The 58,420-nt window shown below is 55.4% G+C and overlaps 3 protein-coding genes and 1 pseudogene across 3 annotated transcripts; all 4 read left to right on the top strand.

The window, feature by feature from the left end:
• The first annotated feature begins 9,976 nt into the window (after nucleotides 1-9,976).
• LOC113178424 (cell adhesion molecule CEACAM6-like) lies at nucleotides 9,977-18,811 on the top strand. Its single transcript, XM_077792798.1, is given in 7 exon segments — nucleotides 9,977-10,042; nucleotides 10,904-11,263; nucleotides 14,804-15,037; nucleotides 15,040-15,081; nucleotides 15,581-15,824; nucleotides 16,222-16,286; nucleotides 18,528-18,811. Coding segments are annotated over 7 exon segments (1,293 nt in total). The 5' UTR covers nucleotides 9,977-9,978.
• A 487-nt stretch (nucleotides 18,812-19,298) lies between these two features.
• LOC144250284 (cell adhesion molecule CEACAM21-like) lies at nucleotides 19,299-24,457 on the top strand. The gene is made up of 7 exons (XM_077792797.1): nucleotides 19,299-19,362; nucleotides 21,209-21,475; nucleotides 22,115-22,235; nucleotides 23,157-23,209; nucleotides 23,549-23,580; nucleotides 24,071-24,112; nucleotides 24,365-24,457. Exons 1-7 carry the CDS (start codon nucleotides 19,299-19,301, stop codon nucleotides 24,428-24,430), a joined length of 645 nt encoding a protein of 214 aa, XP_077648923.1. The 3' UTR covers nucleotides 24,431-24,457.
• Nucleotides 24,458-32,885: 8,428 nt separating this feature from the next.
• LOC144250283 (cell adhesion molecule CEACAM6-like) lies at nucleotides 32,886-42,043 on the top strand (annotated as a pseudogene).
• A 6,682-nt stretch (nucleotides 42,044-48,725) lies between these two features.
• Nucleotides 48,726-57,067, top strand: LOC113178300 (cell adhesion molecule CEACAM6-like). The gene is made up of 7 exons (XM_077792796.1): nucleotides 48,726-48,789; nucleotides 49,650-50,009; nucleotides 53,520-53,795; nucleotides 54,305-54,580; nucleotides 54,687-54,953; nucleotides 56,641-56,693; nucleotides 57,032-57,067. The coding sequence occupies exons 1-7, from the start codon at nucleotides 48,726-48,728 to the stop codon at nucleotides 57,065-57,067; spliced, it is 1,332 nt and encodes a 443-aa protein (XP_077648922.1).
• The last annotated feature ends 1,353 nt before the right edge of the window (nucleotides 57,068-58,420 follow it).

Below are 58,420 nucleotides of genomic sequence, written 5' to 3'. Positions count from 1 at the left end.
TGGAGAGTCCCCTGTGACTCAGCTCTGGTGAGGCTCGTCCTGCATGAACATAGCATCAGGTCACACACGGTGACTTCTCTAGCCTTGGTTCCCTGGTGTTGCTGCCACAGACTGGCTCCAACACAGTAGCTCAGAAAACAGAATCAAGGTGTCCTGAAGCTGCATTCTTCGGAAGCTCCAGCGTGTGCACAGGGACATAGTCCCTTGTGCCTCAGGTCACTGCTGCATCTTAAAACTTGATGGGAACTTTTAACTCACTTCTGGCCCCAGGGCCCAGCCGGGAACCACAGCAGCTGGAGCTCCCACTGAGCATAGCATCCTGCTCCCTGAGTCACACTTGAGCCCCAGGGAACCTGAGCCAAGCAGAGTCCTCCAAGCCAGGTGTGTCACCCCGTCTTCCTCCTTCCCATCTCGTCCCATCCACATAGACAACTCTGCCCCTGTAGAGCCAGCCCTGGCCCTCCAGGGACTCAGGTGCAGCCCCAGCAGTGTCCCTGCAGGTCACACTCACACCACCCAGGCTGCCCAGGGGAAGGGTCTCCTGTGAGCTCAGGGGAGCCTCCCTGATGTGGATGGGGTGGAGTCCTCCTCACCTTCTCATCTGAGCAGTCTCCAGGGTCCTCTGTACCCTGTCCCTGCAGCCACTGTTTCTCCCTGGACACAGCCTCAGATCCCGACAGGTGGAGTTAAGGTGCTGTCTCTCCAGCAGTCCTTCCCATTCCTACCTCGTGACGATGCTCAGACCCTTGTGACCCTCCCCTCAACAGGTGACTGTGCTCTGGGCTCCTGAACACCTGCCCCCACACATGCCAGCTTCAGGTCAATGACAACCACCAGCTCTGACACCCTCACCCACGGCAGGTGTCTGAGCAGACTCACCAGGTGGGACACCCGAGGCTCCAGCAGGCAGGAGCACCCTGGTCCCTCTCCTCCCTCCCTGAGGGCAGCAGGCCCCACCAGATTTTTGTCCAGAGCACAGCTTTAGGTCACTACTAACTCTCTCTAGGGACAGGCACTGAGGTAGCTGCCACTAGGAAATTCCACTGCCAAGGACACCCTCAGCCCATGCCTCCTCACACCTGTGAGAGGGACAGACACGTACAACACACCTGGCCTCACCATCTGTCTGAAGGCCACTCCCAGGCTACTTACCACCCCAGGCCAGCTGCAGCCTGAAGAGCGACCTCCTTGCTGCTCTCTCCCTGTGACAGCAGGTGCTGCTTTTGCCTGGGGCTCCCTCCACCCCGGTCAGGGGACCCAAACCTGCCTGTGCCCCACCTCAGCAACACCCCTCAGCCACTTGGTCCCTCCATCTTCGCTGAATCTCACAGAGAGGGACAGCCCTCCTAGCCCCTCCCTGCTCATTGCCAGCCTTGGGTGCTCATCACGGGGTCTGCAGGGGTCACCTGTGCTCAGGTTGGTCACATGTGGGACCAGGCAGACAGGAAAAGCCTCCCACATGCCTTCGACTCTCAGAAGGGAAAATGAACAGAAAACTACTCTGTCCAAAAGTCAGAAGGCAAGGGCGTCCCAGGGATTCCTAACAGTGCACCCTCTGGGTCATGATCTTCAGGAGACACCACCTTTGAAACCGTGAGTCAGATGGACCCTCCTGAGGCTGCCCATCCCCAGGTGCAAAGTTCTCCCGACTCTGAGCAGGAGTCCTCAGGACAGCTCCTCTCCTCTCCCTGACTCACCATGCACTGGTGTCAGGCACCCTGGGGACCCGCACTGAACAGGACCCACCCTGCAGCCTGTAGGTCAGAGCTACCTGTGCCCTGGGTCAGGGCCAGCTCTCACCATTGGGACCCTGGGCAGCATCACTGCTACAGTCCCTGACACTGACCACAAGTCTCCTCATGACCTCCAGGGGGCGACATGGGACTCACTGCCAACAGCTTGGTGATTCTTGTGACAAGAGCATGGCTTTGGCTGGAGATGGAGGTGGAGATGCCGCCTGATTGCCACCTGGGCACCAATGGCCCCATGGGCTCCCTCCCACAAGCTTCTGTTCCCACTGCTCCTTCCTGATCCTGGGAGAACCCTGCTAGGCCACGAGTCCCTATGTAGTCCCCTCCTTCCTGGCGTCACCCATGGGGAAAGGCAGGTGACCACATGAGAACAATGCAGGCAGAGGACAGAGGCCCCCACAGGGACACGGGAGGCCTGAGCTAGGGCTCCAACAAATGGAGAGAGGAGCTCCCCTCAGACCTTTCCCCAGGGGCAGAGAGCCCTCGGTCACTGGCCTCCCCTGCCCCATCCTCCCTTCCCAGGAAATAGGTCCCATGCCCCTACACCACAGGCCCTGGAGCTCTCCCTGAGACACCAGGGTCTGGGTCCCTGAGGCTTGGGGGGTGACACCAGAGATAGAGGGTAGGTCCCTGGACCTGTCACACTTCAGTGGGACCCATTCCATTTCCAGAGTCACGCTGTCACCGTCCTGCTGGGAGGAAATCTCCCTCCCAGAGCACTTGAGAACATGGGGAAGATTCGGCACCAAACTGGGCTCTGGATCATAAAAGGAAATCATCTCACAGTATGGGGACCACCAGGGTTGCCTGTGGGGTGCTGAAAGCCCTAATCTAGGACACAGCTGAGGCACATGCTGGGCTGAGCCAGTTCTCTCAGGGGACAGGGTCCCCATCAGCCTGGCTCTCCAGGTGTGGCGTGGGGCACTGAAAGGGAACTGGGAGGGGCTGAGCTGGGAGAGGAGCTGGGCAGCAGCACGGACTGGCCTGGCCCCGCTGCTTCCCAGCAGGTCTGAAGCTGAAGCCCCTTCCACAGAGGAGGACAGAGCAGAGCCCAGGGAACCCTCCAGCCAAGCCGCCAACACCACACCGCTCCCCGTGATCAGGACCTGCCCCTAGGATAAGGCTGGAATCTCCATCAGGTGGGTCTTAAAAACCAGATTCTGCAGCTTACAGAGATTGTAGCTGTCCCAGGACCACAGCACATTCAGCATAGACCCCAGCAGACAGGAGGATGGCGGGGATTAAAATGGGAGGTCCCCAACATGGTCAGTTCCAGCAAGAGTGACACCTTCAGTTGGCAGTGAATTATAACCCACTTTGGCCTCACCTATTAATTATTCATCTCTGTTGAATATTTTTTGCTGTAATGAGGCAGTTATCAGACATTTATGTTTTTACAGTTATTGAAGGTAGAATTTCCTGAGAACTTGAACTGAATCAGTAAATGCTCAGAACCGTGATCTGACATGATCTTATTCTTGACTTAAGGTCCTGTGCAACCCCAGGTCCCACCCTTTGCAGGTCTCACTTGCGCCATCTCCACTGTGGAATGAGATGGCATTCTGCAGGGACAGGGGCATCTGGGCTGAGACCCATTGAGAGATGGTGCTAAAAGGAGAAGGTCTCTCCCGCTCTATGGTTTCACCATCCCCCTGGAAGATGCTCCCAGGCACAGCTGTCCCAGGGGACCCAAGCCCAGGCTGAGTCCTGCTAAGGATGAACCCCAAAGCCCTGAACATCCACTCCCAGGCCTGCACCAGCCCCTGCAAGCCTCACCCTCCTTGGCCAGCAAACACCAACCCCTACCCAGGGAGTGGCCTTCATGCACCCAGGTACAATCTCTATGTGAGCTGCAGAGTCTGGCTATTTAAGATCCACCTGATGGAGATTCCAGCATCATCTGAGAGGCAGGTCCTGATCACAGACAGTGGCTTTGTGTTGGGTTCCTGGACACACGTAATGCTGTTGAAGTGAAGACAGCAGCTTCCCCACAACAGGCCTGGCCTCTGGCCTCTGTCCTCCCCAAGGCCCAGGCCTCTATTCTTCTTGGTTCTCCCTAAGGGCTCTGAGAACTGTGTACCTTTAAGCCCCAGTTTGAAGGAAGCTGCTGTAATGTGCCAGTGACCCTGTGAGGGACAGCTGGGCACAGGTGGGCACCATCATGGATAACTCCAGAGGTCCCCCATGCCCTGGATCTATAGATGGTCCCTGGAGGAGCTGGCTGGTGTGTAATACCTTCAGATCCTCAACAACAGAGCTGATGTACTGATGCGCATCCACACCTTTTCCCAGGGAGCAAAAGACCCCTCAGGTCCCTGCTCTGAGCATAGTGGTGGGTCCTGCCCCATAGACCCTTCTCAGAAGGAGTTTTTTCCGAGAAGTCACAGGACAGGGGTTGGGGATTTAGCTCAGTGGACAAGCACTAACCTAGCATGTGCAATGCCCTTGGTTCAGTGCTCAGCCCTGAAAAAAAAAAAAAAAGTAAAAAACAAAAGACCATTACAGCACAAGGGACACTCAGGACCGAGCATCCCAGTGTTCCCACCCAGGTGGGTGACTCGTGAATGAGCAGGCAGACCCCTCCTGCCGCAGTCTGGCTGGGCACAATTCAGGAGCCACTTGTCAAAAGAAACTAACTTTATTTTCAGAACTACAAACACCAAACAAAACAGCTCCTCAGGAAAAAACCCTCAGAGCCCAACTGCCACCACCGGCTTCCCACAAGCCTCTCACCCACACAAGCCTCTCCCCCTCCCACAATCCTCCTGCTCTTGAGGCCGATTGGCTGGGTTGCATGGGTGGAGCCAAAGAAGTCTCCCAATGAGCAGCTCCGTGGTCCGAAAGGGCAGGGAAACAGCCCAATGAGCATCACCGCAGAGGAGCCAATCAGCTGGATGTTGCTGGGGCCGCTGTGAGCCAATCATCAGCCGGCAGCTGGAAGTTTGCTGGGGCCCCTTTGGCTGTGGCTCTCAACACCCTCCAGCTGAGCGCTCACTGTGTCCCTCAGGGTCTCCCACCCCCAGCACCCAGGACTGACCACATCACCAGAAGAGGCCCTGAGACAGAGAGCTTGGAGAGAAGTGGACACACAGAAGCCCTGGGCCCTGCTGCTTGCCTTCCAAGGGCATGTCCTGAAAGTCACTATCCAAGAGCAGGTGCCTCTGCCCAGCCTGGCTCTGTGGACAGTGCCTGTGCCCTCCTGCCCTGCCCAGCCCACTCCCTGAGTCCTTCTCCAGGTGCCTCTAGACAAACCTGGTGTGGCTGTGCCCCTGTGAGGTGTGTGGAGAGGCTGAGTCTCTGGGGCATGTGTCTGAGAGCCACGTCACAAACATCTTTGGTGTCCAGGACTGGAGAGGAGGGACAGAGCTCCAGCTCCTCCAGGTGAGACAGGAAGTGCCAATCCTGGGTTTCTATAAGTGCTACATGGGTCCTTCTGCAGAGAGTCAGGCCTGGTCACCCTGCAGCAAGACCTGGGCCAGGCCCTCCTGCGTCAGCACATCCTGGAGTCTGTGTCTGGGGAGGCCGATGCTCTGTTCCTGGGACACCAGGCCCTAATGGGACACTTCCTGCCTGACCTTCAGGACGCAGGCCCCTCAGGCCTCGGTTCTGAATGCACAGAAAGGGTCTTTCTGCCCATAAATAAAGTCTGTTTTTGCCCTGCTCTGACCCCTCCTCCTCCTCCTAGTCTCAATCACTGGATGGATGTCACAAACCACAGTCACCCCAGAGGAAAGGAGGCTCCATCTCCCCCTCCTCCTGTTTCCTAGAGCCCTTCCAGAGCCTTCTTTGACAGACTCACAAGGTACTTTGGGGAGGTCTGGACTGGGTGCTCTTCTGTAATCCCAGTGGCTCATGAGGCTGAGGCAGTAGGATCACAAGTTCAAGGCCAGCCTCAGCAACTTAGCAAGACTGTAAGCAATCTGGTGAGACCCTGTCTCAAAATAATAAGGACTGGAGATGTTGCTCAGTGGTTAAGCACCCATGGATTCAACACCTGGTACCAAAAACAAAACAAAACAAACAAACCTCTTAAATAAAACCTTGAGGAAGCCATAATGAGCCCAAAAGAACAAACACAGATGGAGTCATTTGTACTCACTGAAACTGGTCAACAGAGCAGTCTACTCATGTAACAATGGCCGAGTGACTGTTGGTTATAGTCATGGAGTTTCAGTGGGTCACAGTGTCAATCAGTCTGTCCTGGGCAGCCACCTGATTCAAACACAGCAAACCAGCCAGGTTCTGAACCTCTCTGCGGTCTCCACACCTCACTTCCTTTTTCCACCATAAACCATGCTGGGCCACGTGGCAGCCCTGGGGTTCTTTGAAGCTGCTGGTTCTGAGCACGGCCTGATTCCAGAAACAGGTTCAGAAGCCAGTTAGTATCTCTAACCAAATTTGTTGTAACTGTGTCTTTGGACAAACCTTACAGCCAGCGCCAGACTCACTGATCACCATGAAGACTGGGCCTCAGTGCAGAGGTTAAGGACAGGGGCAGAGCCACCAGTCAGAGAAGGACAGCAGAGGACAAGGCAGAGTCACAGGAGGGCGGGTGAGGGGCACCATGGTGGGGGGCAGAGCTTCCTGAGGAGACCTGGGCCTCATAGAGGGCAGCTCCAGGGACCCGGAGAGCCAGGCCCACATCCCTGACCACAGCCCACACAGGGGAAGCCAGTGCCTGGGCCTTTTCTGGGAGTGACACTGAGGTGACCTCAGGAATGTGGCACTCAGCAGGTTCCCTGCATACACTGTAGACAGAGGGGCCTCCAGAGGACAATCTTCTTGTGGCAGATCTGGACACAGCAGGACAACATGTGAGCCCTCTCTGGTGAGGCCGAGCTGACTCGGGTCACTCCCCTGCAGTCCACCCCCTGCTCCTGTCTGGTGGGTGGAACTCCAAGGTCAGTGGCCAAGAGCGTGGATGTGCCATCTAACATGGACAGTGTTCCCAACAGGAAATGAACATGAACAAGAGTGGCCCAACCCACAACAGGAAACACCATTTATTACAAGTCCTGCTCTTTCTATTCTTGCTTTAAATAGACATCTATTTAATGATGTTTAATCATAGCATTGAGCTTGACAGGGACATTCAAGGGGAACCTGTAGCTCCAAACCCCAAAATCTCAAAATGCCTTATTAGCCTGAGGCTGCACATGTATGTAGGCGTTCTCTCTCTCTCTCTCTCTCTCTCTCTCTCTCTCTCTCTCTCTCTCTCTCCACCCCCAACAGGATACCTGCAGGATCTTAGACAGCATCAGGCAGACATCAGGAGCACACACAGCCAATGATAGGCACGATGCCCCTGGGCAGTCAGCTCACGGACTTATGTGAGGACTGAGATGGGAGATGAGTATTGGGTCTGCCAGGAGGCTGGGCCATCAGGGAGCTGGGATCAGGAGGCCCAGGGAGGAAGGAGCTCTATTCCTAGCAGAGAGCTCATCTGTCTGCAGCAGCTGCACATGCAGAGGGTCCCCTGGGCCAGGCTGATGGTGCTCCCAGTACCAACCTGCATCAGAGTGTGGAACCTGAAGTCTGAGCCATACATGCATAGCACTGAGGTTGACAGTGATATTCAGGGGAACCTGCAGCTCCAAACCCCAAAATCTAAGAAATAAGAAAAACCTCCCATTTCCCATTAAATTCCCTGTTCCCACAGCACAAGCCACCTGCCATCTACACTACCTAGTTCACTCATTCTTAGGTGTCACCCACTCCAGTCCCTGGCTCCCCAGGTCTGCTCAGCTGCTGCCACCTCCTGGGAACTCATGATAATCAGGACTCAGGGGCCCCCATTGCTAATCCCTCAGCCCACCAGGAAGGACTCTGCCTTCAGCTGGCCTTTTACCCTGGTGTGGACAGTGGTGTAAGGCAGCCACTCTGAAGACCTGGGGTAGGAGAGGTGGGCACCCACACAGAGCTGCACAGTGAGATGGGGACAAAGTGCTGGTGTAGGACCCAGGGACTCAGCTGTGAGGGTGGCTGTGGCGAGGAGCTTAGGAAGGGAACTGAGGAGCACAGAGGTGGGAAGTTCCTGAACATTTGCAGGGACAAGGCTGGATTCCCAGAGGACCACTCTGACCACTGTCAGCTGCAGCACTCAGAGCCTGGGCACCTCCTGGCTGCCCATCAACCAAGAGCTCCCACCTCCATCTCCTAACTCACCTGCTCCTCCACTGTCTGACTCTAGGGGAAGGTTCCAGATCCTCCTCTGCCCTGCAAGGGGGTGGTGGGAAGCCCAGTTCCCTACAGACAACCAGCAATGGCTCTTGCTGAGTTGACTGGGAAGGACCACACACCCTGGTCCCCACTCAGGGGTAACAATGAGGCCCAGATACCTCCTGCTCCCTCAAGCCCTGATAGGCTTCTGTTCCTGATGACTGTCACATCCCTCCTGATTCTTCCAGTGAGGATACCTGGGAGGACCCGTATCCCATTGTAGAAGGTCCAGTCAGGAATGTTCCACAGCATCCCTGAAACAAGGTCTCACTAAGTTGCCTGGGCTGGCCTCAAACTAGAAATCCTCCTGTCTCAGCCTTTTGAACAGCTGGGATGAGAGGCTGTGTCATGTGTCTGGCCAGATAATCTTTATAATATTCACACGATGCTCCAATAGGCCCTTTGAGCAAAGATCCAAGGATTTAAAGATAAGAAACAAGCAGCCAACTGCAGACCCCGCTCACAAAGCAAGTAGTTTCACCCTAAAGCCTAAAGAGACACCTCCTGAGGCCCTTCCTTTGAACGCTCAGGTAGAGATGGCCCCTCCTGAGGCTGCCCATCCCCTGGGTGCACAGTTCTCCTACTCTGGAACAGGATACCCCAGGACAGCTCCCGTTCTCTCACTAAACTCCCTGGACAGAATCAGGAGGCCTGGGGACCCTTAATAAGCAAGACCCATTCTGCAGCCTGTAAGTCAGGGCCACCTGTGCCCAGGGTCAGGGCCAGCCTTCATCATGTACTCACTGGGCCACATCCCTGCTACAGACCCTGAGACTGGCCACAGTTCTCCTCATGACCACCAGGGGGCGACATGAGATGCACAGTCAACACTTGGCAAATGGATTCTGAGGCTTGGACTAGGCTTTGTCTCAGGAGGTGGAATTGTGGCCTGATTTCCATCCCCAATAGATTGCAGGGTGTCTCCCACCCCCACTCCTTACTGGTTCTGTGAGGACCCTGCACAGCCAGGGGGCTCTGAGCAGGCCCTGCCTCCTGGCATCACCCATGAAAAAAGTCAGGGTGACCACAGGAGAATCACGAGGTAGAGGACAGAGGCCACCCAAGGAAGGCATGGGCAGGCCTGAGCCACAGCTGCATCAAAAAATGGAGAGGGAGGGTCTCCCTAAAATCATTCCCTGAGGGGCTGGGGATGTGGCTCAAGCGGTAGCACGCTCGCCTGGCATGCGTGCGGCCCGGGTTCGATCCTCAGCACCACATGCAAACAAAGATGTTGTGTCCGCCAAAAACTAAAAAATAAATATTAAAAAAATTCTCTCTCTCTCTCTCTCTCTCTCCCTCCCTCTCTCACTCTATCTTTAAAAAAAAAAAAAAAAAAATCTCTCCCTGAGGATCAAGGAGGCCACGCTCACCTACCTCCACTACCACATTCCTCCCCTCCCAGGACACAAAAGGTCTGAAGTCCTGAGATAGCCACTCAGAGGCCAAGCTGGAGACACCAGGACAGAGAGCAGGGCCCCTCACCAGCCATCTCTGTGGGCCTCTTTCTAGAACCTAGAGCTCTTTCTGCCCCTTCCTACTGGAAGGAAAGCCACCTTCCTAGAGAATTTGAGAACATGGGGACGACTTGGGGCTAACCTGGGATTCTACAACATAAAGGAAACATGCCCAGGGGTGAGGGGACCCCAGGGGTTCCCTGGGTGGTCCTGAAAGCCCTGAGGCCAGGACACAGCTGAGGCCAGTGCTGGGTGAGCCACTTCTCTCAGGGGACAGCATCCCCACCTGCCTTGCTCCTCAGGGTGTGGCATGCAGTAGTGAAACCCAACAGGGAAAGCAGAAGGGACAGGAGGCAGGACAGAGAGGGAGGGGACAGAGAGGTTCCTCAACAGAGACCCCGCCCCCAACCCTGTGACCCAGGAAAGTGCTCCTGCCCTGGGAGGAGGCTGAGCTCAGAGAGGAGCAGGGCAGCAGGGCTGACTGGCCTGGACCTCAGCTTCCAAGCGGGTCTCAGTGAAGCTCCTTCCACAGAGGGGACAGAGCAGCAGGGACCATGCAGCCCCCCTCAGCCTGTCCCTGCAGGGGGAGCATCCCCTGGCAGGGGGTCCTGTTGGCAGGTAAGAGGGGACAGTTCCCTGAGGAGGGTGGGAAGTGGAGCACAGTCTTGCTGGTGCCCCCTGGGGAGGACACCACCCTCACAGGGGACACAGGGCTTCACTCTGTCCCATTGGGAATCCACTGGGAACAGAACACAGAAGACAGAGAGAAGCTCACCAAGAGGAATGGATGAAGTGGGGTGGAAAGCTCAGGGGTTCTCTTTTCCAAGGTACTTACCAGGGGCCTTTCTATTTTGAAAATTGGTGTTAACAGCTCTGTCAGGGCCACTCTCCAAATAGAAAGGCTACTTGAGCAGTGGACACTGTCTGCAGCCACCAGCCTCAGACATTGGCACACAGACACCTGGATGCTAAGGGCGGGGACACTGCTTCACTCATCCACAGGAGGCTGAGCTTGGTCCAGGCCCTGGGCTACCACAAGGGTCAGACTAGTCTCTGCCTCCTGGAGCTTCCTCTCTAGAGGGCAGGAGGCCAGGCCAGCAGGGAGATCTGCAGGTGAGGCCAGGTGCTGTGTAGATCTAGGAGGGCAGAGAGCAGGGAAAGGTCCACAGGGAAGACCTGGGGCCTGTAAGGAGGTGGTCAGGGGAGGCGGGTGCCCAGGTGCCCTGGGTGTGAGCAGGGATCTGAGGGCACTGAGGGGCCAGCCTTGCAGACACCTGGGGAAAGGTGTTCCCAAGAGAGGATGACAGGTACAGGGGTCTGAAGGAATGGAGGTCATGCTGCTGGCCGTGACCTAGGGACACACACACACCACACACCCCAAGGCTGAGGAATGAGGACTCCTGCTGAGGACGTGAGCCCCATCTTCCCTCCCCATATGAAGCGCCCAGTATTGATGGATTTCTCTCTCTTCCCTCCTAGTCTCACTGTTAACCTTCTGGAACCCGCACCCCACTGCCCAGCTCACTGTTGAACCAGTGCCTTCCGACGTTGCTGAAGGGAGAGACGTTCTTCTACTTGTCCACAATATGTCGGAGAACGCTGTAGCCTCCGCCTGGTACAGAGGGCAAATAACAAACCAAAACCTTCTCATTCTATCCTACTCGAATCTCACACACTCAGCTACCCAAGGTCCTGCATTCAGTAGTCGAGAGACAATCTACCCCAATGGGTCCCTGCTGTTTGTGAATGTGACAAAGGGGGACACAGGATTCTACACCCTGCAAAACACAACTCCCAATTTTCAAATTGAAACAGCAACTGGAGAGTTCCGCGTACATGGTGAGTGATGCCCAGCCCTCTGGGTGTTGGAGGGGTCAACTCCACTGGACACACAGGACCCTTAGACCTGGATGCCTCCCTCCTCCTGTGCATTACGTCCCCACAGTGGAGTTGGAGCATTTAGTGCAGGACACACGCAGTGCAGACAGACTTCAGAAGATCCGAGTCCTCTGCCTGAATCCATGGGCAGAGAGCAGGGTGGTCTGGTGGGAGACTCGGCCCAGGCAGAGCAGTCTCAGCCCAGCACCTGTGTCCTTCCAAGGAACATGGTCCTGAGAAAGACCCTGCAGGACTGAGTCAGGCCTGGCCTGAGGGCCCTGGAGTCCTCACAGAGAAGGTCAGCCCAGGATGCTCGTGCTCTAGACCTCTGTCCCAGGGTCCTGGCTCCAGGTTACCCTGAGGACATGTGGCCAGGGCTGGAGTTTGGCTTCCTGTTGAGGGCTGCTGGGGAGCAATGATTTACTGGCTACCTGATCTGGTAGCTCCTGGAAGTGGTCACCAGCCAGGGCAGAGTCCCAGGAGCCACATCTGGGCAAGGGCACCTGGGCATCTCCTTCTCCTAGGACTAGGTGTGGCAAGCACAGAGGGACAGGTGCCTCAGGCCAATCAGGTGCACTGATGGACTTTGATGAGGCTCCACAGGAAGGTCCATGTACCCAAGGGGAGGAACAGAGGAAAGAGATGTTCCTGGAGCTCCTGGTCCTCCCGGGACCAGCCCAGGGCTCTCTCACTGGGAGGCAGAGAAGAGTAGGGGCTTTTTCTTTGAGGCAGCTCCTCTAAACCAAGGTCAGGTTACTGTGAGTATTTCAAGGTTAATTTATAGACAACATGGTGTACCAGACACCACTTCCCAGGTATCCAATAAAGGGAAACTGAGACACAGGAACATAGGTGCTGAATCAGGTCATACAGACCATGGGTGGGAGGTCAGTGGTGCATGTCACTCTGTAGCCAGAGCCCTATGCTCTGCATGCTGAGGGCCAATTAGGCATCTGTGGACCAGAGACCAGTCATTGGCTCAGGTAGTTTAGTCCTGGGCACTGGGAGCCTGGAGGGGACACTGTGGTCTGGGAGTGAGAGTAAATTGAGAATAATCAACTTTTATTCTAGATCCAAATCCCCTTCCTCAACAAAATGTCCAGGACTCCCCTTCATAAGCTAGTCCACAAGCTCCTTTAGTGGACTTGAGGTCATGTGTTTCCTGGTGTGTTGGGTGTCGCTCACTCTGGAGCATAAAGGACAGGACTTTCTCACTCCCCACAAGACCATCCAACAGCACAGGGCCCAGTGTGTGCCCAACTCTCAATGGTTTTGTGACAAGGGAGGGAAGATCATGAATGAATGACCCTGAACCTCTTCAGAGCCTGGAACCTGCATGTGCAATCCCAGGGGGTTCTGCCACCTGCTCCCTGTCCCTCCTGGAGGCTGAGGCTCTTGCTCCATCCCACCAACCACCTCTCCTGAGGCCACCCAGGAGCCACATCACACGATGCCCTTGGGGTGGCCGGGCTGTGGAGGGTCTTCAGGGTGGCCCTGGGTCAGTTCTGAGGCAGCCATGAGGCTCTTGGACCTGGGGCTTTAAGTCACTGTAGCCCCACTGCTCCCTGCCATGGCGATTCTGGCTGTCTTGCTCCTGCCTGTCCCTCCTCTTCCTCCTTCTCATCCAGGCAGGACTGGCCCTGCCATGCACAATGATCCATGCCCTTCCCTCTACACACTAATGGCCATCTGTCCTGTCCACCTCCTGCTAACACCTGGGGCCAGGCCCTCTGATGGGCAGTAGTAAAAGGCATAGAAGGAGTAGAGGCAGGTGCCCTTGTCAGGCTGCATCAGGGACAATGTCCTTGACTGTGAAGGAGGCCCCACTGTGTCCCTTCCAGGGCTCTTTCCTTCCATGACAATGACATGTGAAATAGGCCAGGACACAGGCCTGAGCATCTCCCCCGTCTACTCTCTGCACTGACTCAGCGAGGGGGGCAGAGGCAGGAAGGGCAGCAAGCCCCTAGGTCCCAGGCTCCTTACACCCAGATGACTGGTGGCTCCATCCTGGTCCCTAAGTGGGGCTCACGCTCCTCCAGTGACTCCCAGGACCTTCCCCAAGGGGGAACTGGACTGAAGGGTGCTGTCTCAGGGGCTAACTGTCTATTCCATATGTGCCTGTGTCCCCATGAGGACACCATCACCACAAGGGAGGTCTGTCCCCACATGGTGTGATGCTCCAGCCACGGTCACTTACATTAGGCTCTAGGCGCTGATTTGGATCAATTTGATGATCTCACTGCACTTCCTGGGTGAAAAGAACAGGAAGGAGGCATTCCACAGGCCTGTGTCAGGTGCTTCCCCACTTTGCTGAGTCTCCATAGCAATTGGGAACATAGACTTCTAGATTGATTAACATGATCAATAACACTTCTCTGAGTTTGGTGTTGTGCCCCATTTTACATAACAGAGACCCTCAGATGTCCCCTCTGACCATTCAGTCCTCCACCAGGACCCACAGGTCTCTCCTTACTCAGGAGGTTGCTGGTTTCAAACTGACCTTAGCATCTGCCTTGGGCCATAATGTGACCCCTCAGGACTTCAGAGCTCAGTCTAAGACACTGTGCTCCTTAGGGAAATATTTCTTTCAGAAAGGAGTCTTAGATCCTGGGTATTAAACACTATTTTCCCATATGGAAAACTTTACCATCCCCCATTTCTACCCCAGGTCTGCCACACACAAGCCCACGAGGGCCGTATTTTCAGCAAGGTCCTGGTCCCCTCTTCCACCTCTTAGTGCTAATGTGTTTGGAACCATCCACTGGTCTCTCAGGACCATTCCACATGCCTCACCTGCTCTCTGCAGGGGGAGAGGGATGTAAAGACCAAGGACAGGAACATGATTCTGCTCTAAACCTTGTCTGTCCCCCTCACCCTAGAGCATTCTTTGGACTCCTGCTTTGCCTTTCAGGTGTCACTGGCTCCTGTCAGTCACCAGGAAACACCTGAGCAGAACTGTCCCCCATGTGGCCCCAGCCTGACCACCAAACTGCATGCCCCTGGTCTCCTCGTGTGGGATTTCTGTGCACACACCCCATTCTCACATCAGGAGGTGGGGTTTTCTTGGGGTGTAGGCACAATGGGGTGTCCCATCATGGCCCACTTCTAGGATGGCCTTGAGAACCAAAGGCTCAGAGGACACACACGTGGGCCGAGCCCTGGAGTCTGTGCAGATGGAGGGACTCTGCATCTCAAGGCCAGCCAGGGCCAGCGAGGACCAGAGGAGACACAGGGTTGCTAACTCCCAGTCCTGGGTCTGTCCAGGACCAAACTCTGCAATTAAGTGCACCTGTGAGAAACTCTGTGCTTCTCCCACACACAGCCCAGGGGGCCCCACCTCCTCTGATCCCTCAGATCCTCCTGCATCTGCCCAGGATACCCACTCTGCCTGGTTCTTCAGCACTCAGGTTGGTGGGAGGGGAGAGGCTAGCTCAGGTGGAAAGACGCTTTTGTGGGGATCAGAGGTACCACAGGGCAATCCTCACTTTGTTGTCTGCACAGAGAAATTACCCAAACCCAACATCACAATCAACAACTCCCAACCCATGGAGGGTGAGGACTCTCTAGCATTAAAGTGTGAACCTGAGGTTAATTATGCGACCTACCTGTGGAGGCTAAACAATCAGATGATCCCAGATGGTGACAGGCTGAAGCTGTCCAACAACAACAGGACTCTCACTTTATTCACTGTCAAAAGGGATGACACAGGACCCTATGAGTGTGAAATCCAGAAACCATGAGTGCCAGCCGCAGTGACCCACTCACCCTGAATATTTCCTGTGAGTTTCTTCTATTCCTCCATTACCCTGGCTGTGAACTCAAATACACAGGGCCAGAAGCTGGGCCACTTAGTCCCTCTCGAGTCCAAGTACACCGACCCTCTCTCCTGGGCACCTGGACTGGCTGTGACAATAGCCCCAGGCACATCCAGGCAGGTCCAGCCTTGGGCCATGAATAGGAGGGGAGGGCTTGTGGTTCCTGGAGAGGCCTGGGGTCAGCCACCTGGGACAGAGAAGCAGGGGAATGTCACAGACTAATTTCAGTGAACAAAAGTGTTTGGTTGAGACTTTCTGTGAGTGTGTATGGTGCTGTGATTTGAACCCAGGGCCTCATGCATGCTGGGCAGGTGCTGTACCACTGTACTCCCCAGCCTAGTTGCGACTTTTCAAAAAAACAAGGTTGTGACATGGATCAGTAGTTCTATTGTGGCCTTCTACAGTCTAGGAACTTCCCCTTCCCTCTGATGACATTACATGTGGCTTTATTCTGTTTGTCCAGATGGTCCGGATGACCCCATCATAAACCCCCCAGACACACATTTCTGTCCTGGGACAAATCTCAACCTCTCCTGCCATGCAGACTCTAACCCGCCTGCTCAGTTCTCTTGGTCTTTCAATGGGAGGCCCCTGGAATCCACCCAAGAGCTCTCAGTCCCCAACCTCTCTACAAATAATAGCGGATCCTATGTGTGTGTCCCCCATAACTCTGTCACTAACCTCAATAGGACCACAACCAAGAATAAGTTAGTGGACCCTGGAGCACAGTATCAAGTGCTGGGTGGAGTCTTGATTTTCTGGAACCAACGTGGAAGAAGTTCCTTCCTAGCTGGGCACAAGCAAATCCTGTCCTTGCCTGTGCCTCCTGCTCCATCCCAGAGACTCTCCTCTTGCTTTTGACTTCTCATAACCAATCTAGGGTCCATGTGGAATGTGGGGAGGGGCTTCTCCCAGACCCAGAAAGTCTTAGGTAGTGAAAGGAGCTTCTGAGAGAAAGGGAGGGTCCTTGAAGTCAAGTCCCTTCTTTCTTTCACTAACTTGTCCCTTTCTGTTACCTCTCTCCTTTCTGTTACCTCCTCCATGAGCATCAGGGAACCTGCATGGCTTTGTAATATGTTCATCCTCTTTTTCCCCAAATGACAGGAGCAAAGCCCCCTCAGATGGGGGACTAGCAGCTCTGCTCCTGTCCTGCTCCGACTCCATCTGGGGTGGGAGGGGTGGGTGGGAAAGAGGCCTGGGAGGCCCATCTGGAATCTGGATCAATCGTGTGGTCAGTTGGGGTCTCCCAAGTCAGGAGCAGGGGAGGGAAAGAGCCAGCCTGGGGGCAGATGCTTCTGAGTTGTGTCCTGCCTCTGAAGTCCCCAGGTGCATAGGGTTGGGAACACAAGCCCATGTCATGCACCACAGAGAATAGCAGAGATGCACACCTGGAGGGACGGGAGCCTCACCTGCAGAGTCCCTGCGGGGCCAGGCAGGGCGGTGCCGAGAGCATGTGTTTGCAGAGAGGACAAGGTGCCGGGGTTGGTCAACACTGTGACCCTCATCTCCACAGGTTTCTTTCACTGGGATATTTAATCCACAGGCCAGGAAATAAAGGTGCTTGCGGACCATAGGTTGTTACAGCCTCTTTTAGCTCCTTTACTGTTTTGAAATTTAAACCCTGGTAAATTCGCTGCCCTCCTACCTCAAATACAGGGCATACTTTAGATCCTGTCTCAGGATCCCAGCTATCAACTGCGGGGGTTGGGAGCCTCCTAGCATATGGAGGTGGTGCTGTTGATTGGACACTTATGCCCTCTGGTGATAGAATGCTGTTAGTAGCAGTCTCCTGTAGAGGTGGTGCTGTTGGTTGGACACTTACGCTCTCTGATAGAAAGGTGTTATTAGCCTCTACCTTTGTCTGAATTCAAGGCTTTGGACTAAACAAACAAGATACCAACGTCCACAATGGCAATGTGCCAACTGGCAGAGTCCCTGGGCTTTTCTTTTCTATTCTTTTTAAATCTTCACCATGATGGTCCCACTGTGATATATTTAAAAACTCCTCCTTAAAAAGCCATGGGCTATATTTTTGTATTGTATCAACGTATGCCCTGACTGTTTTTGATTTTACTGAGATGCCTCCTTCCTCTAACAATTTACTTAACAGTCTTTCGGTTTGTTTTTTACTAATTGCTGATCCTGTATTTCTACTATAATACAACCCAACAGGATGACGCCAAACAAAACCGAGACAGAATGAAATAAAAATGGAACAACAAAAAATCATTATAACCTTTCTCCCTATCTGTTCCTCAGACGGAAATAGTTTTTCCTCAGATGTGAGTGGTTTTTCTTCCGTCTCACTCATCTCCAGGGACAGGCAACTTAAAACAAAAGTGAAGCAAAACAAAAGAGGAATCTTAAAATGGCTACCCATCCTCTCGCCCTGCCCTCAGGGGCGAGCAGTTTACTTACCCTCAGTCACTCCCCCTGCGAGCCACCAAATGCCGCAGTCTGGCTGAGCACAATTCAGGAGCCACTTGTCAAAAGAAACTAACTTTATTTTTAGAACTACAAACGCCAAGCAAAACACCTCCTCAGGAAAAGAAACCCTCAGAGCCCAACTGCCACCACCGGCTTCCACAAGCCTCTCCCCAACACAAACCTCACCACCTCCCACAATCCTCCTGCTCTTGAGGCCAATTGGCTGGGTTGCTTGGCGGAGCCAAATGAGCAGCTCTGTGGTCTGAAAGGGCAGGGAAACAGCCCAATTAGCAGCTCCGTGGAGGAACCAATCAGCTAGATGTTGCTGGGGCCGCTGTGAGCCAATCATCAGCTGGCAGTCTGAAAGGCAGGGTAACAGCCCAATGAGCATCACCGCAGAGGAGCCAATCAGCTAGATGTTGCTGGGGCCGCTGTGAGCCAATCATCAGCCTGCAGCTGGAAGTTTGCTGGTACCTGGAAGTTTGCTGGGGCCCCTTTGGCTGTGGCTCTCAACAGTCCTCTAAAACTGACAAATCCTGTAGATTGGAATTTCTCCAGACACTAAGGTCATTAAGACAGGCTGGACCATCTTAATTCCCTGACAAAATATTTAATGAAAACTATACACTTTGCCTCTGAATGTAAAGCTACTTCCTGCCTGAGAGCCCTACCTTCTAGAGGCACAGAAAGTACTAGAAAGAGGTTGTTCGAGAGTGGATGGAAAAATTGTTCCACCTGAGGATGAGCTTGCTGGACAGATCCTATAGAGATGTCCAGGGACCCTCAGGGGCCACCTGGGTGATCTGAGGTTGAAGGAGGGGCTGCACTTTCCTTACATTGTCACCTGAACGATGACACCCAAACTCTGCAGAGGGTCAGGGCCACCTTCTGGGCCACCTTACACAACTCACAGTGGGCTCTGAGCACTGGCTAAGTTCTCTGAGGAAGGACCACCTCAGTTGTCCCCTCCTTTTTGTCCACAGAACCATTGACACCGCCCCACCTCACAGCCAGCAACACCAGGATGGCAGAAGGGGAGTCTGTGCAGCTGACCTGCGTCCCAAATGACACTGAAATCTCCATCCAGTGGCTCTTCAATAACAAGATCCTGCAACTCACAGACAGGATGCAGATGTCATCAAACAACAGCATCCTGACCATAAACCCAGTCCAGAAGATGGATGAGGGAGAGTATCATTGTCAAGTCTCCAACCCAATCTCTTCCCTAAAGAGCAACCCCATCACGATGACTGTGATCCGTGAGTGACCCTCTGCCCCCTACATCTTACTTGGGGGATTTCTTTATCAGTGGTGTACAAAATGGATAAAAGTCACAGGGAAAAGAATATTATTTAATGAAAACTATACGCTTTGCCTCTGAATGTAAAGCTACTTCCTGCCTGAGAGCCTGACCTTCTAGAGGCACAGAAAGTACTAGAAAGAGGTTGCATAAGAGTGAATGGAAAAATTGTTCCACCTGAGGATGAGCTTGCTGGACAGATCCTATAGAGATGTCCAGGGACCCTCAGGGGTCACTCTGGGTGATCTGAGGTCAGAAGGAGGGGCTGCACTTTCTTTACATTGTCATCTGAATGATGACACCCAAACTCTGCAGAGGATCAGGGCCACCTTGTGGGGCACCGTACACAACTCACTGGGGCCCTGAGCACTGGCTAAGGTCTCTGAGGAAGGAGCACCTCAGGTGTGCAGCCGAAGCTCCTTCCACAGAGGGGGACAGGGCAGCAGCAGGGACCATGCAGCCCCCCTCAGCCTGTCCCTGCAGAGGTTGCATCCCCTGGCAGGGGATCCTGCTGGCAGGTAAGAGGGGACAATTCCCTGAAAGAAGGTGGGAGGTAAGAGGTGGAGCACAGTCTTGCTGGTGCCCCCTGGGGAGAACACAACCCTCACAGGTGACACAGGGCTTCACATGGAACCTGATGGGAACAGAACCCAGAAGATAGAAGCTCACCAACAGGAAACTCTCAGTGACCTGGAGCTGATGAAGAGGGACGGAAAGCTCAGGTGTATCTTCTCCAGGTCATCTCCTTCTTCCCCAGGACTAGGTGTGGTGAGCACAGAGGGACAGGGGCCTCAGGCCAAATCAGGTGCCCTGATGGACTTCTGTGAGCCTCCACAGGAAGGTCCATGTCCCCAAGGGGAGGAACAGAGGAAAGAGATGCTCCTGGAGCTGCTGGTCCTCCCGGGACCAGCCCAGGGCCTCTCACTGGGAGGCAGAGAAGAGTAGGGGCTTTTTCTTTGGGGGCAGCTCCTCTAAACCAAGGTCAGTTACTGTGAGTATTTCAAGGTTAATTTATAGACAACATGGTGAACCAGACACCACTTCCCATGTATCCAATAAAGGGAAACTGAGGCACAGGGAACACAGTAGCTGAAGCATGTCACACAGACCATGGGTGGGAGGTCAGTGGTGCATGTCACTGTGTATCCAGAGCCCCGTGCTTTGCATGCTGAGGGCCTATTAGGCATCTATGGACCAGAGACCAGTCATTGGCTCAGGGCACTGGCAGCTGGAGGGGACAGTGTGGTCTGGGAGAGCAAATGGAGGATAATCAACTTTTACTTTATAACCAAATACCCTCCCTCAACAGAGTGCCCAGGCCTTCCCCTCACAGCCGCCCAGGACCAGAGTGTCAGTCCTGCATTAACTGAGAAATCCTTTACATCTGAATCCAACCATCTAAGCCATCAGGACTAGGCTGGGCGTCCCCACTCCCTAGTGGTCACTGAACAGCTCTACTCCATGCAAATCCTGCCTGGGTCCAAGGTGGACAGGCTGATAATCCCTCTGTCCCCAACATACATGGCAGAGGTTCTAGAAATCACCAACCAAACTTTTATAGAGTCACTGCTGTGGTGTGAATGTGCCCGCAAAAGCATGAAGTGGTGACTGAACTCCCAGGGATCTGAGGTGTGGCCTCAGGAAAGGACGTAGGTCCCTGTGAAAGGAACAAGGGAACCCGGTCCTGCAGAGGTGGCTTTATGAAAAGGGGTGAGTGTGGCCCCTTCTGATCTCTCACCATGGGAAGCCCCTGCTGTTAAGATGCAGCAAGCAGCCCTCTTCACATGGGGCCCCTACATCTTGAACTTCCCTGGCTCCAGAACAGTGAGCAGCAGATCTCTCTTCTTTACACACCACCCAGTCTCAGGTGCACTGTTAGAGCAGCACAAGATGCACCAAGACCAGCACAGAAGTTCTGGAAGATAAGACACAAGAGTCCACGGGATAACCCACTTGATAATGAGGTGGCTGGACCTGGGGCCTGAGAGGAGTTTCCCATCTGGATCCCAGAGAGATATCAAGGGACCAGTCTGGGGTCTCAATGAGGTCAAATACAGAGGTTCAGCAAGTTCCTATTTTCAGATGAGGAACCTGAGGAGGTTGCTGTGTAGTCCAAGGTCAACATATTGCAATATATTTTGTAGTTTCCCAGAACAGACTTGAACCATTTCAGACCCAAGATCATAACAAGGGCATCTTATTTCTGGGTCCTCAACCACTGCCCATGGCCTCAACCATCCAGCTCATCCTCTGGACCCCTCACGCACATCATGATGGCCCTGAGAACAGACAGACGTCTCTGAGGACAGACAGGGCCCCAGGCCTCAGGCCACTGTCAGTCAGCCCCTTGCTGTTTTTCCACAGGGCTTGTGGCCCAGCCCTCCCTCAGAGCCACCAACACAGAACCACACTCTGTGGCCATGACCTGCCTCTCAGGTGACCCTGGAATCTCCATCACGTGGATCCTCAACAGCCAGACTCTGCAGCTCACAGACAGGATGCAGCTGTCCCCGGACCACAGGACCCTCCGCATAGACCCCGTCAGACAGGAGGATGCCGGGGAGTATCAGTGTGAGGCCTCCAACCCCGTCAGTTCCACCAGGAGTGACCGCTACAGACTGGCTGTGATCTGTGAGTGGCCCCGTCCCACCCAGGGCTTCCCTCACATATTCCACTGTCAAGGGCCATCATATGGCACCAGCCATGAGCATGGGGTAGGTGCCAGAGCTTGGAGAGAATGTGGTTGACTACCCAGAAATTAGGTGCCTTGATGTCACCTTGGTTCTGATCTGACCCGAGGCTAGGCCTGGGCTAGACAGTCTGTGAGGGCTGCCCGCTGACACTGTCCTGAGATGGGAAGGAAGAAAAGAGGAAGAGGGGGTAGGGTGGGGCTCAGTGGTAGAGCACTTGCCGGGCCTGTGTGAGAACCTGGGTCCAATTCTCAGCATCAAACAAACAAATGAATAAAATAAAGGTCCTTCAACATCTAAAAAATATATTAACATAAAAGAGAAGAGGAAGAGACCTTAACAGGAGCATGAGCAGGATGTGGCCCAGCTCCATGTGGAGAGGGTCAGGCTAGAGCACATGCAGGTTTCACAACCAAACGTGAAGAAATGGCCAGAAGCAGAGAGTCGGGAGGACATGGTGACGACATGACAAACTGCACTGGGACCTTGGTGCCATTTCCTTCCACCCTCTGTGGCCCCCTGCAGGGCCCAGCTGGTTCCCCTGAAGACCTGACCTTCAGCCCTTTCTCTTCTCTTTCAGCAGCAGAGAGGACCCCAGGCCGCCCTGTGGGGGCCGTCGCTGGCATCGTGACTGGGGTCCTGGTCGGGGTGGCTCTGGTGGCTGCTCTGGGGTGTTTCCTGCTCCACACAAGAACTGGAAGGTACCAGGCTGCCCCCCCTGATCCCACCCAGGTGACCCCAGGCCTGAGGGAAGGAGGCCCATCCTCAGACTCTGCCCTGACTCCCACCTCCCCACTTCCCCAGGACCCTCCCCTCACCCAGCCGCCCCCGTCCCTCACCAGCTGCTGGCCCTGGGCTGATTGCTCAACAGCTGCCTCCTCTGCACATTGGTCACCAGGACCTGTCCCCACAGCACTGGTGTCCCTCCCTAGACGAGTGTTCAACATGGCACCTCCTGCAGTATTTGCCCCACACCAAGAGAGGGCTGAAGCCATGTGTATGAGGGGTCCTGTCCCAGGTCACTCAGGGCAAGGGCTGGGGCCTGAGAGGAAGGAGGGTCCACTCTGCACACCTCCTGTGTGACCCAAGGCCCCTGATGTGTGAGGTGGGATCCCAGGGCCCAGCCAGATAGTGTGTCCTGGAAAGTTCTTTGCCTCCTGGTCACATGGTGGAGAGCACAATAGGCCACTGTCACATTACCTCATCTCCTGGCCTGAGCAGAGGGTCCTTCACAGCAGGATCACCAATGGGGGTCAGGGATTGTCAAGATGCACGTGGTTCCCAGATGTCTTGCCTACGTGGTGACTCTGCTCGTCCCCAGGGCTCTGGACCCTTTTACTCAGTCAAACTCTCCTGCTCTAATTCTTCCTCAATCCTCAGTCCCTTTTCTGGGTCCCTCAGCCAACGTTCTCCTGGGTCTGCACCTGGGAGGGCCCTTCACCTTGGCCCAGGGCAGCAGTGTCTTCTTAAGGCCTTTCCTGCCCTCCCCTCCCCTGGGCCCCCTGGTACACAGACCTGATGGGTGAGGAAGCTTTCACACCCTCCTTGGAAATGGGGTACCCTCCTCATCCCCTATCTGACCCCAGTCCATGACCCTCATGAATAAGCCTGACCTTTCCTAGGGCCAGTGTCCAGCAAGGCCTCAGAGACCACCGCGCCCCAGCATCAAGACCCGGTAAGTGCCCCTTCAGCCTGAGGGTGGCTGGGAGCCCCTAGGCCTGTCCCACAGTGTCCACTCTTGCCCACAACCACACGTCCAGGGTTGAATGTTTACACTGGGGATTCAAGGATCCCTGTCATCAAACACAACAGGGGACCCACCTGGCCAAGCCAGCCCAGACTTGTGGCATCTGGTCCCCTCAGGTTCCTTGCTCCTTGGGCCAGTACAAGGGCTACAGGGTCTCTCCCAGGACATGCTGCCTCCCTGTCACTCTGAAAGTTGAGGACCCCTAACCCCTCCTGCAGGAGGAGCCCAGCCCTCCTCATGTCTGCTAACTCTTGTCTCTGTCCCCAGGCCAAGGACCCTCTGACAGCTCCACCTCCCTGGTAAGTCCCCCAGGTATCTCTACACAGGGGACTAGCTCTGCAGGCTCAGGGGCACTGTCAACCCCCACACAGCACAGACACCCCCACTCATGTTGCTGCAAGACAAGGTTAGCCTGGCCCTGGCCAGAGACTTGGCCACTCTCAGGGACAAGTCCACCATCACTCTGTCCTCAGCCCACCCTGCTTCCTGCCATCTCAGGGGAGTCCTGGTGCAGAGTGGGTGCTGGGAGCTTCTATCAGTGGCCCTGGGTTAATGATGGGGACCATAGTCTGGACAGAAACTGGGGTGTGTGTCCTGAAGTGGAGGCTGGTGCTCAGGACCCAGAGCTGGTAACTCCTGGGAAGAAAGGGCTAAACAGACACAGGGAGTAAGCTCTGGCCTGTCAGAGACCAGAACCTTCCAGGCACAACCCAGCACCTGCTCACTGGAGTCTCAGCCTTGATGATTCTCCCTTTGCTGACCCTGATTTCCAATCTCCCTCCCTGCCAGGCCCCACTCCCTGTCCACGGAGCTGCTGTCCCCATCTACCAGGTGAGTGTGGGTGATGACCCTTGCCCACAGTCCAGGGCGACCCAAGAGATGCCCCTCCCCACACCTTCCTGATCTTGCCAGGAAACAGCAGCCAAAATGGGATCAGGGGGTGGTGAGCAGGGGAGGGGGGCCTGGGAACAGGAGCCTCTGAGCCCAGACAGACACAGGGACAGACAGTCCCAGGTGGGCCAGGGCCTAGGAGTTCATGGTCCCCTGGTTCAGAAGGGTCAGAGCCTCTTTGTTCTTTTTCAGGAATTACTAAACCCTGACCTGGACATCTACTGCCGGGCCGACCGCAAGGCTGATGTGGATTCTTAGTTTCCACCCACGATGCTCCATGTGGGCTGAGGGAGGGTCCTGCTAGACCCCAGATGCTGGGTGATGGGACAGAGGTGGAGCCTGACCCTACTGGACTCTGGAACCTAGAGGGGGAGGGGTCCCTGGGGATTCTAGAGACACAGGCTGCCCTGGCCTCTCAATGGCCAGAACCAGGCTGCCTGTGCCCAGGAGCAGGGGCTTCAGGGAGAGGGAAGGGCCCCTATAGGTCACCTGGAAAGGCGCTGAATAAAGACCCCTTCCCTCCTTCGCTCTTGGTTCCTGTGGGAACGTCTCTTGGCAGACACTCCCCTCAGGTTCCAGGTCAGCTCTCTCCTGTGTCACGCAGGGGAATCGTGGTCTAAGTTGTTCCCACAGGGTTTCTCTTCCTGGGAGACAGGAGCTGGGAGGTGGGACCAGGTTAAAGGTCGGGTCTGTCCACAGGGAAGGGTGAGGGTCCCAAGGCCCTGCAGCCAGCAGAGCACTCAGTGGCCCTCATCCTCCAGGGACCCAGGGCGGCTTGCTGTGGCCACTGATTTCTTCTCCACCCAAAGGCCAGTACTCAGGACATCTTCACCTCTGCTGGGACATGGACAGTGACACTCAGCGTAATCAGGGGACAGCGCCAGACCCAGACTCAGGTCCTGAACAAGGGCCTCAGGCCCTGCCCGAGGCTCCAGCCCTGCCCTCCCATCAGCTTCCACTCTGCCCTGCCTGGTCTCTCTGGAACCAGCCTCCTCTCCACACTCCAGCACCCAGGGCAGAGGCTCAGGGCTCCCCACTTGGGGCTCTGCAGGCTCCATGGTGATGGGACAGAGGGTCTCCTCCCTGAGCTGGGGCCCAGGATGTGCTCTACAGCCTCCTCGATCCACCTGGCCACTGCTCTGCCTCCTTCCCTGAAGGCTGGGCAGGGCACATTCTCATGTAGGTTCATGTGGATCAGGCCTCTACTCTCCTGGAAATTAGAGGTGAATTTAGTAAAGATGAGGGGACACTCTGCTGATGCCTGAGAGTTGTCTGTCCTGAGATGAGAAGTAGGAGGCCAACCTCAGAGATTCCGCTGTGACTCAGCTCTAGTGAGGCTCCTCCTGCGTGAACATAGCATCAGGTCACACACGGTGACTTCTCTTTTCTTGGTTTCCTGGTGCAGCTGCCACAGACTGGCTCCCACACAGTGGCTCCGAACAGCAGATACCAAGGTGTCCTGAGCTGCATTCTTCTGGAGGCTCTAGCAGGTGTGCACAGCAACATAAGTCCCCTGAGACTCAGGCCACTGCTGCATCCTAAAAGCTCGTGGAACCTTTTCCCCCAGGTCCTGTCCTGGGAACCACAGCAGCTGGAGCTCCCCCTGAGCACCGCATCCTGCTCCCTGAGCCACACACAAGCCCCTGGGAAACTGTGTCAAGCCAAGCCCTCCAGGCAGTGTCATGCTCAGGCAGTGTCATGTCAGGTCCCACTCACCCCCCAGGGTGCCCAGTGGAAGAGTCACCTGTGCACTCAGGGGAGCCTCCCTGACGTGGATGGGGTGGATTCCGCTTCACCTTCTGCATCTGAGCAGTCCCCAGGGTACTCTGTACCCTGTCCCTGTGCCCAGTGTTTCTCCCTGGACACAGCCTCAGACCCTGATGGGGCAGATGAGGGGCTGACTCTCCAGCAGTCCTTCCCATTTTCCCCAGGTCAACCTGCTCAGCCCTGAGACCCTCCCTCTACAGGAGCCCTGTGCTCTGAGCTCCTGAACACCTGCCCCCACACATGCCAGCTTCAGGTCAGTGACAACCACCAGCTCTGACATCTGCCTGCAAGGCAGGTGTCTGAGCAGACTCACCAGGTGGGACACCTGAGGCTTCAGCATGCAGGAGCACCCTAGTCCCTCTCCTCTCTCCCTGAGGACAGCAGGCCCCACAGGGTGTCTGTGAAACCAGCCCTGGGTCCAAAACACAGCTTCAGGTCCATCCTGACCCTCTACAGGGAGAGGCGCTGGGGCAGAAGCAGCCATTAGGAAATTTGTCTGTCAAGGAAACACTTGGTCCCATCCCTCCTCATACCTGTGAAAGGACAGACACATACAATACAGCTGGCCTCACCATATGCCCCAGAGGTCATTCCCAGGCAGCTGCAGCCAGAATAGCAATCTACTTGCTGCTCTCTCCCTGTGACAGCAGGTGCTGCTTTTGCATTGTGGCCTGCGGTCCCCTCCACCCCCCCCAGGGTACCCAAACCTGCCTGTGCCCCACCTCAGCAACACTCCTCAGCCTCCTGCTCCCCTCCACCTTCCCTGACCTGCACAGAGAGGGGACAGTCCTACTAGCCCCTCCCTGCTCACTGCCAGCCTTGGGTGCTCATCACAGGGTCTGTAGGAGTCACCTGTGCTCAGGTTGGACATTTGAGGGACCAGAGAGACAGGAAAAGCCTCCCACCTGCCTTTGACTCTCAGGGAAAGTAAACAGAGAACAACTCCAACCAAAAGTCAGAAGCCAAGAGCGTCCCATGGGTTCCTAACAGTGCACCATCCTGGTTGTGATCTTCTTCAAGAGACACCTGCGTGTCCTTCTTTTGAAACTTAGGACAGTTGGCTCCTCCTGAGGCTGCCCATCCCTGTTGGCAAAGTTCTCCCGACTCTGAGCAGGAGTCCTCAGGACAACCCCGTCCTCTCCCTAGACTCACCCTGCACTGGGTGTCAGGCACCCTGGGGACCCAAGGTGAACAGGACCTCTCCTATAGCCTGTAGGTCAGAGCCACCTGTGCCCAGTGTCAGGGCCAACTGTCACCATTTGGACCCTAGGCAGCATCCTTGCTACAGTCCCTGACAATGGCCATGGGTCTCCTCATGACCTTCAGGGGCAACAATGGGCCTCACAGTCAAACTCAGCCTTGGGATTCTTTGAGACAGGAGTGTGGCTTTGGCTGGAGATGGAGGTGGAGATGTCGCCTGAGTTCCACCTGGGCACCAATGGCCCTGTGGGCTCCACCTCCATGCCTGCTGTCCCTGATGGAGACAGGCTCTAGTGCACATCCTGATCAGGGAGGAGACCCTCTGTCCCATCACCATGGAGCCTGGAGACTCCCATGTGGGGAGTCCTGAGCCTCTGTGCCTGGGAGAACCCTGCTTGGCCATGGGTCCCTTGTAGTCCCCTCCTACCTCCATCACTCATGGGGAAAAGCAGGGTGACCACATGAGGACAGAGGACAGAGGCCACCCACAGAGGACATGGGCAGGCCTGAGCCACAGCTGCACCAACTAATGGAGAGAAAAGCTCTCCCCAATCTCTTTCCCCAAGAGCAGCAGAGTCCACGGACACTGCCTCCCATTGCTAAATCTCTTCCTAGGACACAGGTCACCTGCCCTTGCACAACCAGGCCTGAAGTTCCCTCTGGGGGATGATTGCTGGGTCTGCCAGGAGGCTGGGCCATCAGGGAGCTGGGATCAGGAGGCCCTCGGAGGAAGGACCACTATTCCCAGCAGAGAGCACATCTGTCTGCACAGCTGCACATGCATAGGGTCCCCTGGGCCAGGCTGATGGTGCTCCCAATACCAACCTGCATCAGAGTGTGGAACCTGAAGTCTGTGCCACTCATGCATAGCACTGAGGTTGACAGGGACATTCAGGAGAACCTGCAGCTCCAAACTCCAAAATCTAAAAAACAAGAAAACACCTCACATTTCCCATTAAATTCCCTGTTTCCACAGCACAAGCCACCTGCCATCTACACTAGCAAGTTCAGTCATTCCTGGGTCCCACCTACCCCAGTGCCTCTCTCCAGCTCTGCTCAGCTGCTTCCACCTCCTGGGGACTCACTGATAATCAGGACTCAGGGGCCCCCATTGCTGGTCCCTCAGCCTACCAGGAAAGACTCTGCCTTCAGCTGGCCATTTACCCTGGTATGGACAGGGGTGTAAGGCAGCCACTCTGAAGACCTGGGGTAGAAGAGAGGTGGGCAGCCACACAGAGCTGCACAGTGAGATGGGGACAAAGTGCTGGTGTAGGACCGAGGGCCTCAGCTGTGAGGGTGGCTGTGGCTAGGAGCTCAGGAAGGGAACTGAGGAGCACAGAGGCGGGAAGTTCATAAACATTTGCAGGGACAAGGCTGGATTCCCAGAGGACCACTCTGACCACTGTCAGCTGCAGCACTCAGAGCCTGGGCACCTCCTGGCTGCCCATCAACCAAGAGCTCCCACCTCCATCTCCTAACTCACCTGCTTCCTCCACTGTCTGACTCTAGGGGAAGGTTCCAGATCCTCCTCTGCCCTGCAAGGGGGTGGTGGGAAGCCCAGTCCCCTACAGACAACCAGCAATGGCCCCTGCTGAGGTGAGTGGGCAGGACCACACACGCCCAACTTCCTGGTCCCCACTCAGGGGTGACAATGAGGCCCAGATACCTCCTGCCCCCTCAGGCCCTGATGGGCTTCTGTGCCTGGTGACTGTCACATACCTCCTGATTCTTCCAAGTGAGCATACCTGGGAGGACCCATCTCCCATTATAAAAGGTCCAGTCTGGAATATTCCACAGCAGCCCTGCTGACACCTATTTACAAAAAGCCCAGGTGACACAGCCTTGAGGGACACAGGCTCACAGACATTTCCCCCAGTGGCCACACGGGCAGAGGCATCAGGTTCCTGAGTGTCCAGCCACTGAGTCTGACATTCCCCCTCCAAATGACCTAGGCTCTGGCGTTGGTTCAGGGTCACCCGTCCAGGTGCACAAACCTCCTATGAGAGGTTCTTCCCTGGGGTCCCTGTCCCAGGTGCCTGTCCCAGGAGCTCCCTCTAGAGCAAATCCTCAGCTCCACCCAGGACTGGGGCTGGGGCAGGAAGAGCAGCTGCACTGGTCTCAGAGGACATGAAGGCTCCCCTGAGCTCAGGGAAGAGCGTGTTCGCCCTCTAGTGGACACTTCCTGCCAGGCAGGAACAGAGGCCCCCAGAGAGGGCAGGTGAGGGCTGACCTTGGGCAAAGGGCACCTTCAGAGAATGGAAGTGAATATGCAATGGGAGGGGGGTGGAGGGGAGTGAGGGGTGGGAAGAAGCAGGGGGAGGGGAGGCTCGGGGAAGGTCGGGGAAGGGCACAGAGCAGGGTTCCCTTCTCTCCACTGACACTAGGGCTGGTCATCCTTGAGGGGCTGTGTGCTGTGGGGTGTTGAGCACCATCTGGAATTGTACCTACTAAGTCCAGTAGGACCCCTCCCCCAGCTGTGACAATCAAGAGTGTCTACACCAACCTCCAGTAACAAGGATTTAAATCCTTCCCCTCTCAACAGAAAAACTAGTGAAAGAGGGCAGAGCCTGACTGGTGCTTGTCACTTCTAATCACTTGAAGTCCCTGGAGAAGACACGTTTCAAGCTACGGCCACACAGCTGTCTGAACCCCCACAGCACTGTGGGCTTCCCAAGGGTCTGTAGCCACACATCAGTGACACCTGCTGGGTCCATGACATCATGGATGTGGGGAGCTCTGTGCACACTGGGAAGAGGAAGCCTGTGATCTGATCCTCAGCAGTACTTCCAACAAGCAGGATGCAGGAGAATGAATCCTTACCTGTAAAGACGTTCAAATGTGAAAATGATTTGATTTTTTAAAACACTAAAAGTATTTACCATTAAAGATAGAACTTGTTTTTGTAAACGAGTATGGACCCATATGATTTTGTTAAAATTAATTATAAATAAAAAACTGGCATGAGTTTAATAAAAAGTAAAATGACAGAATAGAAGAAAATATTTGCAGATATATTTTGTGATATGGATTTCATTTCTAGATTATATAACCAATGAGTATAAATCTGCAACCAAAGAATAACCTAAATTTAGAATATGCCAAGGACCCTTGCACAGTCCTGGGCATCTGTAATCCCAGGTGTCTAAGACAGGAGAGTCCTAAGTTTGCAGCCAGCCTGGACACCTGTCCCAAAACAAAAATAAATAAATACATGTAAAGGCTGGGGGTGTAGCTCAGAGGTACAGCGCCCCTCAGATCAATCCCCAGGGGTGAAAGAGAAGCGGGAGGGCAAAAGGCTTGGAAGGCCTGTCACCAGAGATGTTCCAGTAGCCAATAAGCACATGACAAGATGCTCAGTGTCATTCATTCATCACTAAGGAAGCAAATCAAAATCACAATGACACCTCACCCCACACCTTCCTACATTCCTCAGGGACTCTGAAGAGCTGCAGTCACAGTGGAGAACACTTGGGCACTTCCTACCAGAGCCAGGCAGAAGCCCATCTACCCAGCACTCCCAGGGCTGGGCACGTGTCCACAGGACGGGAAACAGGGACTCCAATAGCTCCCTGCAGGCTAAGGCTCTCCACACCATTCTTCACAACAGGCAGGTATGGAAACAACCCCTTGTCCATCAACAGAGGAATACATAAATAAACATGGCTCACAAATATGTTGGATTATTAATTATCCATGAAAAATAAAGTTCTGATGTACACTACAATTTGGGTCAATCTGAAAACATGATTAAACAAGAAGCAAAATGGTATGTGGTTGTATAATTTCATTTATATGAAATATCTGGAATAGGCAAATTCATAGAGACAGGAAATAGATTCAAGGTTACCTGAGGCTAGAGGGTCCTGTAACGTGATAGCTTAATGGTCAGAGTTTAGTGCAGGTGATGAAAAAATTCTGGAAATAGCAGTGGTTGTTGTATATTCGAATGGACCCATGGCATGTATTTCTACAGTTAAAAGGGTTAATAGAGCACATTTTTGTAATAAGTATTACACTATGAAAAGTTTTTAGGTAAGATGTGTAAAATATACCCACTCTGCTGAGTGTGTGTGTGTGCATGTGCGTGTGTGTGTGTGTGTGTGTGTGTGTTGTGTGTGTGTGTGAGAGAGAGAGAGAGAGAGAGGGAGGCAGAAAGTGACAGAGAAAGAGGTGTGAGGGACTAGGAATTGTCCCCAGGAGCACTCTAACACTGAACTACAATACATTTTTTATTTTGAGACAAAGTCAAACTAAGTTGCATGGGCTGGCCTCAAACTAGCCATCCTCCTGCCTCAGCCTCCTGAGCAGCTGGGATGAGAGGCTGTGTCATGTATCTGGCCAGATAATCTCCATAATACTCACACGACACCAGCCAAGGGCAGACATAGCTCACAAGGCCATTGCTTGCCCCCTAAAGCCTCAGGAGACACCTCCCCATGTCCTTCCTTTGAACCCTCAGACACAGATGGCCCCTATTGAGGCTGCCCATCCCCTGGGGACACAGTCCTCCCTACTCTGGAGCAGGAGTCCCCAGGACAGCTCCCCTCCTCTCCCTAGACTCACCCTGCCATAGACAGAGTCAGGTATCCTGGGGACACTCAGTAAACGGGACCCTCTTCAGCCAGTAGGTCAGGGCCACCTGTGCCCAGGGACAGGGCCAGCTCTCACCATTTGGCCCCTGGACAGCATCCCTGCTACAGTCCCTGACACTGACCATAGTTCTCCTGATGACCACCAGGGGGTGAATGGGACTCACACTCAACACTTGGCAAATGGATTCTGAAACTTGGACTAGTCTTTGGTTCAGGAGGTGGAAATGTGGCCTGATTTCCATCTGCAATAGACCAGGGTGCCTCCCACGTTAGGCTCCCACCTCCCTCCTTCCTAGGCCTGTGAGGACCTTGCACTGCCAGGGGTCTCTGAGCAGGCCTTTGCCTCTGGGTATCATCCATGGAAAAAGTCAGGGTGACCACAGGAGAGTCACTAGGTAGAGGACAAGCCACCCAAGGAAGGCATGGGCAGGCCTGAGCCACAGCTGCACCAAAAGATGGAGAGAGAGAGGGTCTCCCTAAAATCTCTCCTTGAGGACCAAGGAGCCCATGGTCACCTACCTCCACTACCACAGTCCTCCCCTCCTAGGACACAAAAGGTCTGAAGTCCTGAGATAGCCACTCAGAGGCCAAGCTGGAGACACCTGGACAGAGAGCAGATCCCCTCACCAGCCATCGCTCACTGGGCCTCTTTCTAGACCCCAGAACTGTTTCTGTCCCCTGCCTGTAGGGAGGAAAGCCACCTTCCTAGAGAATTTGAGAACATGGGGGAGAAAGAGGGCTAACCTGGGATTCTCTGTCATAAAGGAAATATGCCAGGGGTGAGGGGACCCCAGGGGTTCCCTGTGTGATCCTGAAAGCCCTGAGGCCAAGACACAGCTGAGGCCAGTGCTGGGTGAGCCACTTCTCTCAGGGGACAGCGTCCCCACCTGCCTTGCTCCTCAGGGTGTGGCATGCAGTAGTGAAACCCAACAGGGAAAGCAGAAGGGACAGGAGGCAGGACTGAGAGGGAGGGGACAGAGAGGTTCCTCCACAGACACCCCGCCCCCAGCCCTGAGACCCAGGAAAGTGCTCCTGCCCTGGGAGGAGGCTGAGCTCAGAGAGGAGCAGGCAGCAGGGCTGACTGGCCTGGACCTCGGCTTCCCGGCGGGTCTGCAGTGAGCTCCTTCCACAGAGGGGACAGAGCAGCAGGGACCATGCAGCCCCCCTCAGCCTGTCCCTGCAGAGGGGGCATCCCCTGGCAGGGGGTCCTGCTGGCAGGTAAGAGGGACAGTTCCCTGAAAGAGGACGGGAGGTGGAGCACAGTCCTGCTGGTGCCTCCTGGGGAGGACACGACCCTCACGGGGGACACAGGGCTACAGTCTGTACCACTGGGAACACAAAACAGAAGACAAAAGCTCACCAACAGGAACAGATGAAGGGGGATGGAAAGATCAGGGTTCTCTTCTCCAAGTTAATCACCAGGGGCCTTTATATTTTGAAAATTGACATTAACAGCTCTGTCAGGGCCACTCTCCAAATAGAAAGGCAACTTGAGCAATGGACACTGTCTGCAGCCACCAGCCTCAGACATTGGCTCACAGACACCTGGACGCTCAGGGTGGTGACCCTGCTTCATCATCCACAGGAGGCTGAGCCTGGTCCAGGCCCTGGGCTACCACAAGGGTCAGACTAGTCTCTGCCTCCTGGAGCTTCCTCTCTAGAGGGCAGGAGGCCAGGCCAAAGGGAGATCTGCAGGTGAGGCCAGGTGCTGTGTAGATCTAGGAGGGCAGAGAGCAGGGGAATGTCCACAGGGAAGACCTGGGGGCTGTAAGGAGGTGGTCAGGGGAGGCGGGTGCCCAGGTGCCCTGGGTGTGAGCAGGGATCTGAGGGCACTGAGGGGCCAGCCTTGCAGACACCTAGGGAAAGGTGTTCCTAGGAGAGGATGACAGGTACAGGGGTCCTGAAGTAATGGAGGTCATGCTGCTGGCCTTGACCCGCAGACACACATGCACATACACCCCAAGGCTAAGGATGAGGACTCCTTCTGAGGACCTGGTTCATCTTTCCACCCCATATGAAGGGCCCAGTATTGATGGATTTCTCTCTCTTCCCTCCTAGTCTCACTGTTAACCTTCTGGAACCTGCACCCCACTGCCCAGCTCACTATTGAACCAGTGCCTTCCAACGTTGCTGAAGGGAGAGACGTTCTTCTACTTGTCCACAATGTGTTGGAGAACACTGTAGGCTACTTCTGGTTCAGAGGGCAAATAACAAACCAAAACCTTCTCATTGTATCCTACTCGAATCTCACACACTCAGCTACCCAAGGCCCTGCCTTCAGTGGTCGAGAGACAGTATACCCCAATGGGTCCCTGCTGTTCGTGAATGTGACAAAGGGGGACACAGGATTCTACACCCTGCAAACCACAACTCCCAATTTTCAAATTGAAACAGCAACTGGAGAGTTCCGTGTACATGGTGAGTGATGCCCAGCCCTCTGGGTGTTGGAGGGTCAACTCCACTGCACACACAGGACCCTGAGACCTGGTCGGCCTCCCTCCTCCTGTGCATTACGTCCCCACAGTGGAGTTGGAGCATTTAGTGCAGGACACACGCAGTGCAGACAGACTTCAGAAGATCCGAGTCCTCTGCCTGAATCCATGGGCAGAGAGCAGGGTGGTCTGGTGGGAGACGCGGCCCAGGAAGAGCAGTCTCAGCCCAGCCCCTGTGTCCTTCCCAGGAGCATGGCCCTGAGAAAGACCCTGCAAGACTGAGTCAGGACTGTCCTGAGGGCCCTGGAGTCCTCACAGAGAAGGTCAGCCCAGTAAGCTCCTGTCCCAGACCTCTGTCCCAGGCTCCTGGCTCCAGGTGACCCTGAGGACATGTGGCCAGGGTTGGAGTTTGGCTTCCTGTTGAGGGCCGCTGGGGAGCAGTGATTTACTGGCCACCTGATCTGGTAGCTCCTGGAGGTGGTCACCAGCCAGGGCACAGTCCCAGGAGCCACATCTGGGCAAGGGCACCTGGGCATCTCCTTCTCCCGGGACTAGGTGTGGTGAGCACAGAGGGACAGGTGCCTCAGGCCAATCAGGTGCCCTGATGGACTTCTATGAGGCTCCACAGGAAGGTCCATGTCCCCAAGGGGAGGAACAGAGGAAAGAAATGCTCCTGGAGCTCCTGGTCCTCCCGGGACCAGCCCAGGGCGCTCTCACTGGGAGGCAGAGCAGAGTAGGGGCTTTTTCTTTAGGCAGCTCCTCTAAACCAAGGTCAGGTTACTGTGAGTATTTCAAGGTTAACTTAGAGACAACATGGTGAACCAGACACCACTTCCCATGTATCCAATAAAGGGAAACTGAGGCACAGGGAACACAGTTGCTGAATCAGGTCACACAGACCACGGGTGGCAGATCAGTGGTGCATGTCACTCTGCAGCCAGAGCCCTGTGCTCTGCATGTTAAGGGCCTATTAGACATCTGTGGACCAGAGACCAGTCATTGGCTCAGGGAACTGGCACCTGGAGGGGAAAGTGTGGTCTGGGAGTGAGAGCAAGTGGAGAATAATCAAATTTTACACTGGAACCAAATTACCTACCTCAACAGAATGTCCAGGACTCCCCTTCACACAGCTGGTCCACACACTCCTTTGCTGGATTTGAAGCCACATGTGTCCTGGTGTTTTGGGTGTCAATCCTTCTGAAGCATAAAGGACAGGACTTTCCTTTCTCACTCCCCACTGGAACCTGCAAGCAGCACAGGGCCCAAGGTGTAGCCAGGTCTGTATGGTTTTGGGATAAGGGGAGCAAGGATTGTGAATGAATGACCCTGAACCTCTTCAGAGCCTGGAACCTGCATGTGCAATCCCAGGGGCTTCTGCCACCTGCTCCCTGTCCCTCCTGGAGACTGAGGCTCTTGCTCCATCCCACCAACCACCTCTCCTGAGGCCACCCAGGAGCCACATCACAGGATGCCCTTGGGGTGGCCAGGCTGTGGAGGGTCTTCAGTGAGGCCCTGGGTCAGTTCTGAGGCAGCCATGAGGCTCTTGGCCTGGGGCTTTAAGTCACTGTACCCCCACTGCTCCCTGCCATGGCGATTCTGGCTGCCTTGCTCCTGCCTGTCCGTCCTCTCCCTCCTTCTCATTCAGGCAGGACTGGCCCTGCCCTACACAATGAGCCATGCCCTTCCCTCCTGCACTAATGGCCATCTGTCCTGTCCACTTCCTGCTAACACCTGGGGCCAGGCCCTCTGCTGGGCAGTAGTAAAGGGCACAGAAACAGTCAAGGCAGGTGCCCCTGTCAGGCTACATCAGGGACAATGTCCCCCACTGTGAAGCAGGCCCCACTGTGTCCCTTCCAGGGCTCTTTCCTTCCATGACAATGACATGTGAAATAGGCCAGGACACAGGCCTGAGCATCTCCCCCATCTACTCTCTGCACTGACTCAGCGAGGGGGACAGAGGCAGGAAGGGCGGCAAGCCCCTAGGTCCCAGGCGCCTTACACCCAGATGACTGGTGGCTCCATCCTGGTCCCTAAGTGGGGCTCAGGCTCCTCCAGTGACTCCCAGGACCTTCCCCAAGGGGCAGCTGGACTGAAGGGTGCTGTCTCAGGGGCTGTCTATTCCATATGTGCCTGTGTCCCCATGAGGACACCATCACCACAAGGGAGGTCTGTCCCCACATGGTGTGATGCTCCAGCCACGGTCACTTACATTAGGCTCTAGGCTCTGATTTGGATCAATTTGATGATCTCACTGCACTTCCTGGGTGAGAAGAACAGGAAGAAGGCATTCCACAGGCCTGTGTCAGGTGCTTCCCCACTTTGCTGAGTCTCCACAGCAGTTGGGAACATAGACTTCTAGATTGATTAACATGATCAATAATACTTCTCTGAGTTTGGTGTTGTGCCTATTTTACATAACAGAGACCCTCAGATGTCCCCTCTGACCACTCAGTCCTCCACCAGGACCCACAGGTCTCTCCTTACTCAGGAGGCTGCTGGTTTCAAACTGACCTGAGCATCTGCCTTGGGTCATAATGTGACCCCTCAGGACTTCAGAGCTCAGTCTAAGACACTGTGCTCCTTAGGGAAATATTTTTTTCAGAAAGGAGTCTTAGATCCTGGGTATCAAAAACTATTTTCCCATATGGGAAAACTTTACCATCCCCCATTTCTACCCCAGGTCTGCCACAGACAAGCCCACGAGGGCCGTATTTTCAGCAAGGTCCTTGTCCCCTCTTCCACCTCTTAGTGCTAATGTGTTAGGAACCATCCACTGTTCTCTCAGGACCATTCCACATGCCTCACCTGCTCTCTGCAGGGGGAGAGGGATGTAAAGACCAAGGACAGGAACATGATTCTGCTCTAAACCTTGTCTGTCCCCTCACCCTAGAGCATTCTTTGGACTCATACTTTGCCTTTCAGGTGTCACTGGCTCCTGTCAGTCACCAGGAAACACCTGAGCAGAACTGTCCCCCTTGTGGCCCCAGCCTGACCACCAAACTGAATGCCCCCTGGTCTCCTAGTGTGGGATTTCTGTGCATACACCCCGTTCTCACATCAGGCTGTGGGGTTTTCTTGAGGTTTAGGCACAGTGGGGTGTCCCATCATGACCCACATCTAGGATAACCTTGAGAACTAAAGGCTCAGAGGACACAAACCTGGGCTGAGCCCTGAAATCCATGCAGCTAGAGGGACTCTGCATCTCAAGGCCAGCCAGGGCCAGCGAGGACCAGAGGAGACACGGGGATTCTAACTCCCAGTCCTGGGTCTGTCCAGGACCAAACTCTACAATTAAGTGCACCTGTGAGAAACTCTGTGCCTCTCCTACACACAGTCCAGGGGGCCCCACATCCTCTGATCCCTCAGATCATCCTACATCTGCCCAGGATACCCACTCTGCCTGGTTCTTCAGGACTCAGGTTGGTGGGACGTGAGATGCCAGCTCAGGTAGAAAGATGCCTTTGTGGGGATCACAGGTACCACAGGGCAATCCTCACTTTGTTGTCTGCACAGAGAAATTACCCAAACCCAACATCACAATCAACAACTCCCAACCCATGGAGGGTGAGGACTCTCTAGCATTAACATGTGAACCTGAGGTTAATTATGCGACCTACCTGTGAAGATAAACAATCAGATGATCCCAGATGGTGACAGGCTGAAGCTGTCCAACAAAACAGGACTCTCGTTTTATTCAATGTCACAAGGAATGACACAGGACCCTATGAGTGTGAAACCCAGAACCCAGTGAGTGCCAGCCGCAGTGACCCACTCACCCTGAGTATTTCCTGTGAGCAACTTCTATTCCTCCATTACCCTGGCTGTGAACTCAAACACACAGGGCCAGAGGCTGGGCCACTTAGTCCCTCTCGGGTCCAAGTACAGAGACCCTCTCTCCTGGGCACCTGGACTGGCGGTGACAATAGCCCCAGGCACATCCAGGCAGGCCCAGCCTTGGGCCATGAATAGGAGGGGAGGGCTTGTGGTTCCTGGGGAGGCCTGGGGTCAGCCACCTGGGACAGAGAAGCAGGGGAATGTCACACACTAATTTCAGTGAACAAAGGGGGTTTGGTTGAGACTTTCTGTGAGTGTGTATGTTGCTGGGATTTGGACCCAGGGCCTCATGCAGCTGTGCAGGTGCTGTACCACTGTACTCCCCAGCCTAGTTTCGACTTTTAAAATAAACAAGGTTGTGACATGGATCAGTAGTTATATTGTGGTCTTCTACAGTCTAGGAACTTCCCCTTCCCTCTGATGACATTACATGTGGCTTTATTCTGTTTGCTCCAGATGGCCCAGATGCCCCCATCATAAACCCCCCAGACTCACATTTCCGTCCAGGGACAAATCTCCACCTCTCCTGCCACGCAGACTCTAACCCGCCTGCTCAGTTCTCTTGGTCTTTCAATGGGAGGCCCCTGGAGTCCACACAAGAGCTCTCAGTCCCCAACCTCTCTACAAATAATAGCAGATCCTATGTGTGTGTCACCCATAACTCTGTCACTAACCTCAATAGGACCACAACCAAGAATAAGTAAGTGGACCCTGGAGCACAGTATCAAGTGCTGGGTGGAGTCTTGATTTTTCTGGAAACAACATGGAAGAAGTTACTTCCTAGCCTCAGGCCCGCTGTCGGTCAGCCCCCTGCTGTTTTTCCACAGGGCTTGTGGCCCAGCCCTCCCTCAGAGCCACCAACACAGAACCACACTCTGTGGCCATGACCTGCCTCTCAGGTGGCCCTGGACTCTCCATCACGTGGATCCTCAACAGCCAGACTCTGCAGCTCACAGACAGGATGCAGCTGTCCCCGGACCACAGGACCCTCCGCATAGACCCCGTCAGACAGGAGGATGCCGGGGAGTATCAGTGTGAGGCCTCCAACCCCGCCAGTTCCACCAGGAGTGACCGCTACAGACTGGCTGTGATCTGTGAGTGGCCCCTGTCCCACCCAGTGCTTCCGTCACATATTTCACCGTCAAGGGCCATCATATGGCACCAGCCATGAGCATGGGGTAGGTGCCAGAGCCTGGAGAGAATGTGGTTGACTACCCAGAAATTAGGTGCCTTGATGTCACCTTGGTTCTGATCTGACCCGAGGCTAGGCCTGGGCTAGACAGTCTGTGAGGGCTGCCCGCTGACACTGTCCTGAGATGGGAAGGAAGAAAAGAGGAAGAGGGGGTGGGTGGGGCTCAGTGGTAGAGCACTGGCCCGGCCTGTGTGAGAACCTGGGTTCAATTCTCAGCATCAAACAAATGAATAAAATCAAGGTCCTTCAACATCTAAAAAATATACTAAAATAAAAGAGAAGAGGAAGAGCCCTTAACAGGAGCAGGAGCAGGATGTGGCCCAGCTGCATGTGGAGAGGGTCAGGCTAGAGCACATGCAGGTTTCACAACCAAACGTGAAGAAATGGCCAGAAGCAGAGAGTCGGGAGGACATGGTGACGACATGACAAACTGCACTGGGACCTTGGTGCCATTTCCTTCCACCCTCTGTGGCCCCCTGCAGGGCCCAGCTGGTTCCCCTGAAGACCTGACCTTCAGCCCTTTCTCTTCTCTTTCAGCAGCAGAGAGGACCCCAGGCCTCCCTGTGGGGGCCGTCGCTGGCATCGTGACTGGGGTCCTGGTCGGGGTGGCTCTGGTGGCTGCTCTGGGGTGTTTCCTGCTCCACACAAGAACTGGAAGGTACCAGGCTTCCCCCCCTGATCCCACCCAGGTGACCCCAGGCCTGAGGGAAGGAGGCCCGTCCTCAGACTCTGCCCTGACCCCGACCTCCCCACTTCCCCAGGACCCTCCCCTCACCCAGCCGCCCCCGTCCCTCACCAGCTGCTGGCCCTGGGCTGATTGCTCAACAGCTGCCTCCTCTGCACATTGGTCACCAGGACCTGTCCCCACAGCACTGGTGTCCCTCCTAGACGAGTGTTCAACACGGCACCTCCTGCAGTATTTGCCCCACACCAAGAGAGGGCTGAAGCCATGTGTATGAGGGGTCCTGTCCCAGGTCACTCAGGGCAAGGGCGGGGGCCTGAGAGGAAGGAGGGTCCACTCTGCACACCTCCTGTGTGACCCAAGGCCCCTGATGTGTGAGGTGGGATCCCAGGGCCCAGCCAGATAGTGTGTTCTGGAAAGTTCTTTGCCTCCTGGCCACATGGGTGGAGAGCACAAAAGGCCACTGTCACCTTACCTCATCTCCTGGCCTGAGCAGAGGGTCCTCCACAGCAGGATCACCAATGGGGGTCGGGGATTGTCAAGATGCACGTGGATCCCAGACGTCTTGCCAACGTGGTGACCCTGGTTCCCTGTCCCCAGGGCCTGGACCCTTTTACTCAGTCAAACTCTCCTGCTCTAATTCTTCCTCAATCCTCAGTCCCTTTTCTGGGTCCCTCAGCCAACGTTCTCCTGGGTCTGCACCTGGGAGGGCCCTTCACCTTGGCTCAGGGCAGCAGTGTCTTCTTAAGGCCTTTCCTCCCCTCCCATCCCCTGGGCCCCCTGGTACACAGACCTGATGGGGAGAGGAAGCTTTCACACCCTCCTTGGAAATGGGGCACCCTCCTCATCCCCTATCTGACCCCAGTCCATGATCCTCATGAATAAGCCTGACCTTTCCTAGGGCCAGTGTCCAGCATGGCCTCAGAGACCACTGCACCCCAGTATCAAGACCCGGTAAGTGCCCCTTCAGCCTGAGGGTGGCTGGGAGCCCCTAGGCCTGTCCCACAGTGTCCACTCTTGCCCACAACCACACGTCCAGGGTTGAATGTTTACACTGGGGGTTTAAGGATCCCTGTCATCAAACACAACAGGGGACCCACCTGGCCAAGCCAGCCCAGACTTGTGGCATCTGGTCTCCTCAGGTTCCTTGGCTCCTTGGGCCACTACAAGGGCTACAGGGTCTCTCCCAGGACATGCTGTCCCCCTGACACTCTGAAAGTTGAGGACCCCTAACCCCTCCTGCAGAAGGGGTCCAGCCCTCCTCATGTCTGCTAACTCTTGTCTCTGTCCCCAGGCCAAGGTCCCTCTGACAGCTCCACCTCCCTGGTAAGTCCCCCAGCTATCTCTCCACGGGGGACTAGCTCTGCAGGCTCAGGGGCACTGTGAACCCCCACACAGCACAGACACCCCCACTCATGTTGGACCAGGACAAGGTTAGCCTGGCCCTGGCCAGAGACTTGGCCACTCTCAGGGACAGGTCCACCATCACTCTGTCCTCAGCCCACCCTACTTCCTGCCATCTCAGGGGAGTCCTGGTGCAGAGTGGGTGCTGGGAGCTTCTATCAGTGGCCCTGGGTTAATGATGGGGGACCACAGTCTGGACAGAAACTGGGGTGTGTGTCCTGAAGTGGAGGCTGGTGCTCAGGACCCAGAGCTGGTAACTCCTGGGAAGAAAGGGCTAAAGCAGACACAGGGAGTAAGCTCTGGCCTGTCAGAGACCAGAACCTTCCAGGCACCACCCAGCACCTGCTCCCTGGAGTCTCAGCCTTGATGACCCTCCCGTGACCCTGATTTCCAATCTCCCTCCCTGCCAGGCCCCAGCCCCTTGCCACGGAGCTGCTGTTCCCATCTACCAGGTGAGTGTGGTGATGATCCTGGCCCACAGTCCAGGGTGTACCCAAGAGATGCCCCTCCCCACACCTTCCTGATCTTGCCAGGAAACAGCAGCCAAAATGGGATCAGGGGGTGGTGAGCAGGGGAGGGGGGCCTGGGAACAGGAGCCTCTGAGCCCAGACAGACACAGGGACAGAGCAGACCCAGGTGGGTCAGGGCCTGGAGTTCATGGTCCTGGTTCAGAAGGGTCAGAGCCTCTTTGTTCTTTTTCAGGAATTACTAAACCCTGACCTGGACATCTACTGCCAGGCCCACCACAAGGCTGATGTGGATTTTTAGTTTCCACCCACGATGCTCCATGTGGGCTGAGGGAGGGTCCTGCTAGACCCCAGATGCTGGGTGATGGGACAGAGGTGGAGCGTGACCCTATTGGACTCTGGAACCTAGAGGGGGAGGGGTCCCTGGGATTTCTGGAGACCCAGACAGGCTGCCCTGGGCTCTCAATGGCCAGAACTAGGCTGCCTGTGCCCAGGAGCAGGGGCTTCCAGGGAGAGGGAAGGGCCACTCCTGGTCACCAGGAAAGGCGCTGAATAAAGACCCCCTTCCCTCCTTCGCTCTTGGTTCCTGTGGGAACGTCTCTTGGCAGACACTCCCCTCAGGTTCCAGGTCAGCTCTCTCCTGTGTCACGCAGGGGAATCATGGTCTCTAAGTGGTTCCCACAGGTTTCTCTTCCTGGGAGACAGGAGCTGGGAGGTGGGAGCCAGGGCAAAGGTCGGGTCTGTCCACAGGGAAGGGTGAGGGTCCCAAGGCCCTGCAGCCAGCAGAGCACTCAGTGGCCCTCATCCTCCAGGGACCATGGTGGCTGGCTCTGGCCAAGATTTCTTCTCCACCCAAAGGCTAGTACTCAGGACATCTTCACCTCTGCTGGAACAGGGACAGAGACTGTCAGAGTCATCAAGGGACAGGGCCAGACTAAGGCCCTGAACAAGGGCCTCAGGCACAGCCCGAGGCTCCAGCCCTGCCCTCCCATCACTTCCACTCTGCCCTGCCTGGTCTCTCTGGGACCAGCCTCCTCTCCACACTCCCGCACCCAGGGCAGAGGCTCAGGGCTCCCCACATGGGGCTCTGCAGGTTCCATGTTGATGGGACAGAGGGTCTCCTCCCTGACCTGGGGCCCAGGATGTCCACAGCAGCCTCCTCTACAAACCTGGGCCACTGCTCTGACTCCTTCCCTGAGGGCTAGAAGAGTGACATTGTCACATAGGTTCATGTGGATCAGGCCACTACTTTCCTGGAGATAAATGGTTCATGTACTAAAGCTCAGGGACACTCTCCTAATGCCTAAGAGTTGTCTGTGCTGAGATGAGAAGTGGGAAGAGACCCTTGGAGTGTCCAGCATGACTCGGCTCTAGTGAGGCTCCTCTGCATGAACACAGCATCAGATCACACACGGTGACTGCTCTCGCCTTGGTGTCCTGGTGCTCGGGTACAGACTGGCTCCCACACAGTGGCTCCAACAGCAGATGCCAAGGTGGCCATGAGCTGCACTCTTCTGGAGGCTCCACGGGAGTCAGTTTCCTCACCTTTTCCAGCTTCTAGCTGCTGCCTGCTTCCCTGGCCTGTGGGCCCGACTCCCCTTTGAAGCCAGCAGCATCACCCTGCATCCTCTCTGCTCTGCTCCCCCCACCCCTCCCCCCTCTGCAGTCCTGCCTCCCTCTCTCACTTGCAAGGGAAGGACCTTGTGATACCTGGACCCACCAGACGGACACCAGAACCTCTCAATCTCATGACACTTAATGTCCTCTGTAAGGCGTTTTCTACCTTGTGGCACATTCTGATTCTGTGGGTGAGGATGGGGACATCTCTGTAGGGACATTTCTCTGTCCACCACACTTCTCAAGGACATTTTTTATTCTTCTTTCACTGAAAAGTGCACATGGGTAGCTGAACTGGGTCACCTGGAATACGGTGTCGTTTCATGAAGTTACATAGGCAGCACTTCTAGCTCCTAAGCAAAAGCAGGGCACAGGCCACACCCCAGCCCCTCCCCACCTTCTCCCTGCTGCTGATGTTCAGATCTTAGGAACATCAGAACTGTGAGATCCAGGCTCAGCATCCTTCAGCAGTTGCTGGTTGTCAGCACCAAGGACAGAGTCCCAGGCTGCTGGTTCCCAGGCAATGCAGCAGGCAGGACCCAGAGGAGAAGGGTCTGCTGGGAAATCCGCCCATTTCCATTCTGCACAAGAGAGTTGTTCCAGGCATGATCCCAATGGCCTCTACTATACTGTGAGGCCTCTGCACATGTCGGGGCGTGAGGGTTGTTGACTCGTCCACTAGCAGATTGCTGCACCACAGTGGACCTCAGGAGGCTGAGAGCCTGCTGCAGGCTCCAGGTGACTGAGACTCAGGGGCTGGGTTCAAGCTCAGTGGGAGGCAGTTGCCTTGCTTTCATGAGGCCCTGGGGATGACTCCAGCATGATACGTGCACGTGTGTGTGCACACACCAACACAAGTCCCCTGAAACTCAAGTCCCTGTTGTGGCCTAAAACCTGGTGGAAACTTTTCCCTAACTTCTGTGCCCAGTGCCTGTCCTGAGAACCACACCAGCCTGGAGCACCCCCTGAGCACAGCATCCTGCTCCCTGAGCCACACATGAGCCCCTGGGAAACTGGCTCCAGTCCATCCAGTGTCCCTGCAGGTCACACTCACAGCAACAGGTTGCCCAGAGGAAGGGTCATCTGTGCGCTCAGGGGAACCTCCCTGACTACAATGGGGTGATTCCTCCTCACCTTCTACCAGCAGTCACCAGGGTCCTCTGTACCCTGTCCCTGAACCCACTGTTTCTCCTTGAACACAGCCTCAGATCCCAACAGGTGGAGTCGAGGTTCTGTCTCTCCAGGATCCTTCCCAGTCTTGCCACAGGAAGCTGCTCAGCCCTTGTGACCCTCCTCTCTACAGGTGCCTTGTACCCTGGGGTCCTGCACACCTGCCCCCACATCATGCCACCTTTAGGTCAGTGACAACCACCAGCTCTGACAATCTCACACAAGGCAGGTGTCTGAGCAGACCCACCAGGTGGGACACCTGAGGCTTCAGCATGCAGCAGCACCCTAGTCCCTCTCCTCCCTCCCTGAGGGCAACAGGCCCCACAGGCTGCCCCCAACCTCCAGCCCCAGGCACCAAAACCTGCCTGTGCACCTGCCTCCAGCCAAACTCCTCAGCCACCTGCTCCCCTCCATCTTCCCTAATCCTGCACAGAGAGGGGACAGCCTCCTAGCGCTCTCCCTGCTCACTGCCAGCCTTCAGTGTCATACGGGTTCTTCAGAGTCACCTGTGCTCAGGCCAGGTAATCTGTGGGACCAGGCAAAAGAAAAAGCCTCCCACATGCCTTTGAAGATGAAATAAACAGGAAATCTCTGACCAGAAATCAGAAGGCAAAAGACTCCCCTCAATTCCTAATAGTGCACCACCTTGGCCTTGAACTTCCCAGCCTAGTGCTCCCTAGGGAAAAATAACTTAGATCTTGGGAACTTTTATCTCCTCACTATACAGATGAGGAAGCTCCTCAAAACACAGGAATGAGCAGGACGCTGAGCCAGGTGACTTGATGGACACAGGCTCAGGTGGATGAACTGGATGACCCTAGCCACCCTGTCATCACCACCCAGGAAGCCTGATGGCACTGACAGAGAGAAATGGCAGGTTCCTGGGGCCCCTTCCTTCCCCATCCCACACAGTGCCATGTCTCCTGAGACACTCCCTGGGTCACACTGCATGGAGAGGGCTGCGTGAATCTCTCCAGTGCCATCCAGACCTTCATTGTGAATGGCTGGAAGCAACCTCCATTCGATCTTCCTCAAATTCTGTGGCTCTGGGAGAATCTGCAGAGCTGAAGACCCTGATTCCAAGCCGAGCCTCAGCAGCCTGACTTTTGTGGAGGGTTGGGGACCATGAGGTGTGACAGGGTCTCTGACCCTGAAGCCTGATTCTCTGCCTCAGGTGTCTCCAGGTGGGGTCTGGAAGGGTCCTCCAGCTTTCCTGACAGTGCAGCCCAGACACCCTGAGGACAGAGGGGATGGGGAAGTCCCTGAGGAGGGAAGAGGAGTCCCAGAGACCCTCACCACCCTGGGTTCTGATTTCGGCAGGCTCTCAGGTCTTCGAGGGTGGGGAAGGGGATGGCGCCTGTCCACCTGAAAACTCCAGCTCATGTGAGGGTCAGGGATATTGAACCTCCGTTGTGCCCACATAGCTCCAGCCTGGACTGAGGGTGGTGATGTGGTGCTGGATCCCCAGTACTACAGACAAAACTAGACTGGACATTAGACCACAAACCTGAGGTCACAGAAGGGCTTTGTTGAGTGATATTGAGAATTTAAGACTAAAAGTGGTTCTTTTTTTGAAATCAAACGCACATTTCATACAGGCTTAAAGACAATATAAGAAAACATTTCCTAGACTCCCATTTGTGCTCTCCTCACTGTCCACCAGAGGGCAGCAGATCAGCCTGGCTGCTCCCCAGGGCTCCCCAACCCAGCTTCAGCCCACAGTCCTCCTGCTTCTCTAAGCTGCCCCAGATGGCCTCTGCCAGCTCCATGCTGAAGGCCATCCTCTGCAGTCAGCTCCTGCCCCTATTACTCAGGTCTTCCAGGGGAATGTCCTCTGGCTTCAAGTCCTGGTCAGAAAGGCCCTTTCCCAGGGGAGCGTTCTGAGCTCCCACACCAGCACAGGCCCTGGCTGCCTAAACCCTGTCACTAGTGGCCCTTCTCTCTGTCTCAGCTAGCTCCTGGGTTCCAGGTGCTCCCTGGGTGTCTGTCTGCGATGAACAAGAGAGACTCCATGAATGCAGGGACCACGTCTGTCCTGCCTTCCATGGGACTCCCAGCCCAGTGCCCGACATGTAACAGATGCTCCATGAATACTCATGAAATGTATGGAGGACCAATCAATCAAAGCACATGACCTCCATGTGGCCGCCAAAGTCAGAGTATGTTCCATGTGCACAAAGGAACACTGGCCTCAGCTCTGGAGAAGGCCAGCAACTGCCTGAAGCTGCCCAGAGATGAGGCCTTCACGCTGGTAGTGTTGGGGGAAGACAGAGGCCTCCTAACAGTGAGGGGTCATTCCTGATTCTTTCCACAGCCCTGACAACCTCTCCCCATCTCTACCCAGTGAGTGACATCCCTTTTCCCAGGAGGTCTGGGCAGCTGCCTGTCCTTCCTCCACTCACTGATGCCTGATCTGGAACTAACTCCAGATTTCCCATCCCAGATGGAATTTCTACCAGGGAAAGCCAGAGCCCCATGTAACCACGGAGGAAGGTGACGCTCAGCCTCAAGGGCACCAGGCCTGAGGATTCCTGTGCCTATGGTCCCTGCAGACATCTCAGCAGCCCAAGGAGCCTGGGGAATGAGGGGGGCTCAGCACACAGGACCTGACTTTGTTTCCATCTCAGAGGGGCTGGGGGTCATGGGACTTTCTCTTCCCAACAGAGGAACCAGGGAACCCTGGTGGAGATGCAGGTGGGAGCATCTCCAGTTGGACCCTGTGAGCAGGCCTACACAGAAGCCAGACAGGGTCAGTGATGAATTTGGAGCCAAGCCCCTGTGTGCCATGATGGAGAAACCTGGTATTCTGGGACCACCCCCATGCTGGTTCCCTCTCCCCAAAGCTCCAAGAGACACCACCCATGTCCTTCCTTTGAAACCTGGGGACAGATGGCTCCTCCTGAGGCTGCCCATCTCCGGGTGCCCATCTCCCACCTCTGAGCAGCAGTCCTCAGGACAACTCCTGTCCTCTCCCCAGACTCACCCTGCACTGGGTGTCAGGCAGCCTGGACCCAAGGTGAACAGGACTGACCCTGCAGTTTGTAGGTCAGGGCCACCTGTGCCTGGGTGTCAGGGCCAGCTCTCAGCATTTAGACCCTGGGCAGCATCCCTACTACAGTCCCTGACACTGGCCAGGGGTCTCCTCAGGAGCTCAACTGGTGATCACATGGACTCACAGCCAACCCTCCGCATGCTGATTGTTTGAGACAGAAGAGTGGTTTTGGCTAGAGATGGAGGTGGACACATAGCCTAACAATGAGGGGTCATTGGAACCAATGGCCACATGGGCTTCCTCCCTCATGCCTGTGGTCCCCACCAATCCTTTTTGGTCCTGGAGAACCCTGTTCGACCACGTATAGTTCTCTCCTTCCTGGCATCACACCTGGGGAAAGGCAGGGTGACCACAAAGAACAATCCAGAGAGGACAGAGGACACCCACAGAGGCCATGACAGGTCTGAGCCACAGCTCTACCAAGAAACGAAGAGAAAATCTCTCCCTGAAATCCTTCACCAAGGGCAGCAGAGCCAGGGTCACCTGCCTCCCACTGCCACATCCTCCTTTCCAAGGACACAGGTCGCCTGCCCCTGCACCCCAAAGCTCCCTCTGAGACATGTGGATGTGGAACTCTGAGCTAGGCTGGTGACACAGAGGTGGAGGACAGGTCCCCCCCCCCAGTCATTCCTCAGTGGGACCCATTCTAGCTCCAGAGCCAAGTAGGACCCCTTCCTGCCGGGAGCAATCCACCTTCCAGAGGGGGGAGAACAAGGGGAGACGTGGGCCAAACTGGGATTCTCTGTCATGAAGGAAATATGCCCAGGGTGAGGGGACCTCAGGGGTTCCCTGGGTGGTGCTGAGAGCCCTGAGGCCAGGACACAGCTGAGGCCAGTGCTGGGTGAGCCACTTCTCTCAGGGGACAGCGTCCCCACCTGCCTTGCTCCTCAGGGTGTAGCATGCAGTAGTGAAACCCAACAGGGAAAGCAGAAGGGACAGGAGGCAGGACTGAGAGGGAGGGGACAGAGAGGTTCCTCCACAGAGACCCCGCCCCCAGCCCTGTGACCCAGGAAAGTGCTCCTGCCCTGGGAGGAGGCTGAGCTCAGAGAGGAGCAGGGCAGCAGGGCTGACTGGCCTGGACCTGGGCTCCCCAGCGGGTCTGCAGTGAAGCTCCTTCCACAGAGGGGACAGAGCAGCAGGGACCATGCAGCCCCCCTCAGCCTGTCCCTGCAGAGGGGGCATCCCCTGGCAGGGGGTCCTGCTGGCAGGTAAGAGGGGACAGTTCCCTGAGGAGGGCGGGAGGTGGAGCACAGTCTTGCTGGTGGCCCCTGGGAGGACATGAACCTCACAGGGGACACAGGGCTTCACTCTGTCCCATTGGGAACCCACTGGGAACAGAACACAGAAGACAAACAGAAGCTCACCAAGAGGAACAGATGAAGGGGATGGAAAGCTCAGGGGTTCTCTTCTCCAAGTTACTCACCAGAGGCCTTTATACTTGGAAAATTGACATTAACAGCTCTGTCAGGGCCACTCTCCAAATAGAAAGGCAACTTGAGCATTGGACACTGTCTGCAGCCACCAGCTTCAGACACTGGCACAGACACCTGGATGCTCAGGGTGGGGACACTGCTTCACTCATCCACAGGAGGCTGAGCCTGGTCTAGGCCCTGGGCCACAACAAGGTCAGACTAGTCTCTGCCTCCTGGAGCTTCCTCTCTAGAGGGCAGGAGGCCAGGCCAGAGGGAGATCTGCAGGTGAGGCCAGGTGCTGTGTAGATCTAGGAGGGCAGAGAGCAGGGAAATGTCCACAGGGAAGACCTGGGTCTGTAAGGAGGTGGTCAGGGGAGGCGGGTGCCCAGGTGCCCTGGGTGTAAGCAGGTATCTGAGGGCACTGAGGGGCCAGCCTTGCAGACACCTGGGGAAAGGTGTTCCTAGGAGAGGATGACAGGTACAGGGGTCCTGAAGGAAATAAGGTCAGGCTGCTGGCCTTGACCCAGGGACAACCATGTATACACCCAACACACCCCTGAGGCTGAAATGAAGCCTCCTGCTGAGGACCTGGGCCCCACCTTTCCACCCCATTTGAAGGGCCCAGAATTGATGGATTTCTCTCTCTTCCCTCCTAGTCTCACTGTTAACCTTTTGGAACCCACACCCCACTGCCCAGCTCACTGTTGAACCAGTGCCTTCCGACGTTGCTGAAGGGAGAGACGTTCTTCTACTTGTCCACAATGTGTCGGGGAACACTGTAGGCTACCACTGGTACAGAGGGCAGATAACAGAACGCAGCCGTCTAATTGTATCCTACTCGAATCTCACACACTCAGCTACCCAAGGCCCTGCATTCAGTGGTCGAGAGACAATATACCCCAATGGGTCCCTGCTGTTTGTGAATCTGACAAAGGAGGACACAGGATTCTACACCCTGCAAACCACAACTCCCAATTTTGATACTGAAGCAGCAACTGGAGAGTTCCGTGTACATGGTGAGTGATGCCCAGCCCTCTGGGTTTTGGAGGGGTCAACTCCACTGCACACACAGGACCTGAGACCTGGGTCTGCCTCCCTCCTCCTGTGCATTGTGTCCCCACAGTGGATTTGGAGCACTTACTGCAGGACACACGCAGTGCAGACAGACTTCAGAAGATCCGAGTCCTCTGCCTGAATCCACTGGCAGAGAGCAGGGTGGTCTGGTGGGAGACTCGGCCCAGGCAGAGCAGTCTCAGCCCAGCCCCTGTGTCCTTCCCAGGAGCATGGCCCTGAGAAAGACCCTGCAGGACTGAGTCAGGCCTGGCCTGAGGGCCCTGGAGTCATCACAGAGAAGTCAGCCCAGGAAGCTCCTGTCCCAGACCTCTGTCCCAGGCTCCTGGCTCCAGGTGACCCTGAGGACATGTGGCCAGGGTTGGAGTTTGGCTTCCTGTTGAGGGCTGCTGGGGAGCAATGATTTACTGGCCACCTGATCTGGTAGCTCCTGCAGGTGGTCACCAGCCAGGGCACCGTCCCAGGAGCCACAACTGGACAAGGGCACCTGGGCATCTACTTCTCCTGGGACTAGGTGTGGTGAGCACAGAGGGACAGGTGCCTCAGGCCAATCAGGTGCCCTGATGGACTTCTATGAGGCTCCACAGGAAGGTCCATGTCCCCAAGGGGAGGAACAGAGGAAAGAGATGCTCCTGGAGCTCCTGGTCCTCCCGGGACCAGCCCAGGGCGCTCTCACTGGGAGGCAGAGCAGAGTAGGGGCTTTTTCTTTGGGGGCAGCTCCTCTAAACCAAGGTCAGGTTACTGTGAGTATTTCAAGGTTAATTTATAGACAACATGGTGAACCAGACACCACTTCCCATGTATCCAATAAAGGGAAACTGAGGCACAGGGAACACAGTTGCTGAATCAGGTCACACAGACCATGGGTGGGAGGTCAGTGGTGCATGTCACTCTGTAGCCAGAGCCCTGTGCTCTGCATGCTGAGGGCCTATTAGGCATCTGTGGACCAGAGACCAGTCATTGGCTCAGGGCACTGGCAGCCTGGAGGGGACAGTCTGGTCTGGGAGTGAGAGCAAATGGAGGATAATCAATTTTTACTCCGGAACCAAATCACCTGCCTCAACAGAATGTCCAGTCCTCCCCTTCACACAGCTAGTCCACACACTCCCTTGCTGGACTTGAAGCCACATGTGTCCTGGTGTTTTGGGTATCACTCCCTCTGAAGCATAAAGGACAGGACTTTCCTTTCTCACCCCCACTGGACCCTGCAACCAGCACAGGGCCCAAGGTGTAGCCAACTCTCAATGGTTTTGGGATAAGGGGGGGAGAGGATTGTGAATGAATGACCCTGAACCTATTCAGAGCCTGGAACCTGCTTGTGCAATCCCAGGGGGTTCTGCCACCTGCTCCCTGTCCCTCCTGGAGGCTGGGGCTCTTGCTCCATCCCACCAACCACCTCTCCTGAGGCCACCCAGGAGCCACATTACAGGATGCCCTTGGGGTGGCCAGGCTGTGGAGGGTCTTCAGGGTGGCCCTGGGTTAGTTCTGAGACAGTCATGAGGCTCTTGGACCTGGGGCTTTAAGTCACTGTAGCCCCAATGCTCCCTGCCATGGTGATTCTGGCTGTCTTGCTCCTGCCTGTCCATCAGCTCCCTCCTTCTCATTCAGGCAGGACTGGCCCTGCCCTGCACAATGAGCCATGCCCTTCCCTCCTGCACTAATGGCCATCTGTCCTGTCTACTTCTTGCTAACACCTGGGGCCAGACCCCCTCCTTGCCGTAGGAATGGACACAGAAACACTCGAGGCAGGTGCCCCTGTCAGGCTGCATCAGGGACAATGTCCCCCACTGTGAAGGAGGCCCCACTGTGTCCCTTCCAGGGCTCTTTCCTTCCATGACAATGACATGTGAAATAGGCCAGGACACAGGCCTGAGCATCTCCCCCATCTACTCTCTGCACTGACTCAGCGAGGGGGACAGAGGCAGGACGGGGCGGCAAGCCCCTAGGTCCCAGGCTCCTTACACCCAGATGACTGGTGGCTCCATCCTGGTCCCTAAGTGGGGCTCAGGCTCCTCCAGTGACTCCCAGGACCTTTCCCAAGGGGGAGCTGGACTGAACGGTGCTGTCTCAGGGGCTGTCTATTCCATATGTGCCTGTGTCCCCATGAGGACATCATCACCACAAGGGAGGTCTGTCCCCACATGGTGTGATGCTCCAGCCACGGTCACTTACATTAGGCTCTAGGCTCTGATTTGGATCAATTTGATGGTCTCACTGCACTTCCTGGGTGAGAAGAACAGGAAGAAGGCATTCCACAGGCCTGTGTCAGGTGCTTCCCCACTTTGCTGAGTCTCCACAGCAATTGGGAACATAGACTTCTAGATTGATTAACATGATCAATAATACTTCTCTGAGTTTGGTGTTGTGCCCCATTTCACATAACAGACCCTCAGATGTCCCCTCTGACCACTCAGTCCTCCACCAGGACCCACAGGTCTCTCCTTACTCAGGAGGCTGCTGGTTTCAAACTGACCTGAGCATCTGCCTTGGGTCATAATGTGACCCCTCAGGACTTCAGAGCTCAGTCTAAGACACTGTGCTCCTTAGAGCAATATTTCTTTCAGAAAGGAGTCTAAGATCCTGGATATCTAAAACTATTTTTCCACATGGAAAAATTTAACATTCCCCATTTCTACCCCAGGTCTGCCACACACAAGCCCACGAGGCCGTATTTTCTGCAGGTTCCTGGTCCCCTCTTCCACCTCTTAGTGCTGATGTGTTAGGAACCATCCACTGGTCTCTCAGGACAATTCCACCTGCTCTCTGCAGGGGGAGAAGGGATGTAAAGACCAAGGACAGGAACATGATTCTGGTCTAAACCTTGTCTGTCCCCCTCACCCTAGAGCATTCTTTGGACTCATGCTTTACCTTTCAGGTGTCACTGGCTCTTGTCAGTCACCAGGAAACACCTGAGCAGAACTGCCCCCTTGTGGCCCCAGCCTGACCACCAAACTGAATGTCCCCGGTCTCCTAGTGTGGGATTTCTGTTCACACACCCCATTCTCACATCAGCCTGTGGAGTTTTCTTGGGGTTTAGGCATAATGGGGTGTCCCATCATGACCCATGTCTAGGATGACCTTGAGAACCAAAGGCTCAGAGAACACACATGTGGACCGAGCCCTGGAGTCTGTGCAGATGGAGGGACTCTGCATCTCAAGGCCAGCCAGGGCCAGCGAGGACCAGGAGAGACATGGGGATTCTAACTCCCAGTCCTGGGTCTGTCCAGGACCAAACTCTGCAATTAAGTGCACCTGTGAGAAACTCTGTGCTTCTCCCACACACAGCCCAGGGGGCCCCACATCCTCTGAACCCTCAGATCCTCCTGCATCTGCCCAGGATACCCACTCTGCCTGGTTCTTCAGGACTCAGGTTGGTGGGAGGTGAGAGGCCAGCTCAGGTGGAAAGACGCTTTTTTGGGGATCACAGGGCAATCCTCTCTTTGTTGTCTGCACAGAGAAATTACCCAAACCCAACATCACAATCAACAACTCCCAACCCATGGAGGGTGAGGACTCTCTAGCATTAACGTGTGAACCTGAGATTAATTATGCAACCTACCTGTGGAAGATAAACAATCAGACGATCCCAGATGGTGACAGGCTGAAGCTGTCCAACAACAGGACTCTCACTTTATTCAATGTCACAAGGAATGACACAGGACCCTATGAGTGTGAAACCCAGAACCCAGTGAGTGCCAGCCACAGTGACCCACTCACCCTGAATATTTCCTGTGAGTAACTTCTATTCCTCCATTACCCTGGCTGTGAACTCAAATACACAGGGCCAGAGGCTGGGCTACTTAGTCCCTCTCAGGTCCAAGTACACAGACACTCTCTCCTGGGCATCTGGACTGGCTGTGACATTTGCCCCAGGCACATCCAGGCAGGCCCAGCCTTGGGCCATGAATAGGAGGGGAGGGCTTGTGGTTCCCTGGGGAGACCTGGGGCTGCCACCTGGGACAGAGAAACAGGGGAATGTCACAGACTAATTTCAGTGAACAAAGGGGGTTTGGTTGAGACTTTCTGTAAGTGTGTAAGGTGCTGGGATTTGAACCCAGGGCCTCATGCATGCTGGGCAGGTGCTGTACCACTGTATTCCCCAGCCTAGTTTTGAATTAAAAAAAAAAAAAAAAAAAACAAGGTTGTGACATGGATCAGTAGTTATATTGTGGCCTTCTACAGTCTAGGAACTCCCCTTCCCTCTGATGACATTACATGTGGCTTTATTCTGTTTGTCCAGATGGCCCGGATGCCCCCATCATGAAGCCCCCAGACTCACATTTCTGTCCTGGGACAAATCTCAACCTCTCCTGCCACGCAGACTCTAACCCGCCTGCTCAGTTCTCTTGGTCTTTCAATGGGAGGCCCCTGGAATACACACAAGAGCTCTCAGTCCCCAACCTCTCTACAAATAATAGCAGATCCTATGTGTGTGTCGCCCATAACTCTGTCACTAACCTCAATAGGACCACAACCAAGAATATTACTATCTCTGATAAGTGGACCCTGGAGCACAGTATCAAGTGCTGGGTGGAGTCTTGATATTTCTGGAAACAACGTGGATGAAGTTACTTCCTAGCCTCAGGCCCACTCTCAGTCAGCCCCCTGTTGCTCTTCCACAGGGCTTGTGGCCCAGCCCTCCCTCAGAGCCACCAACACAGAACCACACTCTGTGGCCCTGACCTGCCTCTCAGGGGACCCTGGAATCTCCATCACGTGGATCCTCAACAGCCAGACTCTGCAGCTCACAGACAGGATGCAGCTGTCCCCGGACCACAGGACCCTCACCATAGACCCCGTCAGACAGGAGGATGCCGGGGAGTATCAGTGTGAGGCCTCCAACCCCGCCAGTTCCACCAGGAGTGACCGCTACAGACTGGCTGTGATCTGTGAGTGGCCCCTGTCCCACCCAGTGTTTTTCCGTCATATATTTCACTGTCAAGGGCCATCATATGGCACCAGCCATGATAATGGGGTAGATGCCAGAGCCTGGAGAGAATGTGGTTGACTACCCAGAAATTAGGTGCCTTGATGTCACCTTGGTTCTGATCTGACCCGAGGCTGGGCCTGGGCTAGACAGTCTGTGAGGGCTGCCCGCTGACACTGTCCTGAGATGGGAAGGAAGAAAAGAGGAAGAGGGGGTGGGGTGTGGCTCAGTGGTAGAGCACTTGCCCGGCCTGTGTGAGAACCTGGGTTCAATTCTCAGCATCAAACAAACAAATGAATAGAATCAAGGTCCTTCAACATCTAAAAATATACTAAAATAAAAGAGAAGAGGAAGAGACCTTAACAGGAGCATGAGCAGGATGCGGCCCAGCTCCATGTGGAGAGGGTCAGGCTAGAGCACATGCAGGTTTCACAACCAAACGTGAAGAAATGGCCAGAAGCAGAGAGTCGGGAGGACATGGTGACGACATGACAAACTGCACTGGGACCTTGGTGCCATTTCCTTCCACCCTCTGTGGCCCCCTGCAGGGCCCAGCTGGTTCCCCTGAAGACCTGACCTTCAGCCCTTTCTCTTCTCTTTCAGCAGCAGAGAGGACCCCAGGCCTCCCTGTGGGGGCCGTCGCTGGCATCGTGACTGGGGTCCTGGTCGGGGTGGCTCTGGTGGCTGCTCTGGGGTGTTTCCTACTCCACACAAGAACTGGAAGGTACCCAGGCTTCCCCCCTGATCCCACCCAGGTGACCCCAGGCCTGAGGGAAGGAGGCCCATCCTCAGACTCTGGCCTGACTCCCACCTCCCCACTTCCCCAGGACCCTCCCTCTCACCCAGCCGCCCCTGTCCCTCACCAGCTGCTGGCCCTGGGCTGATTGCTCAACAGCTGCCTCCTCTGCACATTGGTCACCAGCACCTGTCCCCACGGCACTGGTGTCCCTCCCTAGACGAGTGTTCAACACGGCACCTCCTGCAGTATTTGCCCCACACCAAGAGAGGGCTGAAGCTCTGTGCATGAGGGGTCCTGTCCCAGGTCACTCAGGGCAAGGGCTGAGGCCTGAGAGGAAGGAGGGTCCACTCTGCACACCTCCTGTGTGACCCAAGGCCCCTGATGTGTGAGGTGGGATCCCAGGGCCCAGCCAGAGAGTGTGTCCTGGAAAGTTCTTTGCCTCCTGGTCACATGGTGGAGAGCACAAAAGGCCACTGTCACATTACCTCATCTCCTGGCCTGAGCAGAGGGTCCTCCACAGCAGGATCACCAATGGGGTCGGAGAGTTTCAAGATGCACGTGGTTCCCAGAAGTCTTGCCAACGTGGTGACCCTGCTTCACTGTCCCCAGAGCCTGGACCCTTTTACTCAGTCAAACTCTCCTACTCTAATTCTTCCTCAATCCTCAGTCCCTTTTCTGGGTCCCTCAGCCAACGTTCTCCTGGGTCTGCACCTGGGAGGGCCCTTCACCTTGGCCCAGGGCAGCAGTGTCTTCTTAAGGCCTTTCCTCCCCTCCCCTCCCCTGGGCCCCCTGGTACACAGACCTGATGGGGAGAGGAAGCTTTCACACCCTCCTTGGAAATGGGGTACCCTCCTCATCCCCTATCTGACCCCAGTCCATGACCCTCATGAATAAGCCTGACCTTTCCTAGGGCCAGTGTCCAGCAAGGCCTCAGAGACCACCGCGCCCCAGCATCAAGACCCGGTAAGTGCCCCTTCAGCCTGAGGGTGGCTGGGAGTCCCTAGGCCTGCCCCGCAGTGTCCACTCTTGCCCACAACCACACGTCCAGGGTTGAATGTTTACACTGGGGATTCAAGGATCCCTGTCATCAAACACAACAGGGGACCCACCTGGCCAAGCCAGCCCAGACTTGTGGCATCTGGTCTCCTCAGTTCCTTGGCTCCTTGGGCCACTACAAGGGCTACAGGGTCTCTCCCAGGACATGCTGTCCCCTGACACTCTGAGAGTTGAGGACCCCTAACCCCTCCTGCAGGAGGGACCCAGCCCTCCTCATGTCTGCTAACTCTTGTCTCTGTCCCCAGGCCAAGGTCCCTCTGACAGCTCCACATCCCTGGTAAGTCCCACAGCTATCTCTACACAGGGGACTAGCTCTGCAGGCTCAGAGGCACTGTCAACCCCCACACAGCACAGACACCCCCACTCATGTTGGACCAGGACAAGGTTAGCCTGGCCCTGGCCAGAGACTTGGCCACTCTCAGGGACAGGACCACCATCGCTCTGTCCTCAGCCCAACATACTTCCTGCCATCTCAGTGGAGTCCTGGTGCAGAGTGGGTGCTGGGAGCTTCTATCAGTGGCCCTGGGTTAATGATGGGGGCCACAGTCTGGACAGAAACTGGGGTGACTGTGCAGAAGTGGAGGCTGGTGCTCAGGACCCAGAGCTGGTAACTCCTGAGAAGAAAGGGCTAAACAGACACAGGGAGTAAGCTCTGGCCTGTCAGAGAACAAACCTTCCTGCAGCACCCAGCACCTGCTCTTGGAGTCTCAGCCTTGATGACCCCCCTTTGCTGACCCTGATTTCCAATCTCCCTCCCTGCCAGGCCCCACCCCCTGGCCACAGCGCTGCTGTCCCCATCTACCAGGTGAGTGTGGTGATGACCTTGCCCACAGTCCAGGGCGACCCAAGAGATGCCCCTCCCCACACCTTCCTGATCTTGCCAGGAAACAGCCGCCAAAATGGGATCAGGGGGCAGTGAGCAGGGGGGGAGGGCCTGGGAACAGGAGCCTCTGAGCCCAGACAGACACAGGGACAGACAGTCCCAGGTGGGCCAGGTCCTAGGAGTTCATGGTCCCCTGATTCAGAAGGGTCAGAGCCTCTTGGTTCTTTTTCAGGAATTACTAAACCCTGACCTGGACATCTACTGCAGGGTCGACCACAAGGCTGATGTGGATTCTTAGTTTCCACCCACGATGCTCCATGTGGGCTGAGGGAGGGTCCTGCTAGACCCCAGATGCTGGGTGATGGGACAGAGGTGGAGCCTGACCCTATTGGACTCTGGAACCTAGAGGGGGAGGGGTCCCTGGGGATTCTAGAGACACAGGCTGCCCTGGGCTCTCAATGGCCAGAACCAGGCTGCCTGTGCCCAGGAGCAGGGCCTCCAAGGGAGAGGGAAGGGCCACTACTGGTCACCTGGAAAGGCGCTGAATAAAGACCCCTTCCCTCCTTCGCTCTTGGTTCCTGTGGGAACGTCTCTTGGCAGACACTCCCCTCAGGTTCCAGGTCAGCTCTCTCCTGTGTCACGCAGGGGAATTGTGGTCTCTAAGTGGTTCCCACAGGTTTCTCTTCCTGGGAGACAGGAGCTGGAGGTGGAGCCAGGGCAAAGGTCGGGTCTGTCAACAGGGAAGGGTGAGGGTCCCAAGGCCCTGCAGCCAGCAGAGCACTCAGTGGCCCTCATCCTCCAGGGACCCAGG

Source organism: Urocitellus parryii, chromosome 15 (assembly GCF_045843805.1).
Source record: "Urocitellus parryii isolate mUroPar1 chromosome 15, mUroPar1.hap1, whole genome shotgun sequence".
Taxonomy (NCBI): Eukaryota; Metazoa; Chordata; class Mammalia; order Rodentia; family Sciuridae; genus Urocitellus; species Urocitellus parryii.
The sequence above is the reverse complement of the archived record's forward strand: the minus strand, read 5'-3'. Positions and strand labels throughout refer to the sequence as shown.

What these genes read in the sequence shown, in the direction of transcription:
- LOC113178300 (XM_077792796.1), top strand. Translation starts at nt 48,726, where the DNA reads ATGCAGCCCCCCTCAGCCTGTCCCTGCAGAGGGGGCATCCCCTGGCAG. An exon ending in TAAGTGGACCCTGGAGCACA is followed by an intron (nt 54,581 to 54,686) that starts GTATCAAGTGCT and finishes GCTCTTCCACAG; the next exon opens with GGCTTGTGGCCCAGCCCTCC. An exon ending in CTACAGACTGGCTGTGATCT is followed by an intron (nt 54,954 to 56,640) that starts GTGAGTGGCCCC and finishes GACCTTTCCTAG; the next exon opens with GGCCAGTGTCCAGCAAGGCC.
- LOC144250284 (XM_077792797.1), top strand. Translation starts at nt 19,299, where the DNA reads ATGCAGCCCCCCTCAGCCTGTCCCTGCAGAGGTTGCATCCCCTGGCAG. An exon ending in CTACAGACTGGCTGTGATCT is followed by an intron (nt 21,476 to 22,114) that starts GTGAGTGGCCCC and finishes CTTCTCTTTCAG; the next exon opens with CAGCAGAGAGGACCCCAGGC. An exon ending in CTGCTGTCCCCATCTACCAG is followed by an intron (nt 24,113 to 24,364) that starts GTGAGTGTGGGT and finishes GTTCTTTTTCAG; the next exon opens with GAATTACTAAACCCTGACCT.